We start from the raw sequence: 72089 nt of genomic DNA on the forward strand, positions 1-72089 counted from the left end.
TATCATAGTGTATATATATTTGATAATTTATTGATTTAAGTTTTAAATTTATTGAAAAATGCATATTTATGGATGATATTTTTGATGAAATTGAATCAGACTCTGGAAATGATCCTGACTATGAGCTATCTGATTTTGATGCTCATCTTCGTGCTCTGGAGGAAAAGGTTGAGAATATGAATGTTGCCCATAATTTACAGTTTAAATATATGCGCAAGTATCTTAGGCGCTTAAACAAGGGCCTCCATCAATTTGATCCTATCATACCTGCTCCTTCTTCAGGATCTGATTAAGTGCTTTACTCTTGGTCTATAATAACTTTACTTCTACTTTATTGGCTTGTGAACTTTGTTTGGTTAACTGACTTTTGTTTAAACTACTTAATTGCTTGTGGACTTTAATTTACTTATTTCTTGACTAGTTAATCTATTTATTACTCCTGTTTATTATCCTTTTCCATTTTTCTTCCTTTGTCATATTGTGACAGAAAAGGGGAGAATTTATTTGGTTTTGCATATGGATTGATATATTACTATTGATTATGGATAATATGGATTGTGGTAGTAGTATATGGATTGATATATTGCTATTGATTATGGATAATATGGATTGTGGTAGTAGTATATGGATTGATATATTGCTATTGATTATGGATAATATGGACTAAATATATGTGTGCTACTCAAGGGGAGTAAGCAAGGAAGAATTTGTGCTAGTTAATGACAACTAGTGCATGATTCTTTAACCAGGCTGTAACTGGTTCTCTTATATATGACTGGTGCATGATTCCTTATTGAGCATGTAATGCTTCTCTTATTTTGATTGGTGTGTGTTTTGTCACAAATTTGACAAAGGGGGTGATTGTAAGTGTTATGGTTTTATACTCCTTTGGTTGTCAAATTTTGTGGTGCTAAAACCTCAATCTATGTCTTGTATAGCTCTTTGGTATATATGTTCAAGACATTGCATATGGGTTCAAGACATTGCATCACCTCTCTAAACACTTTGCTTCAAGTCAAGAATGAAAAACAACTTCAAACCATTTCAAGAAATACAAGTACAAGCTACAACGAAGGAAGTGATCTTATTCAAATACTCAAGTTAATGTACAACTCAAGATGAAGTGTAATTCAAGCTCTAGAAGATCTCAAGTTCAATGCTACATCAAGTATAAAGATCTCTCGCTTCACAATCTTCAATTGTCAATGATCATTTGAAGAAATGAAGTCTCAATGTCCATACTTCACATTTAATGTCACGCCTTAAACTCAAAAACCGGGCTCACAAAATTTCCGATTGCCGAATCCGGTGCTGACAGCCTCTATAGTACCCCATTCTCGGCTCCCAGCGTCCATACACCAGGTTTCGATCCTGAGATCCTACAAGGAAGATTTTCCAACGTACATTTGTCTCATATGAAGCATAACCACAAGTATACCCAAATCATAAAGGCAACATCATCATTGCATATCCACTAATATAAACATTTGAATACAGTGTTGAAAGGGAAATACATATATCAAAAATCAAAGCTCCAGAAGACAGCTACATGTTCCAAGCTCTACGCTGCTGCAACTTAAAATCACCTGCACGCATCTATCGTGCATAAGCTTATAGAAAGCTTAGAGGGTGGTGTAAGTGTCTGCATAAGCTAAGTGCCAAGTATTTAATACAACGCCGTAATCATACAATATCGGGAATACTAGTAAGATCATAAATCATATGATATCAAAATAAAGTGAAAATACTGACAAGTCCATGAGTCAGACGATATCAGAGTACGCAATACAGATCAGCTATGCAAATAAGGAGTTATAAAGAGCTAAATATCAGATGTTGAGAATGCGATGCAATATACAATTCCTGATGAGTTCACAAATACTATTAGCTGTATCCAAACCAAATAAATGCAGAAACACAGTAACCTAAAATACCATATGCTGCGGATGTAATACAATATGCGGTGCAATTGGAATGACCATGCTGAAGTGTAACGCCTTAAAAATCAGGGGTCAAGCAGGTACCCAACTCTCGAGTTCCAACGCATCACTTATGCAACATAGATAATGATGATTTAATGTTGTCCATGTTAGTGCATAAAACATGAATGAGATTAAGCTAAATAACAAATCATACTCAAGGGACAGTTGAATTTATGCAAGCGAAAGACTGTGATAAGTGTATAAAATATATAAATCATTGTAGGTCTCCAAAGTATGAACGCATTGCCAGGTCAAATAGTTACAAGTATTGTTTCAAAATACTATGTCAAAAAGTGATGGTCCACTACAAGTTTAAGCCTTGAAGCCTCGTCGATCAGAATGGTCTATAGAATACCACCTGAATACTACATATATGAGAATGCCTCCTCATCATCCTCAAAGTCCGGCTCCACCTCGCAGGCTGCGCCATCATCTGAAACTACAACAAGGTTTGGTTGGTGTTTAAAACACCGTCCCATAACGTAGGAGTGAGTGATCAACTCAGTGGAACCATAAAGTAAAGGTTAACATGTTATCAATTCAGTCAAGCAGTAATGATAAAGCACTACAATCAAGTAACCCTAATTACTGTGATTAATGCAAGAATGGTATGTAATAATGATACATGCCCTCGCCTGCACTCCCTCTGTGATCTTCATCTCATGGTCGCGGCATGTCAGTCACTTCCTCAGTGCTCTACCCAACGCCAAACGGCACATGCAATGTGGTGTATGAGCGTGATTACCAAGTTCTTATTAGGCCTTTTCATATAACAGAATTAGGAAACTAAGGTACCTCCTTTATATCATTTCCCAAACGATGATCCATTTTAGGGTCATCAGTCCTGCCAGTCTCATACGATGTTACAGTTACAGGTCGCTACAAAGGGCTCGTCACCTCGATGCATGCCTGGTTTATACTCTTGTTTACTACGGCAAGGCTCGTCACCTCAGCGCAGTCTTATAGTATGCTTGTGGTCACTATGAATGGTTCGTCACCTAGACGTAGGCCGACAGCTTGAATACAGTGTCCCATACCACCATATTCGGCTCACGAGTTTGGGTTGCTCACTGGTCACTACGGGGAGGCTCGTCACCCCAGCATAGGCCGACAGCTCAACCACGGTGTCCCATACCACTATGCCCAGCTCATGAGTCTTAGCGGATCGAGGTACCAAGGTTAATGGGGTTTTCACTGGTGAGTTTGGTACCTTAGATTCAAGCAGTAGCGTCCATACATGGTGAACATATATCAGGTCAATCGGGTTACTTGACAAGCTTGACTGGTACGAGCGCACGTCGAGCCGATCAACATGGAGCACGTAAGCACTCTGCGTGGCCTAACCACTATCGACAACCCAAGTACGACTCGAATTCATCGAACATGTCCGGTGTGGGGAAACAACCTCAGCCACCAACCCAGGACCTATTTCGATTGCCTGGACTATACCATAGTCCCAAACACACTCCAAAAAATTCATTTCACATGTGATAGTCAAGAACAGCATGTGATAATCAATCCACATAGAGATCTTATTTGAGCATTTTAACAAACACATAGTGTACATATCAATATACATAGGCATTTCATCGCAAATCACGTAATAGTAGATAAGTTACATATTGAAACCATAAGTATAGATAAGGGTGTTGAGGATCCTGTCTCAACGCCCTTATGTCATACCATTATATAAACATTTACTCATTCAGTCATTTTGTTAAACACTTAAACTATTATTACATACATGTAATAACTTAGTTAAAACATATGTTATAGCAAATCCTTTCACAAGGAGATGCCACGTATACAACGATCATGCATTTACAATTAATAATCATGGCAAGCGAATCATAATTCCATATTCATTCAAGCATATCAACAAACACATGGATTTCACTATATTCAACATAGTTCATATATGTGTGTAAAGTACGGGAAAATCGTATCTAAGCTTGTGATAGCATTCCAGTCAGTCATAAATCATTAATTGAAATTAAAAACCTTGAAAACCATAACCCAAACATTTATAGTCCGTACTTTTCGCTGGTAAACAAGTATCGAACTCAGATTGTATACCAAGTCTTTGTCTACGGCACAACGACAACCTACAGTATAAAATAGGTTAGCTATTTCATCACTTACACGATTTGAAACCCTAAAACAGGTTAGGGTTAGGTTTTTCTTACCTAAGAACGGAATCAGAATCGCCCGTGTAGCGATACAGGAATCATGGTTAAGCACGTGGAGCGACGAGATTGACTCCCAGGAATAAACTCCTGCTTTTTCTCTCACTTTCTCCTCCCTTTCTCCTTCTCTTTTCTCTCTCTTTTCTTCCTAGGGTTTAGAAATTCGTATGTGGTGAGAGAGAAGTGGGTTTAGGCTTTTATATAGGCCCAGGTCTGATGGAAATGGCCCCAGGGCCAAGGTATACTTAGGTTATATCCAAAGGACGTCTGTTTCAGTCCAACGGAGCACTTCTGGTGGCCCTTCTTCTACATGTGGTCGGACTTAAGTTCCCTAACATTGGATCTAGGCCAAGCTAAGTTTTCAGTCTGATTGGATTTACAGATCGACCGTGGCGGACCAGTTTCAGTTTAACGGTCACAGGTGCTCGATCAAGGCCACTAGTGTACTGACATGTGTTGAAAATTTTTCCTGATCTGAGGGTGTAATTGGGTCAGATTATGATGGTCTGAATCCTTATATTTAGACTTGCAAGCAAACGACTCAGTTTACTTAAGTTTGGGTTTATTTCTTAAAGATATTCACGTTTCTCACACACTTCGCTCCAGGCTCAAGTTGTGCGTTTCTGGATACTATTAGGACTTGATTTCCAAGATGATTGTCAAGTCCAATGAGGCAGTCATATTCATATAGTTTCGTAGTTATCGGACTTTCGATGTGCGGTCCAGGTTCGATACGGAGTTTCGATGTGCTCCCGAGAGCAACTGAGACTTGAGATTGATCCTAAGTTTTAAGGTAATATAGCGGTAATAATTCTGCATGGTTTGGGTCTTATAGATCATATTTAAAGTGATTAGTGCTAATTTCACAGATAAGCTAGTTTGACACTAGTTAATTCTCACCTAATTTCTAAAGGATTTGGTCCTATGTGATTTCTACCTGAGGTGGTAGTCTGGCCTTTATATAGATTTTTTCGAGACGTTACAATCTACCCCTCTTAAGAAAAAAATTTATCCTCAAAATTAATACCTTTTCGTACTCCTCGAGAATCTGAGGGTAGTTTTTTCGAACCTCAGCTTCTGTTTCCTAAGTAGCCTCTTCTTCGGTGTGGTGCGTCCACAACACTTTCACAACTGGAATAACCTTGCTACACAGAACCTGTTCTTTCTTGTCCAGGACACGCGTCGGTCGCAATACATAAGTAACATCTTCGCTCAACTGTACCTGCTCCCATCTGATAATATGGGAAGGATCAGAAACATATTTCTTCAGCATAGATACATGAAATACGTTGTGAACGCCGGCAAGTGGTGTGGGCAAGGCAAGGTGGTATGCCACCACACCCACTCGATCAAGTATCTGAAATGGGCCGATGAATCACGGTGTAAGCTTCCCCTTCTTACCAAACCGAAGGACTCCCTTCATGGGGGAAACTTTAAGGAACACATGGTCCCCAACTTCGAACTCTAGCTGCCGCTGCCTTGGATCGGCGTAGCTCTTCTGTCTGCTCTGTGCTGCCAGAAGTCGGCGCCTGATAATATCGATCTTCTCTAAGGTCACCTGAACTAACTCTCGGCCAATCTAGCTCTTCTCGCCAACCTCTGGCCAGTAATGCGGCGCTCTACAGGGGCGCCCATACAGTGCTTCGTAGGGAGCCATGCCAATACTCACCTGAAAACTGTTGTTATACGCGAACTTTGCATAAGGGAGACAATCGTCCCAACTGTCCTTGAAATCCAGCACGCAAGCTCGCAACATGTCCTTTAACACCTGGTTTACCCATTCCGTCTGCCCGTCAGTCTGTGGGTGGAACACGGTACTGAATTTCAATTGCACACCCATAGCTTCCTGGATACGAGTCCAGAAGATAGATGTGAATTGTGTGTCTCTGTCTGACACGATCTCTAGAGGGACTCCATACAAACGTACAATCTCCTTGATGTACAACTTAGCTAACTCGTCTGCTGAGTTCGAAACTCTGATAGGGAGGAAATGGGCCGATTTCGTTAACCGGTCCATGATCACCCATATGGAGTCATGCCCTTTCCCCGTCTTCGGCAGCCCTGATATGAAATCCATAGAGCTGAAATCCCACTTCCATTCAGCTATGGGCATGGGCTGAAGAAATCCAGGAGGTCAGTGATGCTCTGCCTTGACCTGCTGGCACGTGAGACAACGTGATACATACTTTGCTATGTGGGCCTTCATGTTGTCCCACCAGTACGACCTCTTCATGTCGCGGTACATCTTCGTACTGCCAGGATGCATCGCCAATTTCGAACCATGTGTAGCCTCGAGAACCTCCTGTCTCAAGTCATGAAGATTTGGGACGCATAGGCGGCCACGGTAACGTAAGCCACCATCCGTACCAATTCTCCACTCGGTGTCCTTATCGTCGCTAGCTTACTCTCGAAGCTCAGACAATCGTCCATCGTCCTTCTGGGCCTCAATGATCCTATCATCAATAAGTGGTCACACATAAACGTGCGTAACGCTCTCGAATGGCTCCTCCAAGGTGAGCTTCTGCTCGAAGTCTCGCACGAACTCTACCATACCCCATTCTGCCACTATCAGCGGAGCCGCAAACTCTATGGTCTTCTTGTGGCTCAATGTGTCAGCCACAAGATTAGCCTTGCCCGGATGGTAGAAAATCTCAAACTTGAAGTCCTTCAAGGTTTCCATCCATCACCGCTGCCTCATATTCAGGTCCTGTTGAATGAATATGTATCTGAGGCTCTTGTGGTCACAAAAGAGCTCGAACTCCTCTCCGTAGAGGTAATGTCTCCAGAGCTTCAGTGCAAAGATGATGGCTGCCAACTCCAGGTCGTGTGTAGGGTAGTTCTCCTCGTATTTTCTCAACTGTCTTGAGGTGTAAGCAATCACCCTATCCTTCTGCATAAGGACACAACCCAAACGCACACGAAAGGTGTCGGTGTATATAGTATACTTGACCCCTTGCTCTAGAAATACTAGCATAGGGGCGAACGTCAACTTATCCTTCAGCTCTTGAAAAGTTGCTTCTGCTTTCTCATTCCAGGCGAACTTGAGATCTTTCCGCTTCAGCTGAGACAACGGTCTGGCTATCTTGGACAAATCTCAAATGAATCGACGATAGTAACCTACCAGGCTAAGAAAACTCCTCACTTCAGTAACTATCCCTTCCTTGGACACCACATGTCCTAGGAACTTGACTTCCTCTTTCCAGAAGTCGCACTTCTTGTATTGCACGAACAACTGGTTCTTTTTCAGAGTATCCAAGACTGCTCGCAAGTGTTCCTCATGCTCTTCCCGACTCTTAGAATATATCAGAATCTCATTTATAAACACGATGACGAATCGGAATAGAAACGGCTGAAACACCCTGTTCATCAGGTCCATGAACACGGCTGGTGTGTTCGTAAGGCCGAACGACATTACGAGAAACTCATAGTGTCTAAAGCTGGTCCTGAAGGCTGTCTTCTACATGTCCTCATCCCTGACGCGCAACTGATGATACCCTGACTGTAGATCGATCTTTGAAAAATACTGCGCCCCTTTCAACTGATCGAACAGATCATCTATCCTAGGCAAAGGATACTTGTTCTTTACTGTTACTTGGTTCAGCCTGCGATAGTCAATACACAATCACAACGACCCATCCTTCTTCTTTATAAACAACACTTGCGCTCCCCAAGGAGACACGCTCAGTCGTATAAAGCCCGCATCCAACATATCATCGATCTGTTTCCTCAGCTCCTCCATCTCACATAGAGGCATGCGGTATGTTGGTAATAAAATGGGTATCACACCAGGCACTAGATCAATGGTAAAATCGATCTCACGCTGAGGAGGCAACCCGGGTATCTTCCTGAACACATCTTCAAAATCTCGGACTACGAGCGTGGTTTCAAGTATTGGGCCATTAACATTCTCTAGCAAGGTGGCATAACAACTCATGCGGCAGGACAAACTGACTTGAACTGGGAAAGTAAAGGTCGTGCCCTCAAGTGCATGGGCTGTCACCACTCTGTTATCGCAATCGATCTCAGCCTTCATCTGGGTGAGCTAATCCATATCGAGGATAACGTCGTAATGCCATAGTGGGGCAACGATTAGGTCAATGAGAACTGTCCTGCCCCCTAAGTCTATCGAGTAATCCTTACACATCTTGGTAATGTCTGAAAAAGTCCCTATGGCGGTAAGAAGTCTCACTTCCTTCGTAGGACTAGTTTTCAACCCCAGTCGCTTGACTGTTACGCATGATACTATAGAGGTAGTGGACCCAGTGTCCACTAATAAGAAGACCGATATACCTTGCATATGCGCTGTGACCTCAAAAGCCACTGGTGCCATGTCTGTTGTCTTGGATGCCTCCACTATAAGTGAATGCACCAGAGCCTGTTGCAAACGGTTCGGTTGCGATGCCATAGGTCACCGAGGTGGCCTGAGGCCAGGTGCAGGTGGCCGGAATGATGGATGAGCTGGTTGCGTTCGTAAAGGTGGAGCTGTGATAACATGTGGGGGCTGGCGATTAATCCTCTAAGGCGGCAAGAAGCCGTTGTCCCTCATCTTGGTAAAGTAAGTATCATTTAACTGCCAAAGAGGTTGTAAGACCCGTATCCCAACCCGTACCGTTTCGTAGACTTCCGCAATTTTTTTGATCGAATTTCAGTAACCTTCGACCCTTAACCGGTATTTGCACGCAACCCTGCGTCACATGCCGTCAACTCGAGTCGACTCAACCCAAGACTTGTACCCCTGTGACCGCGCCGTTGCCGCGGTTCCGATGCCGCATCTCACGCGCCGAGACGATACCCAAGCCAGGAGATGTGGGCCCATGTTCATTTCGAGAAAAATGTCGCGCATTGCAATCCCAAGAGAATGTCTCGTCAATCGCATCAAGTGTCAAGTACTCTATCCCATCATCTCAAGTACAAACACCCATCCCTGAGCAACCTCTAAAGTCAACACACACTCTCTCTCCACCCATCAAGTACACCTATCTATCACTCACATCTCTCACCTATCACCTCTCTCTCTCTCTCTTCCTCATTTCTCTCTCATTTCTCCCAAGCTCCATGAGAGCCACTCACGTCCAAGCTTTCCTCCATTTTCCACCCACCATGAAGCTTCATATCCCATCATCCAACCTCTAAAATCCAATCTCAACCATTGATTCTCTCCTTAGAGCTAGATTGCCCTAGTGCGGAAGGAGTAGTAGTTTTGAAGGTGGGTGCTTCTTTCTCCTACTCTCTCTTTCCTTATTTCTTTGTGATGGTGTGGTCATGTGACCCACTTGAATGGACCCCACCATGAGGCATGTATTCTATCCAAACCATCTACAAGTGGGGCGCACTTTGTGTGCATTGTACCCACACCATACTCCGTTTGGTGGCCCACCTAGCCGGGCCCACCTTATGTACATGCGTTGCCTAGACTATCCAGCGTCCAGGGACGCTGGACGTTAATGGAAAGCACATTTCAGCTTTGTTTTCAAAGCTTTTGGGAGGGCTATCTATGTAGGCCCCACCTTGATGTATGTATTCAATCCACGCTGTCCATTCCTTTCCCAAGCTTGTTTTAGGCGTCGATCCGACTGCCCACTGCCATATGGGGTCCAGAATGATGCATGTCTTTCAGCCAGATCATCCGTCAGGGGCCCTGCCCGTGTTGCAATTCACACCGTCCACTGTTTGGGACAGTGGGACCCACTGTAGTGTGTTTTATCCTTGCCATCCACCCAGACTGTGGGACTCCACCGTGATGGTTGTATTGCATAGCGTCCATCTGTGGGGCTAGCTGTGATGTATTTGTTATCCATGTCGTCCAACTATATAGACCCCCACCAGCAATTCACTTGTGGTGTCAACGTCAGCAAGTTTGGCCTGATCATGGGTATGTGTTATGTCCCAACCGTCCGTCCATATGGACAGTGGATCCCATGCTGCATGAGGTCAGCAAGTTATGTGGGTCCCATTTGATGTATGTGTTCTTCACATCGTCCATCTGTTTTGCCAGTACCCACCATGTTTCATCCACACCGTCTAGGGGGTCTGGACGGTGTTGGACAATGTTTGGATAGTGCTGATTTACATGGACAATGTTTGGGCGATGCTAACCATCGCGGGTGCGTCATGTGCTAAATAGGATGATAGTGTATAATGATACACATGTTGCACCTGCCACTATTGAAATGATTTTAGATGTAATCCAAGCTCTCACCCACATCCTAGTGGGACCCATCGTGATGTATTTGTTATTCAGGTCGTCCTTTGGCTGGATCGTTGGTAGGCCCAGCTATGATGAGTAGGCCCACTTGCTGCTTTACTAGGCCCACTTGTGATGTATATTTGAGGCTCGCCTATTGTGTATTTGAGGCCCATATGATGTATTTGAGGCCCAGGTGCAAGGCCCACCTGTTGTGTATTCATGGTTCTCTTTGGCGTGGTCCATTTAGCTATATCCGTGGCCCTTGTGAGGTGTATTGGACCCATTAGTGCGGCCCATGTAATGCAGTCCATGTAATGCGACCCGTTTGATATTCAAGGCCCATGGGCAAGGCTCAAAGTGATGTATTCTAGGCCCATGGGCGAGGCTCAAAGTGATGTATTCAAGGCCCATGGACATGGCCCATTGTGATATGCTCGAGGCCCTTGTATGAAGCCCAATGTGATGTATGTGGGGCCCAATGTGATGCATGTATATCCGCCGCGTTGCGTATAAATTCCTTATGTGGGCCATTCCTTGGGGGCAATGTTGGTTAGATGCCCACATTGAGGGGCAATGATAGTTAGGCGTCCTCATTGTGACCTTCCCTTAGGCCTTGTTAGGCGCTTCTCTCTTATGGGTTAACCTAAATAAGTGGGCCCCATTCGCCATGACGGATGACTCTATGCTATCGATTTGATATAACTACGGTCGAGTCTGATCTTTATACTATGGTTAATCGGTGATCACCTATGGACCCCACTTTATTTATCTACGATTATCGGTGCTAATTATCAAGGCCGTTTATCTTGGCCGATGCCGATTAGCGATCGAGGCCGCTTATCTTGACCGATTGCTGATCGATCGAGGCGTTTATCATGACCGATTGCCGATTAGTGATTGAAGCCGTTTATCATGACCGATTGCCGATTAGCGATTGAAGCCGTTTATCATGACCGATTGCCGATTAGCGATCGAGGCCCTTTATCTTGACCGATGCCGATTAACGATCGAGGCCGTTTATCATGATCGATTGCCGATTAGCGATCGAGACCGCTTATCTTGACCGATTGGTGATTAGGGATCGAGGCCGTTTATCTTGACCGATTGCCGATTAACGATCGAAGCCGTTTATCATGACAGATTGTCGATTAGCGATCGAGGCCATTTATCTTGGCCGATTATCGATTAGCGATCGAGGCCGTTTATCTTGACCGATGCGATTAGCGATCGAGGCCGTTTATCATGACCGATTGCCTTTAGCGATCGAGGCCATTTATCTTGGGATTGTCGATTAGCGATCGAGGCCGTTTATCTTGGTGATTGTCGATTAGTGATCGAGGCCGTTTATCTTGACCGATTGTCGATTAGCGATCGAGGCCGTTTATCATGACCGATTGACGATTAGCGATCGAGGCCGTTTATCATGATCGATTGCCGATTAGCGATCGAGGCCGTTTATCTTGACCGATAGCCGGTTAACGATCGAGACCGTTTATCTTGGCCGATTGCCGATTAGCGATCGAGGCCGTTTATCTTGACCGATAGCCGGTTAACGATCGAGACCGTTTATCTTGGCCGATTGCCGATTAGCGATCGAGGCCGTTTATCTTGACCGATTGCCGATTAGCGATCGAGGCCGTTTATCTTGACCGATTGTCGATTAGCGATCGAAGCCGTTTATCTTGACCGATTGTCGATTAGCGATCGAGGCCGTTTATCTTGATTGATTGCCGATTAGTGATCGAGGACGTGTATCGTGACCGATTTGCTGATTCCGATTATTGACCGATTTTAATTGTCGAGGCCGATTATCGAGACCTATATAGTGTATATGCGACTTGTAGTTGAGGCTCTTTGTGATATTTGTTAGGCCCATGTGAAAGGCCCATCGTAATGTGTATTAAGGTCTTGAGTGAGGCCCATGGTGTTGTATATTTGGCCCTTGTGTGAGGTCATGGGTCCATTATATGTTAGGATCTATGAGGGTCATTCCTCGGGGGCAATGTTGGTTAAATGTCCACATTGTCGAGGTCGATTGTCGATGCCGGTCATTGATACCGATTATAAGTATGTGACAGCATAGCATCATGATACATGCCCATACGCATCATCTGTATGTTTATTATGAGATGTGGTTGACCATTGCATATGTCATTGGGCATGTTATTATGAGACTCCCTGATAGGCGAAGGTTATCTCACATGAGTGCACGGTATGCGTAGGATTGATGTATGATTGGATTGTATGACTTATGCATCTTGCATTGTGTGCCCTAGCGACATCAGGGTCATAGCCTCCACAGGTATATCGTGGATGGCCAGATGGGACACACGCCTAACTTCCTGTGCTAGGATGATGTAGAACCTATCACAGACACGTTCCTAGCATGGTTGAGCCAAAAGAAGATGGACCGTGAATTGACTATAACTTTTGATCCGGGTATCATTACGGGGCGCACAACCTATCAATCTTTACTGAAATGGGCCATCTGAGGTGAACCGACCCACAAAGTGGGTCGCATCTGTCCGTTTCGTCAAAAAAGGCGCGCTTTCAGCTCAAAAACGAATTTTTAGGAAAATTTTACTATTTTTAGTAATTCCGATTTTTTAAATATTTTTAGAGCTTTAGATTTTCTTTCCTTTTAGAAATAACTTTTAGTTATACTAGGACTCTTCTAGAGAAAGTTTATTTGCAATTTTTATTTTTAGAAATTAGGCCTTAGAAGAGTTTTATTAGAATTAGGATTTTTATTAGAGTTAGAATTTTGCTATTTTTGGTAATTACGAATTTTAGTTTATTTTTTTTCCTATATTAATGGTGTAAGGAGACACATTAGGATTATCAATTATTCATCAATTAATCAATTTCGAATTTATTAGAATTTATTTCTATTTTCTGCTTTCTTTTCCTCGTGGATTCGAGAAGTCTCTGTGAGGAGTCCAGAGAAGCTCCGTGGATTCGGGGTAGTTATCCTCATCACGTTCATCCCTGCGTCAATTGGTATCAGAGCAAGGTTTTCTCCTTGGATTGATGGCTTCTAACGACGGGTCGGGCAACAATCCCATGGGCGGTGCTCCAGGGAATTTACCTTTAACGGCGGCAGCTTTCGAAGCAGCACGGCGAGAGAATCGGCAAGCTATGCAAGGGCTGCAGGCTTCCATCGATCGCATGGCGGATCGTTTAGCGGAGGCCCTAGGGCAACTCCGTGTTCATGGTGGTGATCCACCATCAACAATTGCTAGAATTCGTAATTATATTGATTGTAGGGCGACGCTATCAGTAAACCACAGGATCACTCCTGATAAAGTGGGATCTAGCGACATGATTTTACAGCATCCTAGACGAGCCATTGATCAGATGGATCGGATGGACCAAGAATTCAAGATGAAAGTCGATCTTCCTAGTTTTAATGGTCAACTCTACTTCAAGGACTTCCTCGATTGGTTGCTTAAAGTCGAACGTTTCTTCGACTACATGAACATAATGGAAGAAAAGAAAGTTAAACTCGTGGCCTACAAGTTGACGGGCAGAGCTTCAGATTGGTGGGAGCAACTTCAACTCGAGCGAATGAGACGGATGAAGGCGCCAATCCGCATGTGGTCGCGGATGAAGAAGTTATTGTGCATGCGATTCTTCCCTACCAATTACGATCAGGTATTATTCCAACAAAATCAAAATTATTGGCAAGATAACCAATCATTAAAGGGTTATGCAGAGAAATCCTATTATTTGTCGGCGAGAGGTGACCAAGTCAAAACGGAGTTGCAACAAACCACAGGATTCATCAGTGGAAAACATGTGACCCCTATGGAAACGGTGAGCCAACTCAAGACTTCTAAAGTGGAGGGACAATCTCTCATGACTGAACAGGCCTTTGTTAAACAATCTGAGGAAACGGGAGACATATATGCAGTAGTTGAAGAGAAAAAATATGTGGAGCCTGTGAATATCCTAAAGGATTTGGAACCAGTATCGCAGGAGTTCAAGGGGGTTGTGCTCGATGAACTCCCTAATAAATTACCTCCCATACGAGATATGCAAAATTACGTTGATCCCATCGCAGGGGCAAGTCCGCCTAATTGCCCACATTATCAGAAAAAATATGAAATCTTGAAGACAGATGTGAAGGAATTAATCGATATTAGTCAAGTCAAGGAAAGCATGAGTATATGTATCGTATCGGCTCAAAAGCTTAATGCCAAGTACAAAAAAAAGTCTAATGAACATCGGCGTCAGAAGTTATCTCAGACTCATGTGCCAAGTGTCATTGTTCAGACCAGTATCCAATACAGTGATGTAGAACCTGTCACAGGCACGTTCCTAGCATGGTTGAGCCAAAAGAAGATGAACCGTGAATTGACCATAACTTTTGACCCGGGTATCATTACGGGGCGCACAACCTATCAATCTTTACTAAAATGGGCCATCTGAGGTGAACCGACTCACAAAGTGGGTCGCATCTGTCCGTTTCGTCAGAAAACGCGTGCTTTCAGCCCAAAAATGAATTTTTAAGAAAATTTTACTATTTTTAGTAATTCCGATTTTTTAAATATTTTTAGAGTTTTAGATTTTCTTTCCTTTTAGAAATAACTTTTAGTTATACTAGGACTCTTCTAGAGAAAGTTTATTTGCAATTTTTATTTTTAGAAATTAGGCCTTAGAAGAGTTTTATTAGAATTAGGATATTTATTAGAGTTAGAATTTTGCTATTTTTGATAATTACAAATTTTAGTTTAATTTTTTCTATATTAATGGTGTAAGGAGACACATTAGATGATTATCAATCAATTAATCAATTTCAAATTTGTTAGAACTTTAGCGACATCAGGGCCGTAGCCTCCACATGTATTTCGTGGATGGCCAGATGGGACACCGAAAATCTATTTTATATGGGGTGCTATAGATATCCTTGGGTGAAAGTCCAAGAACCCTCTTGGCTCCAGAGGTTGCTCTAACATCTAGATCGAGTGGATGCATGAGCGCATGAGGGCCGTATACCGTTAGGCCGCGTCTCTCACTATGTCGTGGTCGATTAGAACGGGGTACAACCTTACCTACCAGAGAGGAGAGGGCAAAGCTAGGCTGAGTTTAACCAGCTCGAGGAATGGGGCCGCGATCGACGAGCCGGGCCCGAAATTGGCAGGCGGATAGTGCGGTCTCTTCCACTCACCTTGTTGCTCGCGATGGGGCAACAATCTGGTTTAGGAGTGTAATAGACCCGGTGATTTCCCGAGAGAGCCAGTATCGATATATGGACTTATTGAAAAGGAGTTGCATACTTATTCATCCATTCATTCACTATCCACTCGGGCTGGTGGTGCGTAATTATTTATTACAAGTACCTTCGCAATGGCCAAGATTTCAATTGGGGCACGCGCGCGACTAACCTAAGATCAGGAGTTTACCACATTGAATCTGACTATCCAAATTTAGGTATAGGACTGATTTGGATAGAAGTCCCTTATGGTGGATCTTATAGCATGCGATACTACGTATTATCATCCCGACTTCACACTCCGGATGGTCATTACATTCGCACTCGTATATTACATTGCATTCGCAATTTAGCATTTTGGGTTACTATGTTTCGCATTTATATGGCCTAGACGGACTTAGCAGATTTACGTCTTGCATTGTACCCTCGGTATCCGATATTTGGCTCTCTTTGACTCCTCATTTATATGGCTGATCTGAATTACGTACTCCATCGTATGACTCATGGGCATACTAGTATAATTTTGCTTACTCTGATATCATATCTTGTCGGTATTTCTATTTATTCCATTGTTCGATTTATGGCATTGTATTGTATACTTGGCACTTACCATGTGCACATACTTTCACCACCCTCTAAGCTTTCTATAAGCTTATGCACGATAGATGCGTGCGGTGGCGTTAGGTTGTATCAGGGTCAAATATTGCATATCAGACCCCAGTAATTGCCTGATTTTACGTACATGATAAGGTTTAATGCCATATTTTAATCGTGTTTTTATTACAGTATGAAATCAGGAGTGTGTATTGAAAGATGATGTTAAGAACAAGGATTTGGTGATCCAAAATTACCAGAGCACGGGATGGACTCCAGAAAACCAATAGTGAAGATTTTACACGCCAGAGATCTGAGGAAAGCACGATAAAGAGGCCCGAAACGGGTCCAAAATGCAAGATCACATGGTTCTCACCATCCAATTGGCTCGAAACTCCATATATGGCCTGGACGCCATAAATAAACTGTACATAATAAATTTCAACCATTGGATATCTCGAGAAGTGGGCCAACGGACAGATCAGCCCATTAATCTTCAATTTTAGGCCCACCTACAATTTGGATATACTTCAAAATTGGCCCAGACGGTTTAAATAAGGTGAGGAATAGGATGGACGGATTGGATTTCTCGAAATCATCGTAGTGGACCCCGCATGGGTGGCGTGTGTATTAAAGACACGTGCGCCGGCTGCGCACCGCACCGCTGGGACGGTCAGCACCAGCGCTGACCCGTCTCTCTCTCTCTCGCCGCTGCAGCGTCTCCGCAGGCCGACCGCTGTCGTCGGTTGTGGGGCCCATACATTGTCCAAACGGACAATCCAAGCCGTCCACCAGAATTCCAGTGTCCCTAGTACCATAGCCTAGGTGGAGGTATTTGAGAAGACAGTAAATATTGGTTTTTTTTACCCTTCAAACGCAGGTTGAACGGTGGAACAGAAACATTCTGTGTACCACACCAAAATGAAGAAAAACCGTGGGTTTTCGACCGAAATTCCGAGATGAATTCGGTGAACGGATTGGATCTTTCAATATAAAATCCAAATGGGCCTCACCGTTGTCACAGCGGAAGCAATCCGCTGCTCTGTTCGCGTCTGCGAAATCCGGGTTTTGCGGGAGTTTGTGAACCCCACCGGTAGCACGTACGGCCGATCTGATCCGTCCATCGTGTAGAGGGCTTCGAGAGCTTCAAAACCATGTTGACATTCTTCTCTCATGCGTGCACACGTGCGTGATACAGAGGCCACAAACAGGCCGTCTTGTGACGTCCAAAACTGATTTTTTTGAGATTTCTTCTGTGGGTCGCGCTAATGGACCTTCAAAACCACCCATTCTTGACTGAAATTTCGTCCTGAATCCAATGGACGTGGTAGATTTTCCAGAAAATACCTCTGTGGGGCCCACCGATCACGGCTGCGAAAAATTGCACTTCGAGTCCTTCTACGACTCTGCCACCGACCTCAGCCATCCAGCAGCTATAAAAGGGGAGTTTTGGACGTGGGAAAGGCATTCAGAACCAGGGGATTCCAGATCTGGAGCAAGGAAGAGAAGAAAGAGAAGAAAGAGAAGAAAGAAGAGAGAGATCGATTGGTTTGGTGTTTAATTTTTATGAATTTTATTTAATATTTTTCATGAATTTTATGGGTCACTAATCTCTCAGCTAGGGCTGAGATGAAGCCCCTAATTTGATTAACTCTTGTATTGGTTGATTTACTTTGAATTTCAATTAATTTGTTTCTTTCTTTAAGTGGGCTTTATGGGTTTAAATTCTATACTTCTCCATTTATGAACTTGACCAAAGTATATATATGGATGTTGTTTGGATGCTTATTGGAGGTGCCTGTGTCTGATCAAGAACAGGTTTCCTATAGAGGAAGAAACAGGGTGCTTTAATGAATGTACATCCCTTATGCCCGACCAAGGATATGGGATATGTCATTCATGGCATTGTTTAAAGGAATTAGACAGTCTGTATGCCCGATTAAGGACACAGATTGCGCTTTCTCTATATAAGTGGTATCAATCTAGATCAAGGTGAATCAACAGACAAAACAAGGGTTAGGATAATTAGGGGTGGATTCGAAAGTCCTAGTGCTCTCTTTCTGATTGAATTTTCTTCCCTGTTCTTAATTAATTATTTTTCATAAAATTGTGCCAAGTAATTCATTCCATTATTTGTTGGATTAGTTAAGGAGAATCATAGATTTGAATTGTGACGACCAGTCCTCGTGAGAACGATCTCGTGATACGTACCGTATCTGCATCTGATTCGTATACTTGCGAGTTTAAAAATCATTTAAATCGTGTTGGTTTAAATAAAAACATCAAGTTTTTGGCGCCGTTGCCGGGGACTGTTTTGTTCCAATTGGATTTAGGATTCTCTCTTATCATAATTCATAGTCTTAGGTTTTTTACTAACTCTAGGCTAATTTTTTTTTATTTTTTGTAGAAACTAACCTATTTCCTGTTTTGTAGGGACCTGACATAAACTACTAATTGTCTTCAAAAGGAGGAGCTCCCTATTCTTCATACATCAATCATCTCCTTTTCCGGGTTCTTTCTTCCCATTCTTATTTACATAGTTTTAACTTGTTTTAGAATCTCTTAGTTTCTAGGTCTAGTTTTATTTCTCTTAGGTTGCTTCTTAGTTTAGTTTCTTTCTTACATTGCAATAACATAGTTTATGCTAGGACGTAGATCTCTGAATATAGAACTAGCACCGTTTGATCCCGAGATTGAAAGAACAATTCGTGGAAGATTGAGAAATAATTCTGTTGAAATGGCGAATGAGACTGAAGTTAAAGCTCTCAAAGATTATTCAGCTCCTGTCCAATTTAATGCGCCTTCATGCATAGTGTTGCCAACCACTACGGCATCACACTTTGAACTTAAACCCGGAGTCATACAATTGTTGCCATCCTTTTATGGATTGGACAAGGAGGACCCATATCATCATGTGAAAGAATTCTTAAACATTTGCTCCACCTTTAAGTTCCAAAACTTCTCAGACGATTCGATCCGCCTACGCCTGTTTCCTTTTTCTTTGAAGGATAAGGCGAAAGCATGGTTGAATTCTCTAGAAGTTGGATCTATCACTACATGGGACCAACTGTCTAAGAAGTTCTTAAACAAGTTCTTCCCGTTCACAAAACCAATGCCCTCCGTAGAGAAATTACTAACTTCACACAAAAAGAGGGCGAGCACTTTCATGAATGTTGGGAAAGATGGAAGGACTTGCTTCTTAAATGTCCTCACCATGGTTTTGAGAAGTGGCAACAAGTTCAATACTTCTATGACGGTTCGACACAGAACCGTCGCATGGTTGATGCCACCAGTGGAGGGTCATTCATGACCAAAAGTGATGTCGAAGCGTGGAACTTCTTTGAAACCTTGTGCGAAAATTCCCAACAGCAATGGGATTATTCAAATAGAGGTGACAAAAGTCCCCAACCACAAAAGAGAGGTGGTATATATGAGATAGGAGTCATGCCAGGCTGAGCGCCAAGCTTGATAACCTGACAAAGAAAGTTGATGCTCTGGTATTAAATAATGGACCACCACAAACAACTCAAGTCGAGGCATATGCCACATGTTCTAGTCCTGTCCCATCCTATGCGGTCTTGTCCATCTGGTGCAGCATTCCCAGAACTTCTCTCTGAACAAGTTCATGCTATGAACACTTTTCAAAGATCTGGGAATGATCCTTACTCGAACACATACAACCCAGGGTGGGCTAGACATCCAAATTTCTCTTGGGCAAAAGGACCACAACAAGGAGGACCATCTGAAATCCTCCCATGCAACCGCACCTCCAAGTTGGCAATCAACAACCTCAACAGTTTCCACAATATCAACAATTGCCTACACAATCAAGGAAACCATCTCTTGAGGATACACTCCATCTTTTCATGCGGAGTTCTCTCCAATTCCAAAAAGACACCCAACAAACCTTACTGGCCACCAGCAAAGCTTACATGCAAATGCACAATCCATTGCCAAGTTGGAAGTACAAATGGGTCAACTAGCTACCACATTGAGTGAGAGAGAGAAGGGCAAGTTCCCTAGCCAACCCGAGGCTAATCCAAAGGGACAGTATGAGATTGGCTCTAATTCCAACCAAGGGCAATATCATGAACAGGACAAATCGATCACTACCCTTAGGTCAGGCAAGCAGATTGATAATAGAATAGAGATGCCTGAGGATGAATCAAATTCTAAAACAGAAGATCAAGATGAAGCAGAGAGCCGTACCAATGCATCCAAAGTCCAAAAGCTCTCTGACTCTCCAAGAGCCACTAATGTGCCACCTTATGTGCCCAAAGCACCCTTTCCTCAACGTCGGGCACCAATAAAGAAAAGAAATAACTTTGATGAAATCTTGGATGTGTTTCAAAAAGTGCAAGTCAACATCCCGTTGCTTGACGCTATCAAGCAAGTCCTTGCTTACGCTAAGTTTCTTAAAGATTTATGCACTCAAAAGCGTAAGCAGAATGTTCATAAGAAAGTCTTCATTGCAGATCAGCTCAGCTCCATGATTCAACATAACAACCCTCCTAAATTTAGGGATCCAGGAGCTCCCACCATTTCTTGCGGCATAGGAGATCATAAGATCGGGAAGGCATTACTTGATTTAGGGGCGAGTGTCAATTTGTTACCATATTCGGTTTATGAGCTAGGACTTGGTGAGTTGAAACCGACTAAGGTAACATTACAACTAGCCGATAGATCTATCAAGGTGCCCCAGGGTGTTATTGAAGATGTGTTAATCCAGGTTGATAAATTTTATTTTCCAGTGGATTTCATAGTTATAGATACTCAGCCTGTCCAGAATCTTCATAGTCAGATCCTAGTCATTTTGGGTCGTCCATTTTTTGCCACATCTAATGCTATTATCAATTCCAGGAATGGAGTTATGAAATTGTCCTTTGGTAACATGAATATTAAACTCAATGTTTTTAATGCAGGACAACAACCCTCAGATTTGGATGACATATTTGAAGTGGACATGATCGAGAGCCTTGTGCAGGACTCCTTCCGTACATCTTTTGAAGATCCTCTTGAGACTTGCTTAGCACAATCGGGCATGGATTTTGACATTGATAGTCCCATCCATGAAGTCAATGCATTGCTCGACTCTACTCCTATATTGGAGACTGAAAAATGGAGAGCGAAAGTGGAACCTCTCCATCCCTCTGAGACTCTTCTTGACAGCATAGCTCCCAACTCTGAGAAGACAAAGGCGAGCAGGCTGCTTAATGTTCTTAGAGCATATAAGGCAACGAATTGAACGGAAGATAGTGGAAATACAGGGAGTATGCCCCACGATATGTATGGATCATGCTGTTGTGGAAATGTCGCATAACATGCAAAGGAAGCGTGATCCTAACATAGAAGAAGTCGTTCGAGCAGAAGTCCTTAAATTATTTGACGACAGTGTCAGTTGCCTTATTTCAGATAGCACAGTTCATGGGAACTCACATCACTTGTCTGGGATCGGTTAATGAAAGTGTTGAGGTAATTTCTTTGGCGGACCCTGGTTATAAAGATTATTTCATTCATGGTCCGTTCTTGTCTGGCTGAAGATGTTAAACTTAGCGCTCATGGGAGGCAACCTAACCTTTTGCTTTATTGTATTGCTTTTTATTTCATTCATTTTCATTTTTCTTAGTTAGTTACTTCAATGTTTGTGGGTAACATTACTGCAAACCCTCACGAGACTACAACTCGTCCACTAGGGGTAACCTAGGGGTTTAAAGGCTTGTTGCATGCGCTAAATGCAATCGAGAGCACCTGCGAAAGTGGTATAGGTAGGATCTTCTTTTGTTTTTCTTTTTTGTTATTTTTGCTTATGTTGATTTCTCTCTTGTGCTAACTCGCTTTTACGTTGAAATTTTTCACCAATTTTGAGAAAGCTTCTTGATTCTCCATCCAGGTATTATCTTTTCTTCATTCCTCTTTTATTATTCGTTGTCCCATGTGCATCGCATGATTATTTCTTTTACATTGTGGACAATGTAGATTTTAGGTTGGGGGTGGGAGATTAGGGTGCCTAATCAGAATTTTCTTGGTCTTGAGCAAAATTTGTGAAAATTTTAAAATTTTTTCTGGAATTTCTATTGAATTCAAAGTGATTGTGAAGGATAGTTGTGATTTTAACATTATAAGATGCATGATGTTGGTAACTAATGACTCTTGGATTCGGCCATCTGTTTGATTTCACAGTCAATTTTGAATTGTTAATCCATGATTAGACGTTGTAAACATTGATTGAGTCATGATTTCATATATCACATCTCGCTTGCACATTAAGGTTTCGGTTCGATAACTGAATGATTAACTTGGTAAAAAGAAGAATTAAAAGGCTAAGCCACATAATCTTCACCATAGGTTTACTCCCTATAGGTGTAGATTTGATTCTCCATAGTTGACTCATAAAAAAAAATGAGGCGACGAGTTTTCGCCATAGGTTTGCTCCCTATAGGCAAGAATTGATTCCCCTCATTTGCGTTACTACTCATAAAGAAAATCAAAGGTTGGTAAAATTAAAAATAAATCTGTGAGATAAGTGTTGGTTTCAAGCTTGGTTGTCACGAATTACCAATGATATCATGAGGTTGACAATTGGATCTCTTAATGTTTGTAAGTCGAGATTACACTTTACATTCATGGAGCTCGATGTTCAGAATTGTTCCAATTAATGGATTAATATGTTGAACTTGATTATGAAGTTTACTGAGAGCTTGATAAAAAAAAAAAAAAACTCTACTTACCATTCATGAATCTTAGAATTTTCACATCTCAACTATCTGTTCTCAAGTCACTTGAGTTTACAGGAATCATCTTTTATTTCTAAAATTATTTTTCGCATACTTTGCTCGGGACTAGCAAAATGCTGGTTGGGGGTTGTGATCAGGGTCAAATATTGCATATCAGACCCCAGTAATTGCCTGATTTTACGTACATGATAAGGTTTAATGCCATATTTTAATCCTGTTTTTATTACAGGATGAAATCAGGAGTGTGTACTGAAAGATGATGTTAAGAACATGGATTTGGTGCTCCAAAATTACCAGAGCACGGGATGGACTCCAGAAAACCAATAGTGAAGATTTTACACGCCTGAGATCTGAGGAAAGCACGATAAAGAGGCCCGAAACGGGTCCAAAATGCAAGATCACATGGTTCTCACCATCCAATTGGCTCGAAACTCCATATATGGCCTGGACGCCATAAATAAACTGTACATAATAAATTTCAACCATTGGATATCTCGAGAAGTGGGCCAACGGACAGATCAGCCCATTAATCTTCAATTTTAGGCCCACCTACAATTTGGATATACTTCAAAATTGGCCCAGACGGTTTAAATAAGGTGAGGAATAGGATGGACGGATTGGATTTCTCGAAATCATCGTAGTGGACCCCGCATGGGTGGCGTGTGTATTAAAGACACGTGCGCCGGCTGCGCACCGCACCGCTGGGACGGTCAGCACCAGCGCTGACCTGTCTCTCTCTCTCTCTCGCCGCTGCAGCGTCTCCGCAAGCCAAGCCGTCCACCAGAATTCCAGTGTCCCTAGTACCATAGCCTAGGTGGAGGTATTTGAGAAGACAGTAAATATTGGTTTTTTTTACCCTTCAAACGCAGGTTGAACGGTGGAACAGAAACATTCTGTGTACCACACCAAAATGAAGAAAAACCGTGGGTTTTCGACCAAAATTTCGAGATGAATTCGGTGAACGGATTGGATCTTTCAATATAAAATCCAAATGGGCCTCACCGTTGTCATAGCGGAAGCAATCCGCTGCTCTGTTCGCGTCTGCGAAATCCGGGTTTTGCGGGAGTTTGTGAACCCCACCGGTAGCACGTACGGCCGATCTGATCCGTCCATCGTGTAGAGGGCTTCGAGAGCTTCAAAACTATGTTGACATTCTTCTCTCATGCGTGCACACGTGCGTGATACAGAGGCCACAAACAGGCCGTCTTGTGACGTCCAAAACTGATTTTGTTGAGATTTCTTCTGTGGGTCGCGCTAATGGACCTTCAAAACCACCCATTCTTGACTGAAATTTCGTCCTGAATCCAATGGACGTGGTAGATTTTCCAGAAAATACCTCTGTGGGGCCCACCGATCACGGCTACGAAAAATTGCACTTCGAGTCCTTCTACGACTCTGCCACCGACCTCAGCCATCCAGCAGCTATAAAAGGGGAGTTTTGGACGTGGGAAAGGCATTCAGAACCAGGGGATTCCAGATCTGGAGCAAGGAAGAGAAGAAAGAGAAGAAAGAGAAGGAAGAAGAGAGAGATCGATTGGTTTGGTGTTTAATTTTTATGAATTTTATTTAATATTTTTCATGAATTTTATGGGTCACTAATCTCTCATCTAGGGAAGCCCCTAATTTGATTAACTCTTGTATTGGTTGATTTACTTTGAATTTCAATTAATTTGTTTCTTTCTTTAAGTGGGCTTTATGGGTTTAAATTCTATACTTCTCCATTTATGAACTTGACCAAAGTATATATATGGATGTTGTTTGGATGCTTATTGGAGGTGCCTGTGTCTGATCAAGAACAGGTTTCCTATAGAGGAAGAAACAGGGTGCTTTAATGAATGTACATCCCTTATGCCCGACCAAGGATATGGGATATGTCATTCATGGCATTGTTTAAAGGAATTAGACAGTCTGTATGCCCGATTAAGGACACAGATTGCGCTTTCTCTATATAAGTGGTATCAATCTAGATCAAGGTGAATCAACAGACAAAACAAGGGTTAGGATAATTAGGGGTGGATTCGAAAGTCCTAGTGCTCTCTTTCTGATTGAATTTTCTTCCCTGTTCTTAATTAATTATTTTTCATAAAATTGTGCCAAGTAATTCATTCCATTATTTGTTGGATTAGTTAAGGAGAATCATAGATTTGAATTGTGACGACCAGTCCTCGTGGGAACGATCTCGTGATACGTACCGTATCTGCATCTGATTCGTATACTTGCGAGTTTAAAAATCATTTAAATCGTGTTGGTTTAAATAAAAACATCAAGTTTTTGGCGCCGTTGCCGGGGACTGTTTTGTCTTTTGGAGCTTGATTTTTGATTTATGTATTTTCCTTTCAGCATTGTACTTAAATGATTATATTAGTGGATATGTGATGATGATGTTGCCTATGTGAATTGGGTAATCTTGTGGTTATGCTTATTATGAGTTAAATGTACAAAAAACTCCTCCTTGTAGGATCCCAGGATCGGAATCTAGGGTATGGACGTTAGGATCCGAGAATGGGGTACTACGAAAGCTGTCGGCACCGGATTCGGTGATCGGGATTCCTGCAAGGCCTCTTGCAATAGGTACACCACACGTCTGGTCACCTCATCGGGGCCGGTGAAGCCATAAGCCTAGGTGGTGAATTTGTACATGGCCTCTTACCGAGAAACGGTCTGCTCGGAAGGTCTGGTCATGGCCTAGAAGCTATAGGTGCTCGCATACGGGACTACCTGTCCCCATCCTACTCCGCTCGCATAGACATGCTCACTAGCTCAGCATAGCCAGGTATGCTACGCAACACATCTTCGAGCGGATCTCGGGTCACAGACTCTCAGAAAATCATCGCATGCGCATCAGCTCATCGGCCAATCAATGGAGCGTACCTGCCCAGTTCCGTGAATTTGTTCTCATACTCCGCCACTATCATCCCTCCCTGTTGGAGGCAAAGGAACTCACTCTCCTTCTCGTGACGATGAGGGGATAGTATTTCTCGTGGAAGCGAGTCTCAAAGTCTGCCCACGTCCATACATATTCGACTGCAACAGTGCAGAGAATGTTATCCCACCATAAGCTGGCCTCCTTCTCAAACATGAAGGTGACTAGCTCAACCTGCTCTGCCTCAGTGCAGTGCAGCGACTTTAGCATCTTAGAGATGCGGTCAAGCCAATACTCGGCCTCCTCAGGTCGGTGAGTACCCACAAAAGTAGGGGTCGCAAGCACTGGAATCGCTCAAACTGACCGCTAGCACCTGCATTCCCATCAAGGGGTGTAAATGGAGCAGGCAGAGTCGCACCCATGCTCTGAGCAAAGAAACCCTCAAGGGTGGCCAAGAGCTGCTGCTGCTGCTGGTGGTGCTATATCTGCTACTGCTGCATCAATAACATCATCTGCTCTAGCTTATCAGTAGGAGGAGTGGCCTGAGGCATGTGGGGCACCGAGGTGGACGCACGGTTCTGCTCAGGAATCGGTGGTGCAATTGGTGGTGCCGCAGGCCTCAGCCCATTAGTGGGGCCAGTGGCCGGTTGAGAATTCGGCATAGTGTGGTGAGTAGGGTCCAAACTGGGGTCCGTCTGGCTATCGCTTAGGGGAGGAGTGCCGTTAATCGAGTCGCCAGGCGTGTGGCGTGCCGTAGTCCGTGCGGCCTTAGGTGGCATTCCCTATATTCAACATAGGGTGCATCCTAGGTCAGATTCAGCATAGTCACAAACTCAAACACAACATTCACACACAGTTTAAGGAAACTTCATGCATTTCATTTACCAAATTGTCACAATACATGAAATATAGTATTACATGGATCATGATAGAAGATGCATGTGAGCTAATATAAGAGGCTCCAAACACTTAAAACACGCTAACTATCTGACCCCAGAACTAAGCCCAACAAGGCTATATATAGCAACAAAGAAAGAAACACACAAGGCAACTAAAAGGACGACTACATGCAGGACTAGTCATCAGAATCTGGCGATGGTGGAGGCACACTCTTATCCTATACACAGCATAGGATGGACCTCAAGGTGTGAATCACCTTCTTGAATTTTCATTTCATGAAGGCCTCGGTCTCTTCAACCTTGGTTCGGATCTGCACGATCTCCTGTTGTAGGGCAACTTGTCCCTCTTCCAATTGAGCCAAGAGGGCTTCCCTGGCAGCCCGATCACCATCGCGGCTCTATGCAGTAGGAGGGGAACCCTCATCAGTGTCTTGGGCCTCCTCTTCTTCCTCTCCCTGCTCTTCTTCTATCTCATCTCTGCCTTCCTCGTCACTCTCTTCCTCTTCACTCTCCGTTTCATCCTCACTCTCGTTGAGTCGAGCTTGACGCTGTCGTGGCCTAATCTCCATGTTGTTGAGAGTAGTGTCATTGATGTAGTGAATTAGCACAGGAACTTCAACGCCAAGTCTATAGGCGAACTCGCGCGCAAGCTTGCATATGAGTTAGCTGAATGGAAGTGAAATAGCCTTCTTAGTAGAGCGTGCGGTCAGAACTATCTATCGTAATGCATACGTAGGCACGCACAACTTCTCTCCCTGCCCAGCCCAGTACAGGAAGTCCACCATCAGGCGGGTGCACTCGCTGCGGTTGCTCCATTTAGGATAGACGTTATATGTGAAAATGTGATGGAGCAGGCGAAAGTCGTCGGTCATATTGGTCGCTAGGAGGCTATTGTTTGGATTACAGTGGGCCAATTGGCCACAAAGGAATAGCGTACAACGATCTCTTTCACACGCGGTCTTGAGGCTCTTCTCACTAGCATGGACTTCGCCAAGCGGCATTCCCATGACTCGGGCTATCAAGCTAGCATTGATTGTGAGTTCTTGCCTTCCCACGGGAAATTTGAACTATAAAGGCTCAAGCGTAGGCTCCAGTATATGTGCGTAGAAGGCTCGAACAGTGGTCGCATTCGCATGAGATTTGCCCTCAAACACGGGACCCCACCCGGCCTCAGCCAGGCGGTCCATCAACAGATGCTCCCCAAAGAGCTGCTCATCCACGTGCGCTTCAAAGAGAACCCTACGGCCCACATATCTTCATGAGATAACTCTGCCAGCAGAGCCCTTTTCCAGGGGGGCCTGGGGATCGAGGTCCCGCTTCATTCTTATCTCACGATCGACGCTTGTACTTGCGGTGGCACCTCTCGGTCTCCTTGCACAAGTAGGGCGACTAGGCCCGGCTTCATCCACGGGAACTCTCTTCTTCCCCATTAGGGAAAGAAGCGTGGAAATGGAGAAAATGTCTGTCATTAGCTCGAAAAGAGACATGAAAGTGGAATGATATGGGGAAATAGAATGGGTTGTTGGACTTAGAGATATATGAGACACAAAGTAGAGGGGTGTATGTCTTGAAGGAAAATGAGAAAATGAGAGAATGGAGGAGAGATATATGAGACACAAAGTAGAGGGGTGTATGTCTTGAAGGAAAATGAGAAAATGAGAGAATGGAGGAGAGATTTGAGAGAGGAGGAAGGGTTTTTGGACAGAAAGAAAAACATGGAGGGGTGGGAAATGAAGAGGGGAAGCAAATGAAATGGAAAAATCCATTTCAACTTGATTTGGTGGGCCATACAGCAGCCCACATGTGTCGGCCCGCCTGGCCCGGTCTGGGGAATCGGCGAGGCCTCGCCGATGCCATCACCAGTCCTTGGACACTCCAGTGAGGGATCACCCTTTGGGCAATGGCATCCCCTCCCCGGGATGCTAGAATGATGCAGGTCCACTTTGGATCCCCCTAGAATGCTCTATTTGGCCCCCAACTTCGTTTCGAGTCGTTTCGGGTCGTTTTGGGTTCTAGCTGGCACACATTCACGTATTTTCGATTTGCTGAGTGTGGGAGCAGCCAGATTTTCATCTAAACCCATCGATTGATAGTCTAGAAGGGCATTGGAATCATTTCACGTGATCGGGAAAGCCTATGGGGTCAATTTCTATGGTCGATTTTTCGTTGATTTTAATCGATTTTGCCATTTGGCGAAATTGGGGATCCTAAGTCTATTTCTACATTTTCTCATGCCCTCTTACTTCAAAATGAGTCAGCATGCATCATGTGACCATAACCCAGGTCTATTTTAATCCAAATCACGCTCTGATACCAACTTTTAACGCTCTGAAAATCGGGGGCAGAGCAGGTACCCAACTCCCGAGTTCCAACACATCACTTATGCAACATAGATAATGATGATTTAATGTTGTTCATGTTAGTGCATAAAACATGAATGAGATTAAGCTAAATCAGCAAATCATTCTCCAGGGACAGTTGAATTTACGCAAGCGGAAGACTCTGATAAGTGTATAAAATATATAAACCATTGTAGGTCCCCAAAGTATAAACGCATTGCCAGGTCAAATAGTTACAAGTATTGTTTCAAAATACAATATATCAAAAAGTGATGGTCCACTACAAGTTTAAGCCTTGAAGCCCTGTCGATCAGAACGGTCTATAGAAACCCACCTGAATACTACATATATGAGAATGCCTCATCATCCTCAAAGTCCGGCTCTGCCTCGTAGACTGCGCCATCATCTGAAACTACAATACGGTCTGGTTGGTGTTTAAAACACTATCCCGTAACGTGAGAGTGAGTGATTAACTCAGTGGAACCATAAAGCAAAGGTTAACATGTTATCAATTCAGTCAAGCAGTAATGATAAAGCACTATAATCAAGTAACCCTAATTAGTATGATTAATGCAAGAATGGTATATAATAATGATGCATGCCCTCGCCTGCACTCCCTCTGTGATCTTCATCTCACGGTCGCGCATGTCAGTCACTTCCTCAGCGCTCTATCCAATGCCAAACGGCACATGCAATGTGGTGCATGAGCGTGATTACCAAGTTCTTATTAGGCCTTTTCATACAGCAGAATTAGGAAACTAAGGTACCTCCCTTATATCATTTCCCAAATGATGATCCATTCTAGGGTCGTCAGTCCTAGCCAGTCTCATACGATGTTGCGGTTACAGGTTACTACAAAGGGCTCGTCACCTCGATGCATACCTGGTTTATACTCTTGTTTACTATGGCAAGGCTCGTCACCTCAGCGCAGTCTTATAGTATGCTTGAGGTCACTATGAATGGTTCGTCACCTAGACGTAGGCCGACAGCTCGAATACAGTGTCCCATACCACCGTATTTGGCTCACGAGTTTGGGTTGCTCACTGGTCACTACGGGGAGGCTGGTCACCCCAGCGTAGGCTGACAGCTCGACCATGGTGTCCCATATCACCATGCCCAGCTTATGAGTCTTAGCGGATCGAGGTACCAAGGTTAATGGGGTTTCCACTGGTGAGTTTGGTACCTTAGATTCAAGCAGTAGCGTCCATACATGGTGAATATACATCGGGTCAATCGGGTTACTTGACGAGCTCGACTGGTACGAGCACATGTCGAGCCGATCGACATGGAGCGCGTAAGTACTCCGCGTGGCCTAACCACTGTCGACAACCCAAGTACGACTCGGATTCATCGAACACGTCCAGTGTGGCGAAACAACCTCAGCCACCAACCCAGGACCTGTTACCAATTGCCTGAACTATACCATTGTCCCAAACACACTCCAAACAATTTATTTCACATGTGATAGTCAAGAACAGCATGTATTGATCAATCCACATAGAGATCTTATTTGAGCATTTTAACAAACACATAGTATACATGTCAACATACATAGGCATTTCATCACAAATCACGTAATAATAGATAGGTTACATAAGGAAACCATAAGTATAGATAAGGGGGCTGAGGATCCTGTCTCAACGCCCTTATGTCATACCATTAAACAAGCATTTACTCATTCACTCATTTTGTCAAACACTTAAACTACACATATTACATACATGTGATAACTTAGTTAAAACACATGTTATAGCAAATCCTTCTACAAGTAGATGCCACGTATACAATGATCATGCATTTACAATTAATAATCATGGCAAGCATGAATCATAATTCCATATTCATTCAAGTATATCAATAAACACATGGATTTCACTATATTCAACATAGTTCATATATGTGTGTAAAGTGCGAGAAACATCGCATCTAAGCATGTGATAGCATTCAAGTCAGTCATAAATCATTAACTGACATTGAAAACCTTGAAAACCATAACCTAAACATTCACTACTAGAAAATAGGCCAAAGGCTACGGCTAAAAACCGTAGCTAAAAGCCTATGGCTACGGTTAAGATCCGTAGCACGACCGTAGCCATTGGTGCCGCAGCCATAGGTCTAAAAGCTATGGCTACGGATACAATCCGTAGCTATAGAGATAATGGATACGGATTAAATCCGTAGCTGTTTCTTCTGTAGCGCTAAAGTATTTACAGTTACGGTTTATATCTGTAGCTAAAAGTTGAGAACGAACCGTAGCAATAGGCTTAAATTAGCAACTACGGTTTGTAGAAACAGGCTACGATTAATAGCCGTAGCTAATTATACTATAGGTACAGATTAAATCCGTAGCAATATTGTTCGTAGGTTAAAATGATATACAACTTCAGATTTTATCTGTAGCTAAAAGTAGAATGAGAACCGTAGCAAAAAGCTGAATTTAGCAAGAGCTACTATTTTCAACAAAGTGCTACGGTTAATAGCCGTAGCTAATGCCATTTGTTAATAAAAAAATTAATTTGTAATGGCAGCTCTTACCATTGTAGTACACCCTGATAACTCATATAAGCAAGATCCAATTCATGGCTAAATCATTCATTCATTCAATCAAACACAATCATTCATTTCCATTCACAAAAGTACAATGCCAACATAATAGTTATATGTCTATTTAAAGTTCTCATTAACAGTGAGATCCAATGCCTTCTCATAGCTAAATAGCTTCTCAACAAGCGCAAGCGAAAACTCCATGGTTGTGCATCCGAAAGCTTACTGCACATGGATGATCATATACCTATTTGATCTGAAGGAGAATCAATGTTATACGCTGTTAGTCGTTCTTTCAGCTGGAGCACCTTATCATCTTCCTCTTCACTATCAATGGCAGTCGGCATTTTCTGATGAAAGGCCCAAACCAAAAAGGCAATGAGAAGTCCACAAAAATAGGGAGATACGTAGGAAATAAGAAGTTTCAGGATTTGCAAACACACCTTTCTAGCAGGAGCCTTCTTCGGAGCTCCCCTGCCTTTGGGTTTTACCCCCTCGGAAACATGTCCTACAGAGAGAAAAAGATAACATGCATTGAGATGAATGAAATCTTCAAGATGGAAATAAAATAGTAATTGACAATCTGCCTGTACCGAGTTCTGTTCCCAGCAAGGTTCGCAAAATTCAGGTTAACAGTGAAACCATGTGATCCTCCATTGATGACGTTAAATGCAGGCACAGGCAGAACTAGAGATTTGTTCCCAGCAAGGTTCGTAATGTGCTGCATGACAAAGAGTGCAACTTAACAAACATACGCTTCAACAGTGAGTGAAGGGCCAGTGAATAATCATACATTTTGAACTGTGTTTGGACAAGAGATGCTAAAAAAGATTATTTTCTGTTGATCTGAAGAGGCCAGTGAATAATCAGATATGATGCATCATGTGTTGATGATTTGTACCTCCACCATTTTGCAATCTTAGATTAACATGCACAGATGATGCCTGCAACCTTCTCAATTCTCAGAAAGTTGGTGGGAGATGAGCTGGCCAGAATGGGCTTGAAGGACCTATGAATTATTTATGTAAACTACAATATGCATAATAGTTCTTTATGACCCTATGTATAGGTAATAGAAAAAGAAATTTTGGAAGCAAAAACCTTCAAAAGAGTAGAACTTGTCTCTAGATAAAGATTCATGACAGAGCTGGAATGTTGGAAAGGATTGGCAGATGCATCATTTGTTGCTGCAGAAGGCATTTCTTTTAAGAACTTGAGGCAATCCTGGGAAAAAAGAAAGAAAGACATGTCCATTAGTGGACTCTAAACATTTTCATGTTCAAGAAGCTTTAAGAGGAAAAAAAATGCAGCATATATTGAGGACAAGTTCATTCATACAATGGCAATGAAATAAAGCATGTGAATCACCTCGAAAAAGTATCCTTGTATGTGCTTAGATTTTCGTTCAGCCATTGCTCTAGATTTATGTGTTCCTTATGAGAAGCAACATAGCCAGTTTGATGCTGAATGTAAATGGAGTCATGTCCAATTAATAATGATAGTCTGATTGTAAGATTTATGAGATGACATGTACATGAGTACAAAAAACAGCAAATGCAGACATGGAAGAGAGTTGTAATACCTGTAAACTTCTTGTGCTGTAACCTTCAACTGTGATAGTGCCACCGGTGACTGCTGCGCCTGCTAGGAAATAACTCATACTTGATGCATCGCCTTTAACATACGCATTTCCAGGGGACCTGTTTCTACATTTTCTTCATGTTACTCCCTATATATACTGATTCTACATTTTCTTCATGTTGCTCCCTACATATACTGATTCTACGTTTTCTTCATGTTACTCCCTAGAGCATGTTTATCTCTGTGTACAAATAAAACAATCATGTTGATGGTATATATGTAGGAAATTCCTCATATGGCAGAATATACACAATGGTAAGGGTATATACATGTTCAGCTATATACACAACCATATGACTATGTATTGAGCCCCAATGCATAGCCCCAAGAGAGTACACAACATATTATGATAATAATTTGAGTTATTTCCTATTTTATAGAGTTTTATCAATATTGTGGGAGATCCTCACCACTACTAATTACGCCAAGTGCATTCGTACTTTTGCCAATCCACACATGTTAGTTCTAGCAGATCAAAGGCAATCGAAGTTGTCCATAAATTTTGGGTAGCCTAGTTTTGCATAAATCAAGGGAATGGCTTGAATATAAAAAGGGATATGTGTACACAACTTACCTGCATAGGGAAACTTTCGATTGGTGAGTCGATACATCAATTTCTTCTTTGGTGATTTGTTTGGGGCTGCAAATCATTAGGTAGGCTTTCAATTTTGGAACAGTGATTTGTTTGGGGCTGCAAATTCCTGTAACCCATATCAAATTTCAGAATCTTCGACAAATAGCGTAACTAGCAAAAAAAAAAAAATCTACTGTGAGACAATGTTAACATTTCCATTTGTGGACTATAGTAGGAGAATCAAGTGACCCACATTGAATTAAAAAAGAGAACTGATTACCTCCAGGCACCTCTACCACAATTTGCAGTACGGGTGTTCAGCCACAAAATGGAAAAAGAAAAGGAAAAAAAAAACCTTTTTTACATCACGGAGCTAAAAAATGCCTTGTACTGCATATAGCAGTATAGGTGCCTGTAGGTGGTTAGTTCCGATTGAGAGAAGTCCCAGATTTGTTGCTAAAAGGATGCAACAAATCCCGGGGATTCTCAGGGCACAATCTATCCACTAGGATGCAATGGATGAATGGTCTGGATTACTGATCCATGGGCATCATTTCCATCAAATAACTCAGCACAAAACCAATAGATGATCAAACAAGCATAACTATTCTGTTCATTATACATCTAAACTAGGCCATAATTTGGACAGTTCAATGACCTGTACGCCACGTACACAATTTCAAAGTAATCTAGGTGCTTGCGTAACCTGCATTGCACACTGCCAGTATCGAAGTTTTTAGTCTTTAGAAAAACAAAGGGGCAAAAGTCAAAAAAAAAAAAGGATCCCCAAATACCCAGTCCTGTTTAGATGTAAAACAAGGCATGAAAAGATTGGAAGATCCCAGTCGTTCCAATCTTTGGCCTTTTTCCTGAAAATGTAGGCCGTTGTTGTTTCTTCTTCCCAATCAGTTAGGATTGTTATATCAGTGAGATTTTTTGGAAATTCCCAATTCTAAAATGGGCCATCAGATCAACAGTCTAGATCACTAGACCACGGGCCTGCCCCATGTATAAAAACATATTCTCAGGTCTGATGGCCATAGACACTTCTGTCTAACCTGAAAGCATTTGGCTGAAAACCGATCCAACAAACGTCCTTGGTTTTGCTGCAAATATATATAAGCCATCATTAGTGACAAGTTCTTAATCAGGTAGCTACACATTCCATAGAATTTCAAGTTTATAGGCTATGACAGATTCGTTTACAAACACTGATGCAGAGATTAGTGCCATGTTCTTTTCTTTTCTTTTCTTTTTTATTTTTTGCCATTTTTGGTTTCATGAAAACCGGAACCCAGATTTAGATAGCAATGAACTGAACATAACATTATTCATGCAGTGCTCATACCAGGATCATGATATGATGATACCAATGCCTTGAGAATATTACTAATATCCGTGGCAATAATTACATAAAAGAAAAGAGAAAAAGGAAAAACACTCATTCCATCTATATGTATATGTGTGTCATCATCATAGCTTTGTCTCAGCTATTTCGAGTCAGCTTCTCAAGAATGCTGAGTTGCCCATCTGACACCAACCGTCCAAATTTACCTGGGCTTGGGACCTGTTAGTGTGTGTCACAAAAAACACACACATGAACACACACACGCACAGAGGGAGGGAGGGAGGGGGAGAGAGAGAGATAGAGAGAGAGAGAGAGAGATGACTCTTACGGGAGTTCAAATCTAGCATTTGCATGATCATGAATGTGATATTTACACCAGCCACAGCAAATGGATATTCCCAAGTAGCTCACTTTCCACCTTACTTGTTCAATAGCCTCTAAAAAGTTAGGATGGATAGAATTATCCCAGTGATAGCGAAGCCACTAACTCAGCTATTGTCTCTGTAAGAACACCCTGCCAATACAATTCATATAAGAATTCAATCGATTTCTATGTCAAGAAAACAAAAAAAATCCTGACAGATGGCTCACAGCTGATCTTTACTGCCGCCTGGAGCATGCAAAAAGAAAAAAGAAAAAGAAGATGAATATGCTAAATGGGTAGTAGTCGAAATCGCCACTTAGTTTCATTTAGGTGGGAAGCAGGCCCTTAATTTCATTCAAATTCAAAAAAGCATTCGCTTTGACAAAAAATGAGTAACAAGCACATTACTAGAGGGGAAAAGGCCGAAACTGCAAATTCAGATGATTTTGAGTCTGAATTAAAATACATGATATGCAATGCCAACCTCATTCAAATTAGAATAATGATACCTGATTCAAGATTTTTTTTTCCATTTTTCTTTGTTTCCTTTAGTTCAATTCAACTGAGCATGCCTTGCATCCAAACACGCCTTACGTTTAATATAACAACCTCGCCAAAATCTGTGGCCCATAAGACATCTGCATTGAGATCCATAAATTGAGTTTGGCAAACTACATTATGACATTAGAATTATTCAAAAGAGCTTTTCTTTTCCAAACAAACACAAACCCATGTAACTTAAGTACATAATCAAGTAATAAGTAAAAAATATGGGAAAAGAAACTGAAAAGCACCACAAACATATCAAAAGGAATGCTTAAAGCACCACAAACACACACCGCTCAGAAACTGAAAAGCCAATTGCCTTCCATGGTTCTCCTCAATATAAACGAAAAGATGTATGATCTGCAAAATGGAGTGCCACATTCATCCAGAGTTATTAAGCAAGTCTAGTCAGCCATGTTTAGAAAACCAATAACTAGGCACTGAACATGCCCCACAAGTGTTATATGATTTTTAAATTGTTAGGGAAATGATAGTTGGGTCACTTGGTAAGATTTCATTATTCTCACCTTTTGCACTCCATCCCTAGTCTCAATGTTGAAATGGACTCTGTATCTGCTTCATTTGAATAGTTAAGGGTGTAAACAGGCCATCCTCTAAAAGTTGAGCTGAGCAAATTAAAATTTTGAATAGTAATGGCCTAACAAGCCAGCCCCAAACAGTTCAAAATCCAGTCCCAAATCCTACATGTGGTGCTTGTGAGGATAAACAAACGAAGTGATCAATAAAGCATTAGATTGAAGCCTGAAGGCAAGAAGAATGAAGCATGTATCGATTTATAAATACTGTTAATTACTTAAGAAGAAAATGTACAAGTAAAACATACCATTCAGAAGAAAAACATCATTGTAAGTGCTGCTAAAATGGATATTGTTGCACCTGATAATGATGCCTCTGTCAAATCTAGGAATTTTCATGTCAATGTGTGTGTACACACACACACACACACATAGATGAAAGATATACATACAATCAGGGTAACCACTAAATAGTGAAATACATAAAGATTACATGTCAGCCAAGAAACTTACTCGGGGTGCATTGGAATGCACTACTGCAATGAATCACAATTATAATCTAATACACATTTTGGAGGATTCTGATTAAAGGCTGCCAAACATGACAGATAATTCAATTCTTGAATTCTTCAATCTTGAACCCTGAGACTCAAAACTCCTTTTCAATTGGTCAGCAAATATAATTGAATTAAAGAGGAGAAAATAAAACATTTGTTGGCTGCTTTTAATGACCCACCAGATGGGTTTAAACGATATGCAATTGTGGCAACAGTAAGTCATGCACAAGCAACTACAGGAGCTCCAGAGACAGCAACAACTTCAGCAACTAGATCAGCAGGCAAGGCAACAACATTCTTTGAGTCAACTGTCTGGAGTTGTAAAGCAGTCTAGTGATCAATTACCTACCTTGGACAATGGTGCACCTATGCATGATGCAACTAACTACATGTGGTCATAGGAACATGTAGGAGGTTAGAGGAAATGGTCGTTGCTGTGTTAGCATATATACAAATGCATGAAATTCCGAAGTTCGTATCAGTTAAATTTTTATAACTTCTTAACCTTGCTCTTCTTTCTATAAAATTAAAACACTCATGAAGAAATAGAGAAAGAAAGAAAGAAAAAAAGAAAAAAAGATATCAACCAGAGGTAATCCATGTCAGAAAATGTTGCCATTGACAATCGAAGAGAAAAATGATAAATGCATAAGGAACTTTGGCCTTCTCTTCATTGAATGTAGAATGTTGTCACATTTCTTTTTTAATTAATAGCCTATCCGCTGACAACTAATTGAAGGATTTGGGATTACACATATTGAAGAGTAATTGAAGGATTGGTGTGTTTTATGGGGTATCCAAATTGAGCCAATCATATCAATAGTTTGGATCACTAAACTACATGCTCCATTGTACCTGAAATTAATGGTGATCCTAACCATCTAATCACTAGATAGAAAATGGGCAATTTATATCTATTATACTAGAAAGGTTCCATCATTCTCTGGACCAGCCATTATGTGAGGCTCGGCCTTGATCATCAATTGTTTCCAAAAAATATGCTATGTTTCAATTTAATTAAGAAATGGTAAGTAATGTAATGAAAGCACCATTTGATGTTAGCATTGGGATTTAATTAAGAAATTGTCAGAAATGGTAATCTTTTTCCTTTTATTTTTGGGACAGACTAGTCAATTTGCATTCAATATATGTGCCTAATATATGTATGTACTTTTATACCATTTTCTCTAATATTAATCTAGTGGAAGAAAGGAGCTATTCAACAGGTGAGAAATTACTATTTTGATGCAGGGAGCAGGTAAAAGATCTTAAGCCTCTGAAACAGGGGATGCCCAATAAAGTTGAAGAGCACCCTCGTTCTTCTTCTTTGTATCCTTTATAACTATAAATTGCTTTTTTTTATACCCTTATGTATAAAACATAATGCTGACTGTTCTAAGAAGTGGCTACAAAAATAATAATAACCATCATCATAAACATTGATAGACCCAAAGTAAATGGCTGGTGTACAGATTTTACAGGAAACGAAAATCCTTAAATGTCAATCGACAATGGATCAATTGAGAGAAATAAAGAGAGAGAGAGAGAGAGAGAGAGAGAGACCTGTAAATGTCAATCGACACTGGATCAATTGAATAGAGGAAGATCGAAAGACCTAAGTGTACAAAAAAAATCCTTAAATACCTTGCAAAAAAAAACTTTTCCATTTTCTCCTATTACAGATTTTACAGAACCCTAAATCCTTTTCCTGTTAGAAATTTTACAGGAAACGAAACCCTAATCTGTGTATTTGAAGATTTAGAAATAAAAACTCAAAATCAAACTTAGAATATATGGTGAGAGAAATGGGTACCTGGTCAGAGAGGAGAGACGGAGAAGAGGTGAAGGGTGGGGGGCCGCAGGGGTGGATTTTCGCTCGGGTGAAGGGGGTGCGTCGCTCAAGGGTTGCAGTCGAGAGGGAGAGGGAATGAGAGAGGGAGAGGGAGAGGGAGAGTGGAGCGAGAGAGAGAGAGCACACAAGAGAGAAAAGGGACGCATGGACTTGGGTTTTTTTCCCCGAAGTGGAGGGAGAGAAATTTTAGAATGTTTCGTTTGAGGGGGAAGGAGAAAAAGGGCAGCGCGCGGGCTGAGTTTCTGAATTTTTTCTGCTACGATTTTAGACCGTAGCTAAATCCCATTAGCCGTAGCTGTTATTGCATCCTTCACAGCCTCTCCGCATTTGCACATTTGACGGGTTCTGGACGGACGGTCCAATCAGGAGCTTTGTGGGGTCCATCATGATGCATTTGATAAATCCACTCCGTCCATTAATTTTGTAATTTTTTTTATAGAGAATGGCCTAAAAATCTAGGCAAATTTAAGGGCTAATTGAACCACACCATCGATCAATGGTACGCATATAATCTTCACTGTTTCCTACCGTGTGGTTCACTTGAGCCTTTAATCTACTTCCTTTTTTAGGATCTTTCCCTAAAATGATCTTTCAAAATGTATAAACATATTATATGGAGCATAAAGATTTTAATGGGCCTCGTAGAGTTCCTTATGGGGTTGTCACATGGTGTAGGCATGGGTGGTGGCATTAGCTTTTAGCTACGGTTTTAATATTTTTAGTTACGGTTTTAAGCCATAGCAATAGAGCTACGGTTTATATCCGTAGCTAAAAATCAACATGTTCCATAGCCTTTGGTCATTTTTTTGGTAGTAATTTATAGTCCGCACCTTTCGCCAGTAAACAAGTATCGAACTCAGTTTGTATACCGAGTCTTTGTCTACGGCATAACGACAACCTACAATATGAAATAGGTTAGCTATTTCATCACTCACACGATTTGAAACCCAAAAACAGGTTAGAGTTAGGTTCTTCTTACCTAAGAACGGAATCGGAATCGCCCATGTAGCGATACAAGAATCATGGTTAAGCATGTGGAGCGTCAGGGAAAGATCCTGGCAACTAACTCCCACTCTCACTCATTTCTCCTCCCTTTCTCCTTCTCTTTTTTCTCTCTCTTTTCTTCCTAGGGTTTGGAAATTTGTATGTAGTGAGAGAGAAGTGGGTTTAAGCCTTTATATAGGTCCAGGTCTGATGGAAATGGCCACAGGGCCAAGGTATACTTAGGTTATATCCAAAGGGCGTCTGTTTCAGTCCAACGGAGCACTTCTGGTGGGCCTTCTTCTGCGTGCGGTCGGACTTAAGCTCCCTGACATTGGATCTAGGTCAGGCTAAGTTTTTAGTCCGATCGGATTTACTAATCGACCATGGTGGATCGGTTTCAGTTCTATGGTCATCGGTGCTCGATCAAGGCCACTAGTGTACTGACATGTGTTGTAAATTTTTCCTGATTCGAGGGTGTAATTGGGTCAGATTATGACGGTCCGAATCCTTATATTTGGACCTACAAGTGAACGACTCAGTTTACTTAAGTTTGGGTTTATTTCTTAAAGATATTCGTGTTTCTCACACACTTCGCTCCGGGCTCAAGTTGTGCATTTCTGGATACTATTAGGACTTTACTTCTGGGATGATTATCAAGTCCAATGAGGAGGTCATATTCGTATAGTTTCATAGTTATCAGACTTTCAACGTGCGGTCCAGGTCCGATACGGAGTTTCGATGTACTCTCGAGAGCAACTGGGACTGGAGATTGATCCTAAGTTTTAAGGTAATGTAGCGGTAATGATTCTACACGGTTTGGGTCTTGCAGATCATATTTAAAGTGATTAGTGCTAATTTCATAGATAAGCTAGTTTAGTACTAGTTAATTCTCGCCTAATTTCTAAAGGATTTGGTCCTGTGTGATTTCCGCCTGAGGTGGTACTCGAGCCTTTGTACGGATTTTTCCGAGACGTTACATGAAGTGTGAAGTTGGAATGATAGTACGTAGTATTGCAAGCTACGGGGTCTACCACAAGAACTTCTATTCAAACCAGTCCCATACCTAAATTTAGATAGTCAGACTCAATGTGGTAAACTCCTGATCTCAGGTTAATCCGCGCCGCAACCGAAATCCTGGCCATTGCGAAGGTACACGTAATAAATAGTTGCGCACCACCAGCCCGAGTGAATAGTGAATAAATGAATGAATGAGTATGCAACTCCTGCTCAATAAGTTCACATATCAGTACAGTTCATCTTTGGGATCATCACCGGGGTCTATTACACTTTACGCCAGCTTGCCGCCCCTATCCGAGCGCACATCTGGGTATGTGGAAGAGACCTCAATATTTGCCTGCCAATATTAGGCCCGGCTCGTTGATAGTGGACCCATTCCTCAAGCTGGTCAAACTCAACCTAGAAATTGCCCCCTCACTCAGGTGGGTAAGGTCACACCCCCTCCCAACCGACCACGACATAGTGGGAGACGCGGCTTACTGGTATACGGCCCTCATGCGCTCATATATATCCACTCGGTCTCGATGTTGGGTCATCTCCTGACCATGGAGGTTTTGAGATTTTCACCCAGGGACATCTATGACACCCGTATGCTAGAACCAAACATTTTTGGTGTCCCATCTGGCCATCCAGGATATGCCTGTGGAGGCTATGGCCCTGATGTCGTAAGGGCATACAGTAATCACAACACAATGCAGGATGCATGAGTCATACAATCTAGTCATGCATCAATCCTGTGCATATCGTGCGCTCATGTGAGATAACCTTCGCCTATTAAGGAGTCTCATAACAACCTGCCCAATGACATATGTAATGGTCAACCACATCTCATAACAGACATGCGGATGATGCGTATGGGCATGTATCATGATGCTATGCTGTCACATACTCATAATCGGTATCAATAACCGACATCAACAACCGGCCTCGACAATGTGGACATTTAACCAACATTGCCCCCAAGGAATGGCCCACATAGAGCCAAACTGCAATGGGCCCACGGCCTCACACAATGGCCTAATATACAACACAATGGGCCTTACTCAAGGGCCACATATACACAACAGGTGGGCCCTGCTCATGGGCCTCAAATACATGACATGTGGGCCCTATACATGGGTCTCGAATACATCAAATGGGCCATGCATTATGGACCTAATACATATCACAATGGGCCTTGCCCATAGGCCACGAATACATCACAATGAGCCTTGCCCATGGGCCTCAAATACATCACAATGGGCCCCATCACATAGACCTCCTATTAATCACATTAAGCCTTAAACACGGGCTACATATACATCACACAGGCTGAATACACATCACAATGGCCCTCAACTACGGGTCACATATACATCATATAGGTCTCGACAATCAGCCTTGGAAATTGAAATCGGCCTCAATAATCGAAATCGGCCTCGATAATCGGAATCGACCAATACAATCGGCCTCGACAATCGGAGTCAGCCTCGATACTCGGCCTCAACAATCAGAATCGGCCTATACAATCGGCCTCGACAGATCGGAATCCACCTCGATACTCGACCTCGACAATCTGAATCGGCCTATACAATCGACCTCGACAAATCGAAATTGGCCTATACAATCGGAATCAGCCTATACAATCGGCCTCGACAGATCAAAATCGGCCTTGACAATCGGAATCGATCGATAATCAGAATCGGCAAACCGGTCATGTCAATCGGAATCTGCAATCGGCCACGACAATCGGGATCAACGATAATCAGAATTAGCAAATTGGTCACGTCAATCAGAATCGACAATCGGTCACGACAATCGGAATCAACAATTGGCCACGACAATCGGGATCAATTGATAATTAGAATTAGCCACGATAATCGGCCGAACAAGGCCTAAGGGAAGGTCACAATGTGGACGTTAAACCATCATTACCCAATGATAACAATGTGGCCATTTAACCAACATTACTCCCAAGGAGTGGCCCACATGGAGCCTAACACATAGTGGACCCATGGCCTCACATAATGGCCCAATATACACCAGCATGGGCCTCTCAAGGGCCTAATACACATCATGATGGGCCTCACATATGGACCACACATACATCACTTTGGGCCTCACTCATGGTACTTATATACATTACATTGGGCCTCAACCCATGGGCCTCAAATACATCAAGTGGGCCGCATCCATGGACCCATATACATCAAATGGGCTACATCATGTGGGCCGCAATTGCAATCAAGGCGGGCCTTAATGGATGGACCACCAATACATCAAGGTGGGCCTTATGGATAGGCCACAAATACATCCGGGTGGGCCTCATCACATGGGCCGCACGAAAAATCATTTCAATAGTTGTAGGTGTATCATATGTATCACTGCACACATGGTCCACGAATGATGATCAACACTGTCCAAACATTGTCCAGGTAAACCAATACTGTCTAAACATTATCCATGTAAGTCGGCGCCATCCAAACATTATCTAGCACCGTTCAACACAATCTGGACGGTGTGGAATAAATACATCACGCTGGGTCCACGGTCCAGATGGACAACGTGGATTACAAAACATACACACGATGGGTTTCCACGGAACTTGCTAACATCATAAGCAGCAGGTGGGTCCTATGGTTGCTGACGTGAGGGCAGCAGCCAACCCAACAGATGGACAATTAGGATTTAACACATACATCAATGGCCCACACAACTCGCTACATCAGTCAGTAGGTGGGATCATGCAACACATACATCATAGAGGGGATCCACGTCCCACCCACGTGGAAGGCCACATGTGTGGCTGTCCTCAGGCCAGCCCTGGACGGATGGCCAGACACATACATCACTTGGGTCTCACCGTCCCTATCTGGGCAGTGGACTGCATGGATGAACACATGCATCAAGATAGGGCCCACCGCCAGATCTGGTGGGCCATGTCAAAATGGATGGGCGGTGGGACATGGGACACAGGTATCAATGGTGGTGGGGTCCACGTCCTCAGCAGAAGGACGATTGGGATTTAACCCGCACCTCGTAATGGACCACAGATTGGAGGCGTTAATACAGTAGCTATTGCTGCTGTAACGTTAACGTACACTGACCAATCTACTTCCGAAAGTGGGTCCCACATACATCAGGGCCCACCGAGCCATGGTTCACAAATCCAGCCCATCCATTTAGTGTGTGCCACTTGGTTAAGGGGTAAAATCGAGTTTCAGAAGCATCCAAATTTCAAGTGGGCCCAGCAAGTGCTTTTATATGGCTTAACAGGTCTTCACAAGATTGTAGATGATGTGGGCCACCTAAGTTCTGTTTACGACTGATTTTTGGAGACACTGCGTAAATAAAGGGGACCCATCAAATGGATGGTGTGGATGCTCTACATGCATCATGGTAGGGGCCTGAGGTGGGGCTCACTCTCCCTGCCCATGCGTACAAACAGCAGGACGCAGCTGCTGCCAGCGTCAACTTCTCATTATTATTATTATTTTTGGTTTTCTCGCGGTTTTCCACAGGTGGGGCCGTTATCAGGAGAATATACTCCATTGGTTGGATTCCTAGACTCGGGATCAAATATGTTTCGGTGCATAGAAACACATAGCGACCCCAAGTAATTAATATCACTCAAAACCACTAGTTTCCACAATATGGCCCGCCAGAGATTCGGATTAACTCCATTTTTTGGCTCAACGCCTAAAATGAGCGAGGAAATTGAATGGACAGTGTGGATCAGATTCAAACATCAAGGTGGGGTCTACTTAATCAAACCTTCAAAGCTTGCTAACCCCGATGCACTGCTGTGTCGTGGAGAAGCCAATCCACTTCCACGAACAAGGTAGGCCACATGTGTGGCCACCTCATATTGGATAATATGATATTTGTGTTTTCCTTTCGTTCAGGAACACTGGATGTCCAGCAGATGGACGGCGCCTAGATGGGGCACACCATCAGGGAGGGTCCCACGGTTAGATGGCATGGATATGCCACACATACACACATTAGGTGGGCCACCAAAAAATCAAGGAGGAGAGGGAGAGGGAGAGAGGGAGAGAGAGAGAAGACAAGTGGGCTACACATACAAAGCATACATTAAGATGGGTCCCACCATGTGGACCCTCAAATAAAAAAATCAAGTCATAAAATCACCCACCTTTGATTTTCATGGACTTCTTCCACCAACATGATCCAGAGCTCCAAGGGGACAACTTCGACGGTTAGGATGATGATCCAAGGGTTGGATTGAGTGGTATAAAGGTGGGCCACACTTGGCTCCTCTCATGGAGAGCTTGGACGTTAGAATCTCATGGTTGCTTGAAAATGAAGAAAATGAGAGAGAGAGAGAGAGGATGGGATGGGTGAGTGAGGTGATGGGTTTACTTGTGTAAGGCAGAGAGTTGACTTTAAGGGGGGTGGTTGTACTTGGGGATGTGTGTGAGTGATGGGAGTGATGTGTACTTGATTGATGTGATTGATGTGATAATTTTTAGGGATTGTAACGCACCGCGTTCATCCTCGAACTGAATGCGGGCCTACATCTCTTGGCTTGGGTATCGCCTCGGCGGGTACTACGCGGCATCAGAACCGCGGTGATGGCGCGGTCGCTAGGGTACAAGTCTCGGGTTGAGCTGACTCTGGAATACGGGATGCGACTTAAGGTTGTGCGTAACTGCCGATAACAGATTACGGGTCGCCAGAATTCGACCGGAAAGACCAAGGAATCCTATGGAACAGTACGGGATAAGATACGGGTCTTACAACTCTCCTTACCTAATAAAAAATTTTTCCTCAAAATTTAAATCACAATACAACCCATACAGAGCTCACCAAGGGAGGGAAATCATATCAGAACACTCCATACCAACATAATCAAATACCCAAGGGATGGGGATGTCGCCCACGAATCTCAGCTTCTTGCTCTCAAGACGCCTCATCAGCACTATGATAATCCCACTGAACCTCGGATCCCGGATAAAGAACGATCGAAACTATGCAGCCTCATAATCTCAATGGTAGGGAGTTATATCAGAAAATGTCTAAGTTATTCGAGCTTGGGGATCTAACCATTTTAGGTTCTCAACAATCATAGAGTGCATGATAGCTTATCAGTAGATATGTGATGTTATCTTCAGGTATTCCCAAGTTATGCTCTGATACCAACTTCTATCACGCCCTAAACTCGGAAACTGGGCTCACAAAATTTTCGATCGCCGAATCCGGTGCTGACAGCCTCCATAGTACCCCATTCTCGGCTCCCAGCGTCCATACGCTAGGTCCGGATCCTGGGATTCTACAAGGAAGATTTTCCAACGTACATTTGTCTTATATGAAGCATAACCACAAGTATGCCCAAGTCATAAAGGCAACATATCATCACTTATCCACTAATATAAACATTTGAATACAGTGTTGAAAGGGAAATACATATATCAAAAATCAAAGCTCTAGAAGATAGCTACATGCTCTAAGATCCACGCCGCTGCAACCTAAAATCACCTACATGCATCTATCGTGCATAAGCTTATAGAAAGCTTAGAGGGTGGTGTAAGTGTGTGCACAAGCTAAGTGCCAAGTATTTAACACAACGCCATAATCATACAATATCGAGAATACTAGTAAGATCATGAATCATACGATATCAAAGTAAAGCAGAAATACTGACAAGTCCATGAGTCAGATGATATCAGAGTACGGAATACAGATCAGCTATGCAAATAAGGGGTCATAAAGAGCTAAATATCAAATGTCGAGAATGTAATGCAATATACAATTCCTGATGAGTTCACAAATACTATCAGCCGTATCTAGACCAAATAAATGCAGAAACACAATAACCCAAAATACCATATGCTGTGGATGTAATGCAATATGCGGTGCAAATGGAATGACCATGCTGAAGTGTGAAGTTAGAATGATAGTACGTAGTATCACAGGCTACGGGGTCCACCACAAGAACTTTTATTCAAATCAGTCCCATACCTAAATTTGGATAGTCAGACTCAATGTGGTAAACTCCTGATCTCAGGTTAGTCGCACGCCCCAACCGAAATCCTAACCATTGCGAAGGTACACGTAACAAATAGTTGCGCACCACCAGCCCAAGTGGATAGTGAATGAATAAATGAATGAGTATGCAACTCCTGCTCAATAAGTCTACATATCAGTACAGTTCATCTCTGGGATCATCACCGGGGTCTATTACACTTTACGCCAGTTTGTCGTCCCTATCCGAGCACACAACTGGGTAAGTGGAAGAGACCTTAGTATCCGCCTGCCAATATTGGGCCCGGTTCGTTAATAACGGACCCATTTCTCAAGCTGGTCAAATTCAACCTAGACATTGCCCCCTCACTCACGCGGGTAAGGTCACACCCCCTCCCAACTGACCACGAAACAGTGGGAGACGCGGCCAACTGGTATACGGCCCTCATGCGCTCATATATATCCACTCGGTGTCGACGTTGGGTCGTCTCTTGGCCACGGAGGTTTAGGGATTTTCACCCATGGACATCTATGGTGCCCGTACGCTATGCGCTCATGTGAGATAACCTTCGCCTATCAGGGAGTCTCATAACAACCTGCCCAATGACATATGTAATGGTCAACCACATCTTATAACAAACATGCAGATGATGCATATGGGCATGCATCATGATGCTATGCTGTCACATACTCATAATCGGTATCAATAACCGGTATCAACAACTGGCCTCGATAATGTGGACATTTAACCAACATTGCCCCCAAGGAATGGCCCACATAGAGCCAAACATACAATGGGCCTATAACCTCACACAATGGCTTAATATACAACACAATGGGCCTTACTCAAGGGCCACATATACACAACAGGTGGGCCCTGCTCATGGGCCTCAAATACATGACATGTGGGCCCTATACATGGGTCTCGAATACATCAAATGGGCCATGCATTATGGGCCTAATACATATCACAATGGGCCTTGCCCATAGGCCACGAATACATCACAATGGGCCTTGCCCATGGGCCTCAAATACATCATAATGGGCCCCACATAGACTTCCTATTAATCACATTAAGCCTTAAACACGGGCTGCATATACATCACATAGGCTGAATACACATCACAGTGGGCCTCAACTACGGGTCACATATACATCATATAGGTCTCGACAATTGGCCTTGGCAATTGAAATCGACCTCAATATTCAAAATTGGCCTTGATACTCGGCCTCGACAATCAAAATCGGCCAATACAATCGGCCTCGACAATCGGAATAGGCCTCGATATTCGGCCTCGACAATTGGAATCGGCTAATACAATCGGCGTCGACAATCGTAATCAGCCTCGATATTTAGCCTTGACAATCGGAATTAGCCTATACAATTGGCCTCGACAAATCGAAGTCGGCCTCGATACTCAGCCTCAACAATTGGAATCGGCCTATATAATCGGCCTAGACAAATCAGAATCGACCTCGACAGATCAGAATCGGCCTCGATACTTGGCCTTGACAATCTGAATCGGCCTATACAGTCGGCCTCAACAAATCAAAATTGGCCTGTATAATCGGAATTGGCCTATACAATCAGCCTCGACAGATCAAAATCGGCCTTGACAATCAAAATCGATCGATAATCTGAATCGACAAATTGGTCATGTCAATCGGAATCAGCAATCGGCCACGACAATCGGGATCGACGATAATCAGAATCGGTAAATTGGTCATACTAATCGGAATTGGCAATCGGTCACGACAATTGGAATCAGCAATCGGCCATGACAATCGGGATCGATCGATAATCAGAATCAGCCATGATAATCGGCCGAACAAGGCCTAAGAGAAGGTAATAATGTGAACATTAAACCATCATTGCCCAATGATAACAATGTGACCATTTAACCATCATTGCTCCTAAGGAGTAGCCCACATGGAGCCTAACACATTGTGGACCCATGGCCTCACACAATGGCCCAATATACACCACCATGGGCCTCTCAAGGGCCTAATACACATCATGATGGGCCTCACATATGGACCGCACATACATCACTCTGGGCCTCACTCATGGTACTTATATACATTACATTGGGCCTCAACCCATGGGCCTCAAATACATCAAGTGGGCCGCATCAATGGACCTATATACATCAAATGGGCTGCATCATGTGGGCCGCAATTGCAATCAAGGTGGGCCTTAATGGATAGGCCACCAATACATCAAGGTGGGCCTCATGGATAGGCAACAAATACATCCGGGTGGGCCTCATCACATGGGCTGCCCGAAAATCATTTCAATAGTTGTAGGTGTAACATATGTATCACTGCACACATGGTCCACGAATGATGATCAACACTGTCCAAACATTGTCCAGGTAAACTAGTACCGTCCAAACATTATCCATGCAAGTCGGCGCCATCTAAACATTGTCTAGCACCGTCTAACGCAATCTGGACGGTGTGAAATAAATACATCACGGTGGGTCCACGGTCTAGATGGACGACGTGGATTACAAAACATACACACAATGGGTTTCCACGGAACTTGCTAACATCATAAGCAGCAGGTAGGTCCCATAGTTGCTAACGTGAGGGCAGCAGCCAGCCCAACAGATGGACAGTTAGGATTTAACACATACATCAATGGCCCACACAACTCACTGCTTCAGTCAGTAGGTGGGATCATGCAACATATACATCATAAAGGGGATCCACATCCCACCCACGTGGAAGGCCACACGTGTGGCTGGCCTGGACGGATGGCTAGACACATACATCACTTGGGTCTCACTGTCCCTATCTGGGCAGTGGACCACTGTGATGAACACATGCATTAAGATAGGGCCCACTGTCTAGATGGGTGTGAGTGATGGGAGTGATGTGTACTTGATTGATGTGATTGATGTGATAATTTTTAGGGATTATAACGCGCGGGTTCATCCTCGAACTGAAGTCAGGCCCACATCTCTTGGCTTGGGTATCGCCTCAGCGGGTAATACGTGGCATTGGAACCGCGGCGACGGCGTGGTCACTAGAGTACAAGTCTCGGGTTGAGCCGACTCAAGCTTTAGAAGATCTCAAGTTCAAGCTACATCTTATAGAGATCTCAAAGTTTCATAATCTTCAAAGGTCAACTATCATTTGAAGAAATGAAGATTCAATCTCCTTATTTCACATTTAAGGTATGGATGACCTTAGATTGACCTTAGGGTAGGTCATTCTGTATACATAATTCAAATTAAATCTTTTTATATGCATTTGGTCTGTTCTAAGACTAGTCTTGGACCCTGTTCGACTAGTCCTAGAACTGGCTCGACCAGTCCAAGAAATTTCAGGACCTGTCCTAGGTTTGTTGCAATTTTTCAAAATTTTATGATTAAGCTACGACCAGTCCTGGAGTCTGCTTGAGTGGTCGTAGGAACAGTGACGACTCGATCCAGGACCAGTCGTGCACTTACGACTCAAACTACAATGACTAAACCTGGTGTCACATGACTAGTTGTGGGTTGGTCACGATCAGTTGTGGAGGGCTCACAACTGGTCGTGAAAAGCCTACGACCAGTCGTGGAACAGTTTTATCTGATCGCGCTTAAAATTTTAAAAATCCGTTTCTTCTACGACCAATCGTAGTGTCCTTAGGACTATTCGTAGATGCAATTTCTGCAACTATAAATAGAACACGAATTTCAGAGTTTCATATGGAATTCAAGTAAAATCAAGGCTTCACTCTGAGATAAGTTTGTGTTCATTTTAAGCTACTCCATGCATATTTAAAGTTCTCTTTTGTTAGCTTTATTGATATGATTTTGTTTCTATATTCCAATCTGAATTGAAAAGAGGAATTGTTGTGTTCCTTCTTCTTGGAATCAAAATCAAATATAGCTAGCCCATCTAATTTAATTTAAAATCAATTAAAACTTAAAACCATTTCAAAGTGAGTATTGGACACTGAACTTCTATATTCGAACTTCGACTCTGATTGGTTCTTCTAGGCTACAACAAAAGGAGAAATCTAGGTATTTTACTTTATTGTAAATTTTCTTCTTTTGATTTTATTTGAGATTAAGCCAGAAAAATCTCAATTTGTTGGTTATCCGAGGAGAGCCAGAAAACTCAGAAGTGGGGTTTTTTGAATTGTGTAAGCCCATTTGAAAGACACAATTGTGAAGGTTTTAGGTGAACCTGTGAAACCTATTTTCATAGTGAATGCTGATATCCCCTGTGTGAGGATATTAAGAGTGGAGTAGCAAGCTGTGCGGCTATTGTTTAACAATTGGTGTACACACGGGCAAACCACAATAACTCTTTATGTTTTGTGGATGTGTGATTTATTTTCTATATCTTTTATCATTCAAGTTTGTGGGATGTATGTGTGGATGTGAATGTTGTAATATTTACATTTCAAGCATTGTGGGGAATGTTGTAATAGTTTAGAATTTATTTCTTGCTATTTCCTTTATTTCCTTTCAATTTGAGTTTTTGATATTCAAATTATTCTAGTAAGGTTGTCCTACCATAAACCCTTGATTTTTATGGTGCAAGGTTGTCCTTAGAGCAACATTGATATCAACCTCATTGTTCTAGTATTTGAAAGTTGCTTTACAATTTCATACAGTGATTGGTTTATAGTGCTATCATTACTTTATTCATTTAAAATCCGTTGTTAAAGTTTTAATTTGGCATAGTCCTATTCCCCCCCCCCCCCCCTAGGACATATAGTTAGGCCTTTTCACCATCTCACCACCTCCACCACTCCCTCTAAGGATAAACTCCTATTCCTTTCCTTTAGCACTAGATAACTCAGTAGGCAGCCATGAGGATAAGATGCCATACTACCTTGCCCTCCTTCCCAAATCTTCCACCATGCCAAGTCCACAAAAGGTCCTTAACAGAGCGATATTAATTCATCACCCACAGAATGTTGGATAGGGCAACAAAGAACTCCCATACCTTGCAAGTAAAGGAACAATGGATGAACAGTGGTTGATCGTCTTGCAAGTAAAGGAATAATGGATGAACCGAGCAAGCAGGTATGTACATTAAACAAATACCTTTTTTCTCTTTGTTTTGTTTTTGTTTTTTGTTTTTTTTTATGTTACTTGAAAGGTGTTTGATAAAATACTTGTAAAAACATTGCCTTTGTTTGTAAAACAGTGGTATTTTGAAGTTCCAGATTAGGTGTTTGTGCAACTACCTCAATGACAACTCGGCTCGATCTTGGCCCGAGCTGCTGACTGAACTGAGCCGAGTTGGCCAGTCAGGCTCGAGGACCGAGCTGAGCTGAGTTCGAGCTGAGGTCAGCCAATGTTTGAGCCGAGTCGAGTTGAGGCGACTCGATGTACACCCCTAATGATATCAGAGCCATCATCCAGCCACCGCAGATCTCTGTCATTCCATGCATCATCATCGTCATAGCTCCACTCCTTCATTGATTCTGGTGGCCCATTCCTGCTGCACGACCAGCCACATCATAGCTCCATTGATTCCGGTGGCCCATACCTACCGCCTGACCAGCCACATCACTCCTCCATTGATTTTGGTTGGCGCACGATCGACCGATCATCGGCTGCATGATTGGCCACACCTCCAGATCCAGCGCATGACCAGCCACACGATCGACCACACCTCCTGATCCAGCGAACGATTGGCCGCACGATCGGCCACACCTTTAGATCTGGCGAACACCTCCAGATCCGACGACACCTTTAGATACGGCCATACCTCCAGATTCGGCCACACCTTCAGATTTGGTCCGATTCGACGAATATCTCTATTGAAACCCACCTCCAGATCCGGCCACATCTGGATCTACCTCTGTCTTCACATCTGGATTCATTGATCTAAGATTTGTTGAACCCATCAAGTTGATTATTCGTCAGATTCAGTCCATCAACGACAGTGGCTCTATCTCTACTCATTAGATTCAGTCCTGCTCGCCTAGAAATCAATGGTACATTTCTTCTTTGTGGTTTTTCTTTCTTATGACATCCATGAATCCCTCCGATAAGATCAAAACTATCCATGTTAGGTTGGATGGGAAAAAAATTTCCCTATGGCAGTTTCAATTCAAGCATTTTTTAGCAAGAAAGAGCCTCTACGGCTATGTAGATGGTTTTACGGGCAAACCAAATGATGAAAAGGAACTCCTATCTTGGACCACAAATAATTCAAAGGTGGTCACATGGATCCTTAACAATGTTGAGAGCAACATTGCAATTAACCTCACGTCATTCGAGACTGCATCTGAAATATAGGCTTACTTGAAAATATGTTATCAACAATCAAATCATGCTCATCGCTATCAAGTAGAGTATGAGATGTCAAAATTAGAACAAGGAGCTCTGAGTATATAAGATTTCTATTCTAAACTTACCTCCCTTTGGCATGAGATTCAACTTATGGATCGAGTTATTCTCCCTGCGGTGGTAGAGACAGTAAAGATACTTCGCGACATAAGTAAATTGATGCAATTTCTATATAAACTTCGTCCGGAGTTTGAACCAACTCGAGCTGCTCTAATGAATTGGCCTCAACTTCCATCCCTTAAGGCGGCTCTATCTGATTTGATGGCAGAAGAGACACGTTTGAAAACCCTCACTTCTATGACAGAGATTGTTCCTAATGCTGCCTTCATTACTCGTAATTTTTCAGGAAAGTCACGATACATGTCGAAAGTTAAATTTTGAGTGTAATGGTTTTGGTCATGTGGATATTCGTTGTCCTAATAAGAAAGCAAATCTGAAATCTTCTGGACCCAATACTCTGTTTTGTCGATACTGCAAACAAGAAGGACATGATATAGCCAATTGCCCGACTCGCCCTCCCCTACCTCCTCACTACCAACGAAGTGGATGTGCAATTCTGGCTCCCTCTGCTGAGAAGCCTGACTCGTCATCTATGGCTCCATTAGTACAACCTAATCTACTTTCCCCAGAACAAATTCAGCAAATCCTTCAAGCGATGGGTTCTTTAGGTTCGATAGGTAATATTGATCCTATAAATTCTTGGTATATTGACTCAGGGGCATCTAATCATATGACTGGGGACCCTTATTGTCTAACTAATTGTGTCCCTTATAGAGGAATGGGCTCCATCTACACTGCAGATGGGAACCATTTACCTATCTCTCATATTGAGTCCTTAAAAGTCTCCCCTTCATCATCTTGCAATTTCTTCCTTCGCAAAGTATTTTATGTTCCTAAATTATCTGCCAACTTGGTTTCGGTTGCTCAACTACTGGAAAATAACTGTTTGGTTTTGTTTTCTCGGTCTGGTTGTTTCATACAGGATCTGGAAACAAGGAAGCTGATTGGGAGGGGACATAAGAGAGGAAGGCTATTTACTTTGGAGTTTGATCCCGAAGTTGTCTCATCACGTTGTTTCTTTCTTCCATCTTCACATGATATTTCTTTTGCTAATAAATGCTGAAAACTTTAGCATAGTCGTTTAGGGCATCCAAATTCTAAAAACATGCTTTTCTTATTTAGATCTAGTCTTTTAAATGATGAAATCAATATTAGTCTCATTTCCATTAATATCAGATATGTTAGTTGCAAAGTGTGTAAATCTACTGCATTGCCATTTTCATTAAGTAACTCTCGTACTTAGAATTTGTTTGATCTCGTTCATACTGATGTTTGGGGTCCATCTCCCATCATGGCTTCTGCTGGTTCGTTGTATTACATCATCTTTGTGGATGACTATTTAAGGCACACTTGGATTTATTTCATGAAGTACAAGTTTGAAGCATTCTCATGTTAAAGACAATTTTCCTCATATGTGGAGACCCAATTTGCAAATAAATTTAAAATTCTATGGTCTAACTATGGGGGAGAATACATGTCTTCCGAGTTTGAGACTTTTCTAAGTTCAAATGGTACTATACGTCAGTGAACGTGTCCTCACACACCGGAACAGAATGGAGTAGCAGAACGAAAGAATCGACACATTACTGATGTAGAAACCACCATGATGGAATATGCACGTGTTCCAAAATTTCTTTGGGCTGAAGAAAAATCAACAGCTATGTATTTGATCAATCGATTACCTTTCAGTGTTTTGGCCAACCGAAAAACTCCCACGTTCTTCCTTCATGATAAAGATTCAGATTATAGTTGGTTAAGAGTGTTTGGTTGCATTGCTTTTGTTCATCTTCCAAAATGAGAACGGGATAAACTCAGTCCCAAGGCAGTTAAATATATATTTCTTGGATATGGGGAGCATCAGAAAGAGTATCGTTGTTATGATCTATGTGCTCATCGTGTTCGTGTGTCTAGATATGTCACATTTTTTTAAAAATTTACTATACTATAAAGTTTTCCATGCATCTCCTTTAGTTACCGTTGTTCCATATTCCATTTCTCATATATCCTCATTTGAAGAAAATCATTTTATGCTTCCCTCTCCCACTCCTCCTTTGCAGGTCTACCAACGTCGTGCGATGCCTATCTCTCTTGGGTCCTCTCCCTCAACTGCTCTTGCTTCCAATCAGGTGTCCTCTTTTCCTACAGCGTAGGTAACTGTCCCACTTTCCACTGCAATCCAATTACGTAGTTCTAGTCATCCGTCTGTTCCTCCCCGTCGATTAAATCTTTTTGCCTCTCATGAAGCCTTGTTTTCTTGATTAGATTCTTTGGATGTACCTACCTCTTATTCTTAGGCATCTACACAACCGTGTTGGGTAAAGGCCATGGATGATGAGATTCAGGTACTCAAGGAATATGCTACTTAGACGCTAGTTCCATTACATGAGGGGAAGCAAGTGATATGCAGTAAATGGGTATATACTATAAAATTAAAATCTGATGAGAGCTTAGATCGATACAAAGCTCGACTAGTGGCCCAGGGCTATAAATAAGAGTATGAAGTTGATTTTGATGAGACATTTGCTCCAGTGGGAAAAATGAAAACAGTCTATTCCTTGATCGCTATAATTTTTTCTAAAGGTTGGCGACTCAGTCAACTCGATGTCAAGAATGCTTTCCTCCATAGAAATTTCAAAAAAGAAGTTTACTTAAAGCAACCTCCCAGCTATAAGTCCAAGGATCCACACTTAGTTTGCAGGCTATCTAAAGCTTTATATGGACTCAAGCAAGCACTGAGAGCATGGTTTGAAAATTTCCATGGGGTGTCAACCACAATAGGCTATTCTCAAAGCCAATATGATTCATCACTGTTTATTCTCAAATCTGATTCAAGTCTTGTTGTTTTATTGGTCTATGTTGATGATATCCTCATCACATGAAGTGATGCTCAAGGAATTGTCGATCTCAAATCCTTACTTCACTTCTCATTTCATATGAAGGATATGGGGCCATTAACATATTTTTTGGGTCTTGAAATTTCTCATAATATTCAAGGTTATCTCATGAGTCAAAGGAAGTATGCCTGTGATTTGATCAAGCTAGCAAACCTTATAGATAACAAGACCCATGAGACTCCTCTAGAATTAAATGTCAAGTATGGGAAAGATGATGGAGACATTCTCTCCGATGTTACATCCTATAGGCAACTGGTGGGGAGATTAGTTTATCTCACTATTTCTTACCCTGATATCTCATATGCAGTTCATGTCGTTAGCTAGTTTGTTGAGGCACCTTGCACATTGCATATGATGGCATTTCATCACATTATTCGATACCTTTGAGGTACCCTTAATTAGGAACTTTTTTCCATCATCGCACGCTCTATAATTACTTGCTTACTCTGATGTAGATTGGGTAGGTTGTCCCATTTCATGATGATCCACCACTGGCTATTGTGTTTTCTTTGGACAATCATTGGTTAGTTGGAAGTGCAAGAAGCAAACCACAGTATCTAGATCGAGCATAGAGGCCAAATACCGTGCAATGGCAGAGGTATGTAATGAAATTACTTGGTTCCGAGGATTGTTGACAGATCTTAGGATTCATTTGTCTGGTCAAGTCCATTATATGTTGACAATCTCAGTGTGATTCAGTTGGCTTCTAATCTAGTATTTCATGAGCGCACTAAACACATTGAAGTTGACTGCTACTTTGTGAGAGAAAAATACACAGCTAGAATCATTTCTCTTCCTCATGTGACATCAGAGCTACAACTTGCTGATTTTATTGCCAAAACTATGACCTCATCCAGTCATAGGTTTCTTCGTGGCAAACTAATGTTGGTTCATTATCTCACATCAGTTTGAGGGGGGAGGGGGGGGGGGGGGGGAGAATATTGTGTATATGGGATTGTGGGATTGTGTATATGAATTATTAGTTGTAAAATACTATGTATAGAGAAGCTCTAAATAAGCTTCCTAGTATAGTCTTGTAGAGGGGTTATTTAAACCCACCTTTGGGTTGAAGAAATACAGAAAACTATTCTCTAGATTCCTGCATTTTTAGTCGATGCTCCCGAGGTGGAGCATGTCCATTGGGGGGGGGGGGGGGGGTCTCCTACTCATTCTGTATAAGCGCTGTGATGTATAAAGCACATTTATTTGTCAAATTTCGGTGGACAAAACAACTTATGTTTAAGTCATGAAGATGAAAAATTCACATTCAAGTTTAAGTCATGAAGATGGAAAGTTCATCTTCAAAGTTCAAGACATGAAGTTTGAAAGTGCAAGTTCAGAACATGAAGATAGTTACGTTGAAGTCCAATGTACTCAAGCTCTACTCCTCTTCTAGTTCAAGATCAAGCTACATTTATAAGATTACATCAAGTAGAAGATCGAATGAATGCAACTGAAGATACAAGTATAAGTATTGAGGGTCAAATATTGCATATTAGACCCCAATTATTACCTGCTTTTACAAACATGATACTGTTTAATGCCTTATTTTAATCATGCTTTTGTTGCAAGGTGAATTTAGGAGCCTGGACTGAAAAAAGGGTACTAAAAGCATGGATTTAACACTCAGAAGTCACCAAGGCAAGGCATGGACCCTAAGGGACCGAGATCGAAGGATTTACACGCCAGAGATCTGACAAAATCACGCCACTCACGTTAAACGTGCCTGAAAATCATTTAGAATGCAAGATCACAGGGTTTTCACCATTCGTTCAACTTGAAACTTTATATCTGGCCTGAGGACCCTAAATTAACCGTCCAAGTCAAATTTTAACCATTGGATCCTTGTGAAAGTGGCCCAATAGACAGATCAGCCCATAAATCTCTGATTTGGGGCCCACCTGATCTCTGCGTATGCTTCCATTTTGTACTCGACCACTTAAATTAGATAGGGCAGCAGATGGACGGAGAGGATCTCTTATAAACAACACAATGGACCCCACATGAGAGCGTGCGTGTGCACCATGTGCACACTCCTGCCGTGCAACGAATCCCATAAAGACCAACTCAAATCTTCAAAGCACAAGAAACAAAAGCGCACGCACCACGCTGACCATTTTTGTGTAGTGGGGCCTACAAATCATCCAAATCAGTGATCTGGACCGTCTATTCACTCCAGAGAGGGGGTATGACCCTCGTTTAGGTGTCATTTTGGCCCAATGAACACATAAGCACGTGGATCGTCGAAAAACGTGGGATGAACGGTGAGTTGATTTAATACAGTGGACCACATCAAAACTCGACCAAAACCACTCATTTTCGAATGAAATTTCTCTAGGAATCCAATGAACGGGGTGGATTTCTCTGAAAATATCACCACGGGGCCCACTGAACACGTCAGCGCGGTACGTGCAAAAGGAAAACGTTCGGACGTGTCTGAGATTTTTGGGAGGTTATGGCCCACCATCTCTGATCGGTTGGTTGATCCAAATCGTTCAGATGATGCTCAGGCCAAGGCTAACCCTAGTCAAGAAGAAAAAAAAACGAGGATTTGGACAGTAAGTGTCCCGAAACTTGTGGCCGAACGCAACTTGGTTGCGTTTTTCTTTTGCGGATGCATAAAAGCTAAGCGTGCACGCAACCGACTTTCTTCATTCCAATCTCTCCACCGACTGGAAATCCATATAAGAGAGAGAGAGAGAGAGAGGTAGCCAGTTAAGGGGGATCAAGCCATCAGTGCAGCCGTGGAGGCAAGGAGGACATGAGCAAGGAGGACGGGAGAAATTCCAGGCAGCCGTGGAAGGCATCATCAACTGAGCATCAGATCAGAGGAGTTTTCTTCTTTCTCCTTCCTTGTTTTTCTTCTTTTCCTTATGTTTTTAAGAGTTTAGTTTGATCATGTTTATGATAAGTTAAACCTCTTAGCTAGGGCTAAGAGGTGAAGCTTGTAGTGTGATGGATGGTTTTCTATGCTTTGATTTATACTTTAGTTGAACTTTCTTTTGATTATAATTAGATATTAAGGAATGCTTTCAGTTTTTAATGGTTCGTTGTAACTTAAATTACAATGGATCTGTGATAACTTTGATCATGTTCTTAGCATTATAGGGTTTGTGAATTTGGGAACCCTGTTGTTCACCATCGTCTCTTGGGCATGGTTGCATGATGGAATACTTCCTAACATTCATACATCCCTTAGATTGGATGTGGATTGGCTAAATTCTGTTGTTTGCTTTGTCTCATGGGCATGCTTTTGTGATGGAATCAATTCTAATTCTTATACCTATCTTCTCTTGAAAACTGAATTAAAGGAAGTTCAGATTTTGATTTTAACGTTATATCCTCCAACTGGATGAAGATGGGTCTCTGATTCCAATTATGTTCTTGAATCAAGCATAGATCTCCCTGATCTTTACGAGTGGATCCTTTGCACCCTAGTTTCCCACCTTTGAATTCTACAAGTTTTAGTTAATTAATTCACCATTATTCTCTTAATTCTCCCTGATTTAGATTACATCTTTTTTTAGTTCTAGTTATAGTTACTTTCAGATTACATACAAGGTTCAGTCCCTATGGATTCGACCTCGGTCTCACCGAGATTATTACTACATCATAACCCTATACTTGGGGTGTGAACAAGTTTTTGGCGCCGTTGCCGGAGACTAATGGTTACGTTTTTCTGAGATTAACTAGTTTTAGAATTAGTTTAATATTAGGGTTTTCTAACTTTAGGATTAGATTTTATTTTTTCTAACTTTAATTCTAGGACTTCCTTTTTAGAAATTGACTTACGTTTTAACTTTAGGTTTAGAACTTTCCTAATTATTTTTAGAAACTCTCTAATTCTATGTTCTATGTTCTCTTTTTAGAAATTTTCTAATTCTAGGATTTTTATTTTTATTTTTAGGAACTAGTTTATTTTAAAAAACTTTCCTCTTTTGTTTTTAAAAACTAGGTTAGTTGTTTCCCTTTTTAGAAACTCTTTTTAATTTTAGAAACTCATCTTTCCTTTATTTTATTTTTAGAAGCTTTCTAATTCTAGGTTTTCTTTTAGAAACTAATGTAGCTTTCTATTTCTAGGTTTAGAAACTAACATTTTATTTTTGTTTTTAGAAACTTTCTAACTTTAGAATTTCTATCTTTAAAAACTAATTTCTTTTGTTTTCTTTTGCAAGATCTTAACATAGGAACTTCTAATTTGGTAACTTCTTTCTAACTTCTTCCCTCTTCTTACTTTCCATACTGCTGTAGGATCTTTTATTTTATTTTTCTTAGGATTAAATTCAGAGTTAAGGTTTCACCATGTATATACAAGAATGGGAACATCAGTATGCTAAGATAGCTAAGAGACACTGGGAAGGGATGTATGATGATTATGAGAGAAATTAACCTATGTCTCAGAATTTTTCTGAAATAATCATCGTGAACTAACTAGAGTATAACGCTCCATTGGTTAAGAAATCCTTACGTGATCATATACGGGAGAACAATTACACCCCACGGACAATACGTGAGTGTTGGGGTTATCATAACTATGGGAGTAAGAATTATTATCACCCATCTGATAAAAAGAAAACAATGCATGATTATATTATGAGTAATAATATGTATTACCAACCATCAGATTCTTCCACCTATGATCTGTATGACTATAATCAGTGGAAACATTAATGTTGGGAAGATGAACCAGCAATATATCATAGTGATAATTCTCTTGGGTCCTCTACCTTTGGAACCCAATCAGAAACAATCCAAGAGGATTCACTTCAGAAACTCATGAATGCACAAGAGCAGTTCAATCAAATTGTCATAGAATCATGTGAATTGCTCAAATCCTCAATTCAAAGAATTCAGTCACACCTTATGGAGGAGGAAGAGGCTTACTTATCCCAGCCTCAACCCAATCTAGAAGCACAATGTGAAGAAAGTGATCATAACTCGCTTGTGGAAGAAATTGAAATTATGAATGAGGAGCTGGATTCCATTAATGAGCATATGGTTCAATTTTTCGATGAGTCGATCTCGATGACTATCCCAAGGAATGATCAAGAGATGTGGGTGTCTTTCAAAGATAATGATAGTGACACACTTCACTCACATTACACACATGATTTCAATGATGAGGTAAAGGTTAGTTTATTCGAACCTCAACCTAATTTAGGAATAGAGTGTGAGGAAAGTGATCTCATCCCAAGTGTACACTGCACGGAATTAGACGATGATGCGTATTGGGATGACGATTATGAATGTGCAGCCCAAATTCCCCTAGAATCAATCTCAAGTTTGGTCCAGGTCAGTGATTAAGAAGTACACGAAGTTATCAGTTATAAGGATCTACTCCACTCATCTGACATGCCTGATTTAAATGTGGAGGATGAGCCCCTTACAACCGACCCTTCTAACTCTTGTGAAACATGTTTAGACCACTCCTCTGAATTGAATGATGATATGATTCAGGAGAGACGAGTTGCTCAATATGACTTCGGAATTTGAAACCTCTGAATTAAGGCCACCATCTAAGCTATCAAGTTTTGACGTTTCAATGTCTCTTCTAAGTAGTATCAATGAACAGAGTCCTCACATCAATACATCGTCTATTGACCCTCAATCTGTCTGTGCAGGACTGGAGTAAGAGAGTGTACCTCCATCTACTTTTAAATACGATGGAGTCTTCGAGCATCTCATTATAGATTTCAATGTGAAATTTTCCAACTCTTTGGATGATTGCTTGGCACACTTTACAGATTCAAATGATCATATGATAAAAGAAATAGTGGATGCCTTGCAAGATAATACCTCGATGGTTGTCACGGATCGAGGGAACCCTTACTTTGAAATCCTTCCATCCATAGATCTTGAATGCTTACCATTAAAAGAGGAGGAGCTGAAAATTGAACCGCAGTCTGAAACTCCGGAATGTGTCGAGACTACATTACTTTCTGTGAATTTTTCTGAATTTTATTTATGTGTAGCCTCTGATTCACCATGGAATATTAACAATGCAACTTTTTCTGTCACAGGTGAATCATATATACTTTGTATACCTCTAGTGATTAAACGACAATTTTTTGTTGAGGTACATAAGTCTCTCTGGACATTCATGCTCCAGGGTATCCACGCCTATTGCAAAAAGGGCTTTTGGATTATCCTGATGAGAAACCTACTGAGAAATTTATCCAGATATTGGTAGGAAGAGGAACCTTGCGGCATAACTGAGTAGCTTTTCCACTACTTTCATAAGACTAGGGTAGTTTGCTTTATGCCGTTAGGTTAATTTGCTATCTAAATTGTTTTAAGATAGGTTGCTTTCGTTGGTTTCACTCTTGTGCTGACCTGCTCTCACGCTGATATCTCTTTGGAAAGGTCGTTCAATTTCCTTGACAGGTACTATCTTTTCATCACTTATCTTTTACTTTCGTTGTCTCATGAGCATTGCATTCTTATATCTTTTACATTGAGGACAATGTAGATTTTAGGTTGGGGTGGGAGTTAGGTTACCTAATCAGTGTTTTTTTTCAATTTTGAGCAAAAAATGTAAAAAAATTTAACATTTTTCTCACCATTCTTGTGAATTCGAAGTGATTTTGAAGGATAGTCGTGATATGAGAAGTATACGATACAGAGTGTTGGGGATTTACGTCTCTTAGATTTAGTTATCTGATAAATTTCATAATTGAGTTCAAATTATCAATCCATGATTAGAAATTGTAAACATTGATTGAATCATGATTTCACATGTCACATCTTGCTTACACATTGAGGTTTCAGTTCGATATTAAAGGATTAACTTGGTAATCACTAAGCATGAAAGGAACCAGCCTGAGAAATTTGCCCATCATGCTAGAATTGAAGAAAAAGAAAAGAAAAAAATAAAAACAGTTGCCTTTGGAAAGGGTTGGGCGACTGGTCTTCACCATAGGTTTGCTCCCTATAGGTGAGGATTTGATTCCCCTCTTTGGCGTTACTTTTCATGGAAAAATCAAAAGCTGGAAGAATGAAAAGATGTTCTGTGAGGCAAGTTTTGGTTTAGGTTTTGGTTGTCCTGAATACCCTTTTTGATTATCAATGTTATCATGAAATTGACGATTGCATCTCTTAATGATGATAAGCTGAGATTAACTATACACCCGTGGAACTCAATGTTTAGAATTTTTTCTAATTGATGGATTAATACCTTGAACTTGACTATAAAGTTTACCATATGCTTGAGTCCAAGAGAAAGTATTGCCCAACATTCATGAATCATAGAATTCTCGTATCTGGGATATTTTGCCAAATTCACTCGAGTTTATAAAAAATTTTCTATAGTTCTCAACTTATTTTTCGCATACTTTGCTCGGGACTAGCAAAATGCTAGTTGGGGGTTGTGTTGAGGGTCGAATATTGCATATTAGACCCTAGTTATTACATGCTTTTAAGAACATGATACTGTTTAATGTCTTATTTTAATCGTGTTTGTGTTGCAAGGTGAATTTAGCAGCCTAGACTGAAAAAGGGTACTAAAAGCATAGATTTAACGCTCACAAGTCACCAAGGCAAGGGACGGACACTAGGGGACCGAGATCGAAGGATTTACATGCTAGAGATCCGAGAAAATCACGCCACTCACGTTAAACGGGCCTGAAAATCGTCCAGAATGCAAGATCACAGGGTTCCCACCATCTGTTTGACTCAAAACTTTATATCTGGCCTGAGGACCCTAAATTAACTGTACACATCAAATTTCAGCCATTGGATCCTTGTGGAAATGGCCCAACGGATAGATCAGCCCATAAATCTCTGATTTGGGGCCCACCTGATCTCTGGATATGCTTCAATTTTGGACTCGACCACTTCAATTAGATGGGGCAGCAGATGGACAGAGAGAATCTTTCATAAACATCACAATGGACCCCACTTGAGAGTCGTGCACCGAATCTCACCACGCCGACCGTTTTTTGTAGTGGGGCCCACACATCATCCAAATCAGTGATCTGGGCTGTCCATTCACTCCATGTGGAGGGAGGGGGGGGGGTGTGGCCCTCGCTTAGGTGTCCTTTTGGCCCTATGCACACATAAGCACATGGATCGTCAAAAAATGCAGGATGAATGGTGAGTTGATTTGATATAGTGGACCACATCAAAACTTGACCAAAACCACTCATTTCCGACTGAAATTTCACCAAGAATCCAATGAACGGAGTGAATTTCTCTGAAAATATCACCACGAGGCCCACCAAACACGTCAGCGCGGTACGTGCGAAAGGAAAAATGTCCGGATGTGTCCAGGATTTTTGGGAGGTTGTGGCCCACCATCTATAATCGGTTAGCTGATCCAAACCATTCAAATGATGCTCCGGCCATGGCTAACCCTAGTCAAGAAGAAAAAAATAGGGTTTGGACAATAAGTGTCCCGAAACTTGCGCCCGAATGCAACTTGGTTGCATTTTTCTTTTATGGATGCGTAAAAGCTACGCCTGCACGTAACCAACTTTCTTCATTCTAATCTCTCCACCGACTGGAAATCCATATAAGAGAGAGAGAGAGAGAGAGAGAGAGAGAGAGAGAGAGAGAGAGGGAGGTAGCCAATGAAGGGGGATCAAGCCATCAGTGCAGCCGTGGAGGCAAGGAGGATGTGAGCAAGGAGGACGGGAGAAATTTTATGCAGTCGTGGAAGGCATCATCAGCCGAGCATCAGATCAGAGGAGTTTTCTTCTTTCTCCTTCCTTGTTTTTCTTCTTTCCCTTATGTTTTTAAGAGTTTAGTTTGATCATGTTTATGATAAGTTAAACCTCTTAGCTAGGGCTAAGAGTTGAAGCTTGTAGTGTGATGGATGGTTTTCTATGCTTTGATTCATACTTTAGTTGAACTTTCTTTTGATTATAGTTTGATATTAGGGAATGCTTTCAGTTTTTAATGGTTTGTTGTGACTTAAATTACAATGTATTTGGGATAGCTTTGAACATGTTCTTAGCATTATAAGGTTTGTGAATTGGGGAACCCTGTTGTTCACCATCATCTCCTAGGCGTGGTTGGATGACGGAATCCTTCCTAACATTCATACATCCCTTAGATTGGATGTGGATTGGCTAAATTCTGTTGTTTGTTTTGTCTCATGGGCATGGTTTTGTAATGGAATCAATTCTAATTCTCATACCTATCTTCTCTTGAAAACTGAATCAAAGGAAGTTCAGATTTTGATTTTAACATTATATCCTCCAACTGGATGAAGATGGGACTCTGATTCTAGTAGTGTTCTTGAATTAAGCATAGATCTCCTTGATCTCTACGAGTGGATCCTTTGCACCCTAGTTTTCCACCTTTGAATTCTACAAGTTTTAGTTAATTAATTCACCATTATTCTCTTAATTCTCCCTAATTTAGATTACATCTTTTTTTAGTTCTAGTTCTAGTTACTTTCAGATTACGTACAAGGTTCCGTCCTTGTGGATTCGACCTCGGTCTCACCAAGATTATTACTACATCACGACCCTATACTTGGGGTGTGAACAACAAGCTACAAGGTATACACTTCAATGTTCAATGTTTTCAGGTATATTTGACCCTAGAAAGACCTTAGACTTAGGTTCTTTCGAATGCCAAACATAACTGAGTTTCTATACTTTATTTAGGCTTAAGTTCGACTAGTCTAAACTTTAATTTGACTAGTCTTGGCTTTGGTTCGACTAGTCTAGGAAAAACTTCGACCAGTCTAAGCTTTCAACTGAAAATCAGATAAAATTTATTGGTTTCTCGATTAGTCCAGGAAAGGGCTCAACCAATCGAAGGTGGCTCGACTCGAAGTCCAGCAATGAATTTTAGGCATCCTCATCCAGTCGAGCAGACCAGTCAAAGGACGGTTCTGATCCGATCCTGCCTGAATTTTAAAAGTCGGTTGTTTCTTAGACCAGTCAAATGAGACCTTAGACCAGTCGAAGCAACAACTTTTTAGCATATAAATAGAGGTCTTTTCTCACTCCAAATTATATCATTCAAGCCACCAAAAGCCTTCACTTTGAGAGAGAAAAGCCCTTATCTTCTTCAAGCTATAAAACGGTATTTTAAATTCTTTTTAATAGCTTTTTGTTTCATAATTTCTAGATCTCTTTTTATGAATCATATGTTTTAAAGAGATTTTTTATTATTCCTTTTGAGATCTTAAAAATTCAAACAAGTGGCCCAGGTTTGAATTAAATTAAAATCTATTTAGAACCTATAACCCTTCATTTTGGTTATTGGACATTGGACATTGAACATTGAACATACGTCATCAACCGAAGTGGTTCTATAAGCTACATCATTCAGCGTTTTCTGAAGAAGATAAGTGTATAATTTCTATTTTTTAGTTTATTTGTGATATCCGGGAAAATCTCATGTATTGGTTTTGACTGAGATAGCCAAAAAATCTCAGTGTGTGGGTTTTGATTGTGATAGCCCTCCTAAAATCACATCTGTATAGGTTTTAAGGTGAACCTGAGAAAACCTTATTTTTAGTGAACACCAATATCACGTGGGTTGTGATTATTGGGAGTGAAGTAGGTGTGGCTATTTGAGAATAGTTGGTGTACACACCGAACCACTATAATTCCTGGTGTTTATATGGTGAATGATTTTTGAGATGTACATGTGGTGAATGTTTGTAAATCTTTATGTACATGGTGATTGCTTGTAATAGATAGCTACATTTTCTTTTATTCTCTTGTTCTACTTTGTGACCTTGATCCTTACTAGTTCATGTAAGGTTGTCCTACCTCAAACCTTGGTTTTTTGTGTAAGGTTGTCCTATAAACACGGTTTGAATCAATTTCTCAATACTATTTCAATTGAGATCTCTGATTAAGTTCTGATTTATTTATTCTTTCAATACTTTAATTTTTATTTGGCATAAGTCCTATTCACACCCCCCCCCCCTCCCTCCCTCTAGGACTGTAAGCTCACATCTTTCATTCTGTTATTCCTGAGGCGGAGGGAGGAGCTCATTCCGCCCCTGGTGCTGGGAATCCTACACATGAGGCGGAGGGCAGTGGGTTGACCTCTGGGTTGGGCCCTCTAGCGAAGCTTGCCAAGTGGGCAGCTCGCCATGTTGACAAGCGAGACATCACTGCCTTATTCGACCTCCACCCAATGGATGTGCTGCACGAGGCAGCTATTCATCTTATAAAGGTACGTCCTCGGACTATTCGCTAAGTCTTGTTTCCTTGCGTGGTTTTTTCTAAACTTCATTTTCTTTTTTAGGTGGCTCTCGCCCTCTTGTCAACCCGGCTGGTCTTTCAGGATATCGACAGTGGTTACAAAAAAACTCAAGGCCAATCTCCAGAAGATGATCTCCGAACTTCAGGTCATGGCTAGCACCAGGGATGCCGTTATGACTCAGTTGAAAGCTCTACAGGGAGCTCTGCAAGCATCGGGGGGTCTTGAGGGCCCACCTGGACGAGGCTCTCTTGGAGGGTGCCTTGAAGTAGTTGGCACTGGAGGACGTGAAGGCCGCTCTTGCAGAGTCGAACTCCAAGTTAACGGAGACTTCGGCTTGGCTGACAAAGGTTGAGGCTTCCATCCCCGAGATAAGGTCAGATGCGGTGGAAGCTTTCAATCCTTCTGAGGAGCAAAATGAGGTGCTCAAGGATTATTTCAACCTCGGTTATGCTCAGTGTGAGGAGCTGGTTAGGCTGAAGCATTTGAGCATCTATTTGGACGCCTTGGCCAAGGATGCCGCTACTGAAGCTCCTACCTCTGTCGGGCCCAGGGCTGGATCCGTTCCTTGAAGATCGGCCTTTTCTATTCTTTTTTCGTGTACCTATTTTTATACGTTTTAAATCATATCAATGGAAAATTTTTGCTACAATGGTTGTTTGTGAATCTGACTTTCCTAACTGTGTTGGTTGATTTATTATATCGTTAATGGCCGGGTTGACCTTTTTAGGTCACATTGTTGTAGTGATGATAGTAGGAGGCCTGACCTCCTTATTACGGGTCGATCAACTGGCCGTTAATGATGATAGTAGTGATGATACTAGGTCTGACCTCCCCAGTAGGGATCCCTTGTATTAGTCGACTTGATTGTTGGCCCGAACTCTTCTTTAAGGGCCAGGCTGTTAAGGAGGGCATATTTTTCCTTATAAAAAAAGGGAGCCATTAGTAGATTTTGTAGGTCGAGCGCTAGTAGACAGGAATGTAGTGTAAAATTCCCTTGACTTGGGATTTTTATTGTAATTTCTTAAAGAAGTATGTAGATTTTTGACATCATAGATTCAATGTAGTGGAAAAAAGTGGACTTTGAGCTCAAGCTCAGTCGATCACACATGGTAGATCTTTAGGTGCTCGGCGTTCCATGGATGCGATAGGGGTCGTCTCTCCATGTCCTCGAGTAGGTATATGTTCCTAATCGACTCATGCTTGTCATTGCGCAGGAGCCTTCCCAATTCGAACCTAAGGTCCCTAAACCGAGCTCCTTGGTATTCTGAAAGGTCCTACGGAGGACTAGGTCCCCAGCTCGGAATCTCCTCGCCTTTACTCTAGAGTTGTAAAAACATGCAACTTGCTGTTATCGAGCAGCGACTCTAAGTTAGGCTTGCTCCCTTCTCTCTTCGACTAGGTCTAGGTCTAGTGTCATTTTCTCAACGTTCTGTTGTTTGTCGTAGGAGTGGGTTCGAGCGGTTGGGAGTCTGGTCACGATTGGGACAACGACTTCGGCGTCGAAGGCCAGAGAAAAAAGGGGTTTCTCTCATGGCTATTTGGGCCGTAGTTTGGTATGCCCAGTGAACAAGAGGGAGTTCTTCTACCCAGGCTCCTTTGAATTTTTCAAGCTTGGTTAGGAGATGACCATTGATGATCTTATTGATTGCCTCGACTTATCCATTGGCCCGGGGGTGCCGAGGTGATGAGTAAACATTCCGAATTTCGAGGTTTCTGCACATGTCTCGCAATCGGTTGTTGTCGAACTATTTCCTATTGTCTGAGGTGATCATGTGGGGGATTCTGTACCAGCATATAATGCTCTTCCAGACGAAGTCGGTGATCTTCTGCTCGAAAATTATGGACAGGGGCTCGGCCTCGGCCCATTTAGTGAAATATTCGATTGCGACGACTGTAAATTTGGTATGCCCTTTTCCAGTTGGTAGAAGGTCGATAATGTCAATTCCCCATTGAGCAAGGGGCCATGGCCCGGTTATAGGAGTTAGCTTCTTAGGGGGTTGACGGGGTATTGTCACGAATCGATGACACTTGTCACATTTCTAGGTATACTGCGTGGCGTTTATTTGGATGGTTGGCCTAAAATATCCTTCTTGGATAACTTTACAAGTGAGGGCCCAACTGTCGGAGTGGTTACCACAAATGCCTTCATGGGTTTCTCTCAAGACGTAATTGGCTTCATCAGGTCGGAGGCAACCGAGGTAAGGAAGGGAGTATCCTTTTTTGTACAAAATATTTTTAACCATAGTATACCGAGTTTCTCTGGACCAAAGTTTGCACACTTTTAGTCGATCTTTGGGTAATTTACCTTATTTGAGATAGTTGATTATTGGGTCCATCCAAGTCGATCCTGAATTTACTTGAAGGACTGCGATTGGGTCAATCTCACTGATGCTTGGCTCGGTTAGGAACTTGATTGGGGATGATTTCGGGATATCATCCTCTGCTGCTGTGGCTAACTTTACCAGTATGTCTGCCTTGGAGTTTTCCGACCTAGGGATTAGGCTGATTTTACGCTTCGGGAATTTTTTGATCATTTCTCGAGCTTTTTGCAAGTAGGCTTTCATTCTCTCCTTTTTGGCTTGGTACTCGCTAGCTATTTGATTGACGACGAGCTGTGAGTCATTGCAGACTTCCAGGTGTTGGGCTCCCATAGTTGCTGCCAGCTTGAGTCTGGCCAACGGGGTTTCATATTCTGTTGCGTTATTCGATACTTGCAATCCAAATCTCAAGGTATACTTATGCAGGTCTGGTCAGGAGCTTTTAGCACTATCCTGGCCCCACTGCCTTTAGAGTTAGATGAACCGTCTACGTATAATGTCCATGCCTGTAAATTCAATTTCACAGTCTAATCTGTAGGTTGTTCGATCTGTTCATTGGGGTTGGCTTCAAGATCATTTTTGGGCATGAGCTCGACAATGAAGTTAGCCACTAATTGGCCTTTGATGGTTGTTCAGGGTCGATAGTTAATATCGAACTCACTGAGTTTGACTGCCCATTTCGTTAATCTCCTTGAGACTTCGGGTTTTTGGAGTACTTGGCGGAGAGGTTGGTCTGTTGGGACCACGATGGTATGGGCTTAGAAGTACGGCCGTAGACGCTGTACTGTAACAACTAAGGCTAGAGCAAGCTTCTCGATGTTTGGGTACCTAGTTTCTACTAGGACCAGGGTCTTACTGACATAGTACACATGCAATTTCTTTCCTCCCTGCTTCATAATGAGGGCCAAGTTGACTGCAGCTGATGAGATTGTTAAGTATAGTAGAAGTAGCTCACCCTGTTCGGGCTTTGAAAGCAACAGTGGAGACCCCATGTATTGCTTGAGCTTTTAGTAGGCGAGCTCGAATTCTTCTATCCACTCTCTGTTTTTATTTCCCTTCAACTATTTGAAAAAGGGAAGGCATTTATCCATAACTCGGGAGACAAAACGACTGAGTGCGGCTATTCTTCCTGTGAGGCACTGGATCTCTTTTGTCGTTCTTGGTGAGCTCATATCAAGCAGGGCCTGGATCTTATCGGGGTTTGCCTCTATCCCCCTCTGGTTGACCAGGAACCCGAGGAATTTTCCCAAACTGACACCAAAGGCACATATGCTTAAATTTAATTTCATCTGATATTTCCTACGGATCACAAACATCTCCTCAAGGTCGGAGAGGTGGTCTGCAGCTTTGATGCTCTTGACTAGTATATCGTCAACGTAGATTTCCATGGAGCTCCTGATCTGCCATGTGAATATCTTGTTGATAAGTCGTTGATACGTGGCCTTAGTGTTCTTTAAACCAAAGGGCATGACCTTATAGAAGTAGAGACCTTTATCGGTGACGATGGTCGTCTTTTACTTGTCGTAAGGGTGCATCGTGATTTAGTTGTAACCTGAATAGGTGTCCACGAAGCTCAGAATTTCGTGCCTGATTGTGCTATCGATGAGCTAGTCAATCCGAGGGAGAGGGAAGCTGTCCTTGGTATAGGATTTGTTCAGGTCTGTGTAATTAACACAGACCCACCACTTCCCATTGGACTTTTTCCCTAGGACGACGTTGGCTATCCAGTCTGGATAGTATATTTCTTATATAAAGCCAGCTTTGATGAGTTTCCCAACCTCTTCTCCTATGATGGCGTATCGTTCAGTTTTAATTGCTTTCTTTTTTTGCCTGACTGGTCAGTGGTTAGGATCGACATTCACTTTGTGAACAATTATCTTCGGGTCGATGCATCCCATAATATTGGAGTTATTGATGAGCTGACCTGGACTGTACAGGTCGGGTCGGATTCGTTGAGCGGAATTGGTATGAGGTCCTCCACTATATGCCCTTTGTTAATAGAGTCTTCCCGGGGATTGAGAGAGGTGATGGTCATCGTATGATGTTGTTTCCTCAACACTAAGGAGTAGCATTGTCGAGCTTCCTATTAATCTCCTTTGACTAGCCCAATGCCATGATTGGTTGAGAACTTCATTGCAAGGTGATATGTTGACACGACTGCTCGAAAAGTGTTAAGGGACAGTCATCTGAGGATGACATTATATATGGAGGGGTAGTCGACGACTAGGAAGTCGATCATGATCGTCGTTTGGTTTTATCCCTTCCCTGCGGTGACCAAAAGCTGAATCGATCCTTTTGAGGTGACTTTGTCCCCCGCGAACTCGATTAGAGGGGTTCTGATAGGTCGGAGTCAAGACCTTTTAACCCCCATCTTATTGAACGTCTCCGTGAAGAGGAGGTTTGACAAGCTGCCA

General features: G+C 42.1%; 2 long non-coding RNA genes and 1 other non-coding gene across 3 annotated transcripts; all 3 read right to left on the reverse strand.

Moving 5' to 3' along the window:
- Window positions 1-19278: 19278 nt before the first annotated feature.
- On the reverse strand, window positions 19279-19385 carry LOC131228265 (small nucleolar RNA R71). Its single transcript, XR_009162776.1, has one exon. It is a non-coding gene; the product is annotated as a small nucleolar RNA R71 (small nucleolar RNA).
- A 12156-nt stretch (window positions 19386-31541) lies between these two features.
- LOC131227736 (uncharacterized) lies at window positions 31542-32777 on the reverse strand. The gene is made up of 5 exons (XR_009162471.1): window positions 32645-32777; window positions 32445-32552; window positions 32137-32264; window positions 31983-32051; window positions 31542-31663 (listed from the first exon to the last, which is right to left on the reverse strand). It is a non-coding gene; the product is annotated as an uncharacterized LOC131227736 (long non-coding RNA).
- A 3038-nt stretch (window positions 32778-35815) lies between these two features.
- LOC131227985 (uncharacterized) lies at window positions 35816-39057 on the reverse strand. The gene is made up of 4 exons (XR_009162660.1): window positions 38923-39057; window positions 38673-38724; window positions 36544-37421; window positions 35816-36376 (listed from the first exon to the last, which is right to left on the reverse strand). It is a non-coding gene; the product is annotated as an uncharacterized LOC131227985 (long non-coding RNA).
- Between the last annotated feature and the right edge of the window lie 33032 nt (window positions 39058-72089).

The sequence above is a fragment of the Magnolia sinica genome, chromosome 15 (genome assembly GCF_029962835.1).
Source record: "Magnolia sinica isolate HGM2019 chromosome 15, MsV1, whole genome shotgun sequence".
Lineage (NCBI taxonomy): Eukaryota > Viridiplantae > Streptophyta > Magnoliopsida > Magnoliales > Magnoliaceae > Magnolia > Magnolia sinica.